General features: G+C 43.5%; 3 protein-coding genes across 11 annotated transcripts; 2 read left to right on the forward strand and 1 right to left on the reverse strand.

Annotated features, from left to right (window-relative positions):
* Positions 1–3,100: 3,100 nt before the first annotated feature.
* On the forward strand, positions 3,101–19,404 carry ulk1a (unc-51 like autophagy activating kinase 1a). Of its 2 annotated transcripts, XR_013964278.1 has the most exons (28): positions 3,101–3,592; positions 4,169–4,261; positions 4,366–4,407; positions 5,557–5,589; positions 5,707–5,743; positions 7,383–7,556; positions 8,524–8,597; positions 8,694–8,795; positions 9,877–9,935; positions 11,845–11,927; positions 12,034–12,084; positions 12,189–12,277; positions 12,570–12,717; positions 12,819–12,879; positions 12,995–13,084; positions 13,266–13,391; positions 13,530–13,645; positions 14,088–14,245; positions 14,487–14,581; positions 14,728–14,843; positions 15,839–15,952; positions 16,140–16,294; positions 16,764–16,939; positions 17,148–17,266; positions 17,517–17,674; positions 17,894–18,029; positions 18,197–18,765; positions 18,988–19,404. XR_013964278.1 is itself a non-coding variant. In XM_080766770.1 (27 exons), exons 1-27 carry the CDS (start codon positions 3,503–3,505, stop codon positions 18,238–18,240), a joined length of 2,739 nt encoding a protein of 912 aa, XP_080622896.1. In that variant the 5' UTR covers positions 3,101–3,502; the 3' UTR covers positions 18,241–19,404. The 2 variants fall into 2 exon arrangements, 1 of the variants encoding a protein (XP_080622896.1); XM_080766770.1 differs by having other exon boundaries at positions 18,197–19,404.
* Positions 19,405–20,526: 1,122 nt separating this feature from the next.
* Positions 20,527–22,213, reverse strand: LOC308316629 (COP9 signalosome complex subunit 4). The gene has a single exon (XM_080765324.1). It carries the CDS (start codon positions 22,044–22,046, stop codon positions 20,820–20,822), a length of 1,227 nt encoding a protein of 408 aa, XP_080621450.1. The 5' UTR covers positions 22,047–22,213; the 3' UTR covers positions 20,527–20,819.
* Positions 22,214–22,301: 88 nt separating this feature from the next.
* Positions 22,302–59,604, forward strand: ep400 (E1A binding protein p400). 8 transcript variants are annotated; one of them, XM_080766820.1, is made up of 53 exons: positions 22,302–22,459; positions 23,928–25,303; positions 25,396–25,500; positions 25,633–25,702; positions 28,036–28,421; positions 29,340–29,639; positions 29,926–30,111; positions 30,727–30,867; positions 30,964–31,042; positions 31,389–31,426; positions 31,513–31,567; positions 31,709–31,798; positions 33,352–33,465; positions 33,578–33,768; positions 33,897–34,074; positions 34,674–34,810; positions 35,023–35,192; positions 35,816–35,990; positions 36,209–36,345; positions 36,732–36,918; positions 37,035–37,204; positions 37,353–37,570; positions 39,293–39,562; positions 41,002–41,178; positions 41,619–41,771; positions 42,037–42,107; positions 42,883–43,172; positions 43,654–43,856; positions 44,811–44,980; positions 46,011–46,207; positions 46,433–46,544; positions 46,801–47,085; positions 48,096–48,170; positions 48,253–48,387; positions 48,870–48,914; positions 49,072–49,225; positions 49,895–50,127; positions 50,498–50,671; positions 51,095–51,142; positions 51,440–51,576; positions 52,353–52,409; positions 52,500–52,578; positions 52,906–53,085; positions 53,719–53,764; positions 53,855–53,961; positions 54,897–55,095; positions 55,463–55,599; positions 56,273–56,506; positions 56,769–56,940; positions 57,136–57,290; positions 57,926–58,087; positions 58,186–58,263; positions 58,583–59,604. In XM_080766820.1, the coding sequence occupies exons 2-53, from the start codon at positions 23,963–23,965 to the stop codon at positions 58,907–58,909; spliced, it is 9,330 nt and encodes a 3,109-aa protein (XP_080622946.1). In that variant the 5' UTR covers positions 22,302–22,459; positions 23,928–23,962; the 3' UTR covers positions 58,910–59,604. The 8 variants fall into 8 exon arrangements, with proteins under 8 accessions (XP_080622946.1, XP_080622948.1, XP_080622949.1 ...); XM_080766822.1 differs by having other exon boundaries at positions 55,469–55,599; XM_080766823.1 differs by having other exon boundaries at positions 41,002–41,169.
* Positions 59,605–68,880: the final 9,276 nt, after the last annotated feature.

Genomic DNA, 68,880 nt, shown 5'->3' on the forward strand with positions numbered 1-68,880 from the left:
GGTGTGCTCCCTCCTCCACATCATCAGTGCCTTTACCCGATGTGGGGTTGGCGAAAGGGCCTTTCTGTGTGGAGTTTGCATGTTCTCCCTGTGTCCCCTAGGGTAGGTACCCTCACAAAAAACTAGCAGTAATCCTGGTCTCTAAACTACCTCCCCTTGGCCAGTCGGGGCGCCTGATGGAGGGGAAAGGAACTGGTCGGAATTACGTGTTCCTTCCACACGTTACGTCCGGCCGGGGTCCCCCCTGTCAGGTGAAAAGAAGCAGCTTGGTATGTATAGAAGGAAGCATGAGGTCAGTCCGCTGCCCCCCCAAGTTGGCAGAGGAAGTGTAGCGCCCAGGATTACATTAGATAATTGACACTGGGTGAAAAAATGGGTTGCAAAATCGTGGGATAAAAAATAAAATGTATACAGTATGTCGGTGTCCACCGTCCAATAAGGGATCACCATTCTTGATGACGTAACTAAGGTAACGTGTGTGTGTGTGTGTGTGTGTGTGTGTGTGTGTGTGTGTGTGTGTGTGTGTGTGTGTGTGTGTGTGTGTGTGTGTGTGTGTGTGTGTGTGTGTGTGTAATGTATGTCGGGGTAAGAATGTTGGTCCCTTGGTTGTTGATGGTGATGTAACTAAGGGACGTTTCAAGGTTGGTATAAGGTCAATAACGGGTCTAAAGGATTTAGAACATCATCAGTTGTAATAGACAGTAGCAGTACTGCTCTGCTTACGCACAAGTACAGTAGGCCATGTATGGCCTACTTGTGTCGTGTGTAAGACGCAAGTTCCACCTCGACAGAATGCATCAGTGCATTGTCAGGTTCAACCACACAGTCCATAAAGGACGGTGACTTTCAAAGGTATATAATTCACAAGGAAACGTAAAGTCCATGGACAGCCATAATGACAGACCCGCCTTGTTCAACAGTTTAATGTTAGCCGGGTGGAAGCTGTTCATGAACTTGACGGTCTTGCCCTTGAGTAGGCCTCCTTGCCTGGACGCAGTCGTTAGTCGTCAGATTGGTTAAGTAACGTCATTGGGTATCCTACGTAATGACATCATCGCACAAAGACATCCGAAGGTGGTCATCAAAACCCGGTCCTTAAGAATGAATAGTCAAATAAATTATATAACTTTATAAATAACTAATTTCAGTAACAATGGAGGAATGGAACACCTTTCCAGAACAATGGAGGGTGAGCCATTCATTATCCATGCATCATTTTCATTTGACCAACAACAACAACAAACTGGTTAAAATGTTCTCCAGAATGGAATTTCCAGAACAATGGAGGGGGTTGAGCCATTCATTATCCATGTGTAGCCGGCTGGAATTGAGCCTTTGGGGCCACCGTAGACTGGCTGCCCTGCCACTTCCTTGTCAATCAGTGGTGACTATTTAAAGGCCCTGCAGTCTAACAAACACAGGTTTCTTGGTGTTTGCTGTGGGTCCTGCAGAGATCATGTCTTAATTGTGTTTTTATCTGTCCCTGCCTTGGTGAGCAACCTGATGGATAGATGTTATTTAGATTGTACTAAAAAAGTGTTTTCTAATTAAGTACTTTTATTATTTGTTACTATACTATACCCAGTGTGAGTTCATGTGCCTGGAAGCGATGAGCTCATGTGCCAGAGGGGCCGATGTGAATGAACACAGACTCAAATAGGTATATACAATTATACATCATATCAAATCGTTGTTGCAATGATTTATTTGTTTAACTTCATAGTGTACTAAATGTTTTGTTTTCATTTCCTTATAGATGTCACCACTGCTGTTTTGTTTTGTTCGTTTAGACTGATTTTAGTGTTTGGTTTTATTTAATTGAGCCATTTCCTCTTGTTTTGCTGCATGCTGCGTGATTCAGTGCGTGTGTTTAGTTGTGTTCTTAGTTTTTTAAGATATTGTTCGCATTTTACTGCATTAGCCTATATATATGAAATTGGACATTGGTCTAATAAATATTTGTTATTCCTACTGTTCTTAAAAGTTTAATAAATTCCTGTTTTGGAACTCAAGTCCTTATAACAAACTTGCATTTGTGGGGAACCCAGTTTACTGGTCTGTTTAATTCCTTGAACTATCTCAAGGTGGCGTAGTCATACAAAAGTAAATCCTTTGGTACACTTGGTTACACATGCATCATTTGACCAACAACAACTAAATGTTGGTTCTAAATGTTCTAATATGAGAAATAAGGTAAAATAAACATGAAATAAACATGGGGCGAGATATCCATGCTTTGGGGCGAGCTATCCACGGCTTGGGGCTTTTAAAAATTCCGGGGCGACCGTTCTTCACTTTTCGTTGGGGCGAGTTGGAAAAGGGGCGAGCGTACCTGTTACCACATTATATCCTGGAACTATAGAGAATTCACAATTTAATTTAATTCAATAGAGTCTATAATTAATTAGTGACATATATCGCATGTGACATCACACAGGCGAGGTCGCTTCTCGCCCCCAGGTGTCACAGGTATTATTAGGCATAAAATTATTAAAGGACCACCTCACTGCTTTTCAACAATCTTCATTCATATAATAGGTCCTCACTAATAATCATGAAAAAATGGCGCATTTTTTTCCTACTCGGTCTGTGTCTCATAGGAGGGCTGTGGGCAGTTCAGAAACCGTCTTCCAGTGATATCATCGATGGGGAATCCAAGCTAATAGAAACTGAAGGCTTTCTAGTCCTGAAAAGTTGCAATGCGAAAATGGAAGCCATCGTTCTCACGATAATGAAAATCTAAACATTATTGTAAACAAATCTTGTTTAAAAAAAATCTGCCTAATGATGTCACTGGAAGACGGTTTCTGAACTGCCCACAGCCCTCCTTTGAGACACACAAAAAAATCGTGCCATTTTATCATGATTATTAGTGAGGACAGGTATGAAGATAGGTTGAAAAGTGGTGAAGTGGTCCTTTAAGGCTAACAAAACAAAACGTGCATGAACGTGCGTGTCTATCGGGCTCGGTCTGTCTCTCTCGGTTTGTCCTATTTGTAGCTATCGCCCCCCCCCCCCCCCTAGTGGCGAAAAATAAAATTTCTTGGAACTCGGATTAGTGGTAGCCTATGATAATGTGAGAGTGAGAGAGAGTGCGAGAGAGAGAGAGAGAACACAGCCTGTGAGCCGGTTTATGTTGTTGACAAATGGTTTTGTCGACTGAGAAATATAACTTCGCGTCTGACTATTGACTACAATACACGTTACGCACTTATTTACGCGATTTGATTTATACTGCGCAACTCTCTGGTCAATGGTGAAAGTCTGACAACGGAAAAACCACGTACATGGAGGGATATAATCTAGGCTCCAGTTATTTATTTCATTATAAAGAGGATACCCGTGCATGAACTTGAAGAATCCACGGAATGGATTTGTATCGGACTGTGAGCGTCAAGCAGAAGAATCGTGCGACTGTGTCCGTTATTATTTCTTCAACATCCTGATTCCTCTATTCTTGGGTCGGTCTGCTCGGCTGCTCCGTATTGAGTTTATATAAACGATGGAGACTATTGGGAAGTTTGAGTTCAGCAGAAAAGACCTGATTGGCCACGGTGCCTTTGCAGTCGTGTTCAAAGGAAGACACAAAGCGGTAAGCTACTGCATTAGGCCGACCTGTTCATCTCTGACGAAAATAATGTGTTTAATGCAGTCCTAAATTTGGGTCAGATTACTGAAAAAGTGCATGCACTACTATAGTCAGCATACTAAAACTAAACAAAATTCAGAGTTCAGAGTTACTTCCACGTCCTATTTTTATCATCTAAAAACATTTTCAATGCAAACACATGTATCCACCAAGGATGATAACATGTCTGTCTGTCTGTCTTTCTAATCATGGCGCAGGGTTCAAAGATGAGGTTAGGAAGAATTGGGAATTTATTTGGAATGGCAGGGGATTGGAAGAATCAGACTGTCTGGGCTCTTGAGGGGGGGTGTTCCCTTGACAAATGTTACTATAATTAATTAAACATTTTAGGAATGCAATCTGGGCTGATTATAGTTTATTTACATAATCAGATACAGATTGCAAAATCCTACTTTCATATAGCCTAAGAGTTATACTCTCGTAGATGTATTTATTGATTCTGACATTTAATTTTTTTAAGAGTAAATCTTTCTTTCACGATGTTGCAAATTGACACTTGGATGTTGTTTTCTTTCCTAGAAACATGACTGTGAAGTTGCTGTGAAGTGCATCAACAAGAAAAACTTGGCAAAATCCCAGTCTCTCCTTGGTAAAGAAATAAAAATACTGAAGGTAACTAGAACTTTGAATGGCGTCACACATTCTCTGTCCGTCTTGCCTGCACTTGCATCAGACACTGACCAATGACCATGTATTTTTGTACAACCCACCTCTAGGAATTGAAACATGAGAATATTGTTGGGCTACTCGACTACCAGGTAGGAATTTCTCAATTCACATGCTCTCTCTCTGAACCCCATGCCCCAACAGACATACAAGACTGTTCTCAGTGAAAAGGCCACCAGTCAGCCAGATCCGTTCAGTCGCCCTGGCTCTAGCAGATCGCAGGGTGCAGCCTAACGTCCAAGCTCAACAATGGTTTATAACCTTAGAGTATGCTTATAACACACACACTCTTAATCTTATGCCATCTCAGCAGACCGAGAGGGCAGCCTGTTGGTGACCGTAGGTGACTAGTCCAGCCTCCAGGACTGAAGAGAAGAGCCCTTTGATTACAGTGTGTGTCATGTTAATTCATCTAATAGAACCCCTCGATATCAGTAGGATCTATTATGGTGTAGTTAGTTGAATGGCGTGCCATCCAAGGGGCCAGCTAGGCACTCCAATGTTGAAGCGCTGGTCCCTAGTGGTAAGGACTGCAGGCGGACCCGTGGATTCTTGACGAGGAAACCCCGTGCAACCGAGGGCCCAATGTAAAGCCCAGGTGCACTCTGGGTGCACTTCCGCATTTGGACACCAAAATGTGGTGTCCAAATGCGGAAGTGAAATGCTGAATCAGCGAAAAGACGGTACTTCCGGCAGCCTTCCGGGTGCTTCAAAACGCCACTGAGCAACTTCCACTGACATGAATAGCGCAGGGGGCGGAGCTTCGCGCTAGTTTAGTCTCTATCCTTTTAATACTCTATGGTGCCATCTCTTCAAAACTGAAAAGGGGGAAATAATAATCGTAATGAGGTGCTATTTAACGCTTTAACAAAAAAATATAACTTACACCACCTTTAAATATAAGAGGCATATCATTGTTAGAGAACAATATACGGACAGCAGCAGACCGAGAAAACTACATTCACTAGGTAAAAGAAAATCAAGCAAAGAAGACAAACAGCTCATGGCCTTGTTCCTGTTAGTAGTTCAGTTTGGTCTGACACAGTAAACCTGGCACGCTCCTCGCTCTCCTCACTGTGACTTTAATACCCCATAGAACCCTGACTGTGGGCCTGCATTGCTTGTTACATAACAAAGCAAAGTTGTTTGATGTCAATGACGTCATTTATTGGTTCACTTTGGCATATTATTGTATATACAGTATTAATTGTTAATAAAGCTTTTTTTCTGACTATCAACAGGAAACAGGAGGATGTGTGTATCTTGTCATGGAGGTATTAACTAGTCTAATGCTTTGAGTGAATAATTAATCCCAATGCAAATTATAGATTCAATTATTTGTTTACATTGTTCAAGCTTTCACCATTGTATTTGTTTTTGTTTTTCTTCAGTACTGTAACGGAGGTGATCTGGCAGAGTATCTTCACAGTAAGTGTGCTATTTTCCACCTCTACACAATAACTCAATACGGTAAGCCTGGTCTCACAGCTTTGTTTGGATAGTTCTTTGTGGTACTTTCCTTGACACTTGTAGCCAGAGCTTAAAGGGCATAGTTTACGTCACATTACCAGCTCAGTGGCCTTGTGGTTAGAGTGTCCGCCCTGAGACTGGGAGGTCGGGTTCGATCTCAGTCATACCAAAGACTCTGAAAACTGTGACCCATGCCTCCCTGCTTGGCACTCAACATCAAGGGTTGGATTGGGGCAAGTCCCTGCATGCGACATACTAGTGTAGTGTCATGTCCAGGGGTGTACTTGTACATCAAGCTGCCTCACGCTACAGAAACAGGAGATAGGCTCCTGCCCCTATGGGCCTCATGGCTCTAGTCTACAGTACACACAAGGCTTGCTTACTTACTTACATCACTACCTCACCTCTGAGAAAGAGGAATAGATTAAATAGTTATATTTTCATGGTTGTTGAGAGTCAGTGTAAGTTGGTGGGCCAATGTGGCTTTGTGAGGCTTTGATGAATACTTTCAGTGTTTTGGAGGATTATAATAGGTTTAAGGCTTGGCGGAACAGTTTGACCAAAGCATGCAGGAATAACAATCCTAGGTCAGCTGGCAAATGAAATGGTCAGCCATGTACTTACCCAGAAGTGAAAGGGGTTTTAGCTCTAAACAGGGATTGTTCTTGGAAACCACAGCACAATAGATATATCAGGCTAAATCTACAATTAATAACTCCCAGCCTGGATTGGTTTAGCGGCCATTCATTATTTATTCCCGTTGTTCTCTCATCTTTCTAATAATTCACAGAATATCTCCAAACACATTCTCACTATATTTTCATTGTGAAAAAGTTCACCGACACATGTACTGTAACCCTTTCTTCCCAATCTACCGTGCTTGCTGTGATATGTCGAAACTCTGCCCCATGTACCGGTATCTATTATTTTGTAAACATGTGTCCGATTTTGTTGTGCCATTGCCAGGGTGGGTGGAGGGTGAAAGGTGTCTGGCATATTTAACACTTGGCAAGGTTTGTGGAGCACTGACATGACATCCATCTGTCACCCTCTTATCTCCACTCCTCCAGTGGAGAAATAAAGCAGTTAGAAATACTCTTCAATGGAGCTGGAGGGGCTGGGGAATGGGGTCGGGGCTGCTCAAACAACATGATTGAGATGGCAGTGCAGCATGTCAATAGAGTTCCTATATTTTCATCCTGCGTCATCTGTTATTTTCTGTTGGTAGTGGTAGTGGTGTGTGCCACAAGCTGGCAGAAGTTCCATGTAGATCACTTGACGATGTGGTATACATATACACATGGCTGGGTTCACGTGAGGTACCGCTTACGTGCTAATCATGCTACCATATCATGCTTACTTCATATCCGATGGCCTTGTAATGCAATTTCCTAGAGAGCTAAATATGCAGTCAGCATCAGGACATTGCAAATGGCAATGGGAAGTAGATTTTTGGTTGATTGATGATCTAAACATACCCGAGTTGGGTGTTTCTTTCTGCATCCGCTCCATTTGCGTCTATAATTGACTACATACTTTGCCCTGCTAAATTCTTACCTGTGCATCATCTCATGAATTTCTGGCATTTGACCCTCAGCTAAGGGCACTTTGAGTGAGGACACCATCCGTGTTTTCCTGCAGCAGATAACCCAGGCCATGAAGGTCCTGCAGGGCAAAGGCATCATCCACAGAGACCTCAAACCCCAGAACATCTTGCTGTGTCACCCAGATGGACGCAGGAGCAACCCCAACAACATCTGTTTCAAGATAGGTGTGTATTTGACCACTACTTCCTGCTAGTGTCATCAAGGTCAATAGGTTACTTGGCTATTCTAACAGTCGACAATGCTTGAGATTTGTAGTTATAGTATAAGTTGAAAGTCTATGAAGATGATGGACCATTTAAACTTTAGGGCAACACATTGGTAACAATATAGATATCAGTCAAATTAAATATAAGGCCCTTAAAGCAAGGGTTAATACCCTTTACTGGAGCGAGTACATCCAAGTCATCCATGTGCATAATATGCATTAGTCAACCTTGGTTGTGGAGGCTAATGGCTACTCGGCTTGCACAAAGATTTGTGGTGTGCTGAGGAGCAATCATGAGTCTGTGGTTGAACACTCCTCATCTTTGCTAGCTCACCAAAGAGAGGATGGGAGGGTTTATCCGGGATAACGTTCAGCTTCCTCCTCATGCTCCTTTCCGCAACCACCTCCAGATTGTCCAGTTCAGTTCCAACTACGGTGCAGCCTTCCTCATCTTTGTTCCGTTTGTTGGTTATGTTAGCCCCAACATACCACGACAAGTATACAGTAAGAGTCAGTCCAGTCCAGTTTATTGTTCATGTGTACTCCCAATAACTTGTAGATGTCCACCACCACCTCCACCTCCTCCCCTCAGCTGGTTATGGGAGTTGGTATGGAAAATTAATTAGATGTTATAAAGAACATTCCTTATAACATCTAACCCAACATGTGTGCAGATTCAAAACCCAAGTAGGATTATTACACAAAGAGATGAAAAAATGATATAACTGGATATTGGAATGAATGCTCTATCTCGTGTTGTTATTTCTGCAAGTGCCAGTGTTTAAACAGGTTAAACAACTACAGTAGACTTTTGGCATACTCTGCTACTCCACCTCCCGTGCACCCACTAACCCCCCTGAGCACACACAGACACACCTTAGAAAAGACACATCACTCACCCCTTCTTAATCTTTCTTAACCTCTAGCCGATTTTGGGTTTGCACGTCATCTCCAGACAAACACTATGGCGGCTACACTGTGTGGCTCTCCAATGTACATGGTGAGTGTTTATAGTTGTTACACACATTTGTTTAGCTAAATATGTACCATTCGATTGTATCTCTAACCTGCAACTGGTGTTCATCTCACCACTCAGGCCCCTGAGGTCATCATGTCTCAGAACTATGATGCCAAGGCTGACCTATGGAGCATTGGAACTGTACTGTACCAATGTCTGACTGGAAAGGCCCCTTTTCATGTGAGTGCTACTAACGCACGAACGCACGCAAACACACATAGGCACACACACACACACACACACACACACACACACACACACACACACATACACAGTTTAATAAAGTTGATTGATTGATATTCACAACAATGAAATATGCACGTACATTTCACACACAATACTTGTGAAGTTGTACGTGCTGCAGTAGAACAATCAGATCACATTCTAAAATGGGCTATTGAATGAATAATTGAACAATTAAACAAAATTATATATATATATATATATACACACATATATTCTCAAATTAACTGGAGGACTTTTATAATTTATTATTATTATTATTATTATTATTATTATTGTTATTATTGTTATTGTTATTACACAGGTGTATGTCCCACAAACAAATCAGATGTTCATATTCATCATTCATCAAGTGTTGCAAAAGCTGGAACATCATGACTACTTGTTGGGAAAGAGACATCTTTTAGATGGCTATAACGTTTGAAAAAGGCTGTGGTTGAATATTGTTGCTTCACAACCCTGGGTATTACTTTGTACCCTTGGTGAAGTTGCTCATCTCTCACTCAAACCCTTATGGCGTTTGTTGATTAACTCTGTACAGTACACACATGGTAGTGCTTGCTCAGCAGGCTAGTCTGCTTGTTGGTTTGTCAAATCCTGTATTTATTTTCAAAATTATAGAGGTCACCAGAAGTTCATGTATCAGTTAAGAAATTCATTGCTCAACCTTTTGTACCCAGGGCAGGGTATTTCTGTGCCAGTTTCCTTGAATAGCCTTTCCATACAGAATGAGAACACAAACCGACACAAGTCAGTGGGTGTAGGACAAGTCTAGAGAGTGTCAAGTTGTGCCACGGTGTCGAGTTCACTGCTCAGTGGTCTGAGCAAACAGCTCAGAGCAGACATCACCTGTTTGCCTTTTGGCAAACTTCACAATAAAAGCACAGCCAAATGCTGTCATTGACATGTAAATGTGTGTGGGAAAGGGTAATGCCCTGTTTTTTATTTTGCACAAGTTCATGCATGTGTATTTACAGTATGAGTTGCAGCTGTGACGTTTGCGCTATGTTGTCTGCAGGCAAGCACGCCTCAGGAGCTTCGTCACTTCTATGAGAGCAACAGGAACCTCCTTCCCAGGTTAGTGCCTCCGGAAACCTGCTGGGATGAAGGGGTAAACATGCATTACTGTGAGAGCTCACTCCTACCGTCAGTTTGTTGATGAGTGCTTTAAGACATGCCCGCAGCACTGTAAAGAGAATGTATGTAAATAATAAAGGGTGTGCATGCACAACACACAGAACCACCTTATATATAATGCATATACATGAATACTGTTCAAATATAGCCATGCCCAAGAAGATACAGTATGTGCACAGACACCACCTGACAGGTGATTATATTATCACCTGGGTCAAAGTCTTTAGAGGTTTTTTGGACCCCAACCCCTTCCTGCATGCTAAGCCACCTTGCTCTGTCATTTATTTTCCACCGGCAGCTGATAAACTGTCATGAACTTGAAAGCACAAACGGGTCCTCTCAACTGCTGCTACTTCAAATCTATGGACTGTCTCTTGAGTGTCACGTTATGCTTAGCTTGGCTGTATGTATGTTTAAGTATAACTGTCATAGTATGTTTTACACATTGTTGCATATTTTGTTTTATACTTATTCTGATTCTGAACCCACTCAACCCAGCATAGCAACTTAACCCGTAACTGGGAGCTATCGAAGGCCTGCTCTTCTATTGTTTACTTTGTACATTTCTTGCTTGGCTCTTTATTTGCCTCACTAATCTTTTAGAACGATAAAGCTAGTGATAAGACGCAGTGCTGTTTGTGTGAGCGACAGTTTGTTGTTTTCTTGTGTCTCTATTTATAACTGCTCTAACCTGCTGCTGCCCTGCACTGCTATCACTTTCCACATGACCCACATACGTACTGTAGCTCAGCACCAACGTACACAGAGTGCAGACAGAAATATTTCACACACTCACACACATGTCTGCATTTGCACACACACATGTTCCAATGTGCCTGTGCCTTAAACACTAAACCAAACTAAGAGACTAAAATTCCCACTAGCATCTCCTAGAGGCTGTGCTGCTCCTTACATGCAAGCAGTCCAAAGTAGTTTGATTCTTAGAACAAAATCCTCTCACTATTCGAGCTACAAAGAGAAAATTTTATTTTTAGGCAGAATATTATTAGCCTGGTAAACTATCCCGGTCGTGTGAATTCACATGCAGACCAGTCTGGTACCGAGCGCTGGGTGAGTGGGAGATTCCACTATGTAAATTCACACGGCTGGGATCGTTTACCAGGATAGAATAGTATAGATTTGCATTGGCTCCACTTCTACTACCAAAATCTGAAGGGGTCATCCTCTGGGTGCACAGAACATTCCATGGCAATTCAGCCAGTGTTTTTTTAAATACGGTATGTTGTTTTGGACCAATTGGCATTGCCAGCGTTATAAAAACACTTTTCTTCTTTCTTTCTTCTTAGATCCTAAGTATGAAACCGAGAGTGCTCTAGGGCAGAATATCACTTCTTGAGGGTCGGACTATAGTAGCGATGTTAGTATATTCGCATCACCTTAATGTCAATCTTAATTGACAAAGGTTTCTTATTTATAGTTATGGCGATTGCTTCCCGTTGTCGTGGGCGTGGCAACACTTTAGCTTGTTGCAATATTAAATATAAGCTGCTTTGAATGTTATTCTCTTTGGGTGCTGCTCAACATAAAATGTCCCCAAAATATTTGAAACATAGCTCTACAAAAAATTGAAAAGAATAGCTACATACGCTACAGTATACAAATTATTTTACACAACACACATCTCCATGAAAAATATGTTCCCCTCAATCATCATCATAAACTTTATTTCAATTACATTTCATTGCAAATCATATGGAATAGTAATCTGATCATTTTCATTATAGTTTCTCATAGCCTGTCCTCCCTGCATTTGATCAGTTAGTTATATATCGATATGAAGGCATTGCAATACAATCTTACAATAAATTCTGTGTCCTTTGTTCTCTAGTATCCCAAGAGAAACCTCATGCCATCTCAGACACTTGCTACTGGGGCTTCTGCAGAGGAATCACAGGGAGCGCATGAACTATGGTCAGCCTCTACTTATAACAACAGTTGCCCTTTTGGATTTTTCATTTGATACATTTCATCAGTGCATTGATCTCGGTGTGTTTACTCTTAACTTTGCCCCCCACAGATGAGTTTTTCCACCACCCTTTCATGGAATCAAGTTCATCCATGAAGAAATGTATGTACTGCATATTGCTGAAACACAATTCATAGCCAATGTAGTTGGTGTAGGTGAGATCCACATACTGTACCAACCATGTCTAATTGATGTATCCTTGACAGCCTCTTCAGTTCCCATGCATCTGTACCCCAGCTCTGGTTCAGGCAGTTCTTCAAGCAGTTCCTCCACTTCCAACGTGGCCTCTCCTCTAGTACGTACATCCTCCTTTTCAAGGAATGCTTGAAACCACACAGTGAAGAAGATAAGCTGTTGTTTAATTCTATAAACAACAGCACTGTCCCACATGTTTGTAAAACAACCAGACTATAGTTATTGTCACACTTTTTATTATTCTTCTTCCGAATAACCTACCTACTTTCCGCTGGGATTGGCCGAGTTTTGTACGTTTGTAGGGCTGTTGTTGGTTACGTAACCAATCTATGTTTTACAATCGTTTATAAAGACATAAATGAAACGTTGTTATCTTCCACTCTCCTCTTTAGCATTCCAAAACCAAGCCCCTGCACATCCCTAGACAGGAGCCCCCTGGCTTCTTGCTGAAGGAGGCAGCCAATCAAGACAACAGGAACTCATTTTCTGACACAGAAGAATATGTCATGGTGCCGCCTGTCCACTGTGTCCAGTTTCCCAGTAAGACAGCCTAAGATTTACTCATTCAGACCAGTGTCTTACAATTATATTAGTCCGTCACAGGCTTAATCACTGAAAGCTGCGTATTTTATATATTGCAGATGATTTTGTATGTGAATTGGGAGATGGTTCACCAACTGAGGGGAGCCTGATATACAGTGGGTGAGTTGAAACTTCAAGAAACCAATGTGAAATTTCAAGAAACCAATGTGCTAAATCGTGATTGTGATTATGTACATGTTGTAAATATATACAGTACCAAAAAAAATGTTCTCAGGAGTTCTTTGCTGGCTGAGAGAGGTCTAGAGAATGCAGGCAAGACACCTCCCTCCTCTCCATCACTGAGCTCCAGCCCCAATCCTGTCAGGTAAGAACAACAGGGGTGGATTGATAGCAGGTAGGTAGATATACCTGAATATTACTTTGACTGGTTACTTCTTGTGGGTAGATTAGATTGTTAGTCATCTACTGTATTTTACAATTCACACAAAAGCATTGACTTACAGCTCCCGGTTCTCGTTGTCTTCCTCTTCTGTTTGTCCATGTAGCAAACCTGTTGAGTTCAGTGGCAGTAATTACAGCCGGTCTGTGGCAATACCTGTACCAACGCAGGTCCAGAACTATCAGCGAATGGAACTGAACCTGCAACCTGCAGGTCTACATGGTTCAACCAGGCAAGCCTGGCTAACCCTAACCCTGCTTATCTGCTTTGTTTCCTGTCTTTCTTACTGCATATCCTTTGGGACAATAAATACTTGGACTTGAACTTGAGAAATGTCATACTCTCTAACAATAGCATATCTGTCATTCAGGGCCATGCTGTGTTGTCCTGGCAGCAGCAATGAAAGCTCTCCAGGATGTGGCCCTGTCCTCAGAACCCCCAGGCTGATGGCTGGAGGAGCATGGCCTCATCCGCCCTCTCCTCAAGGCAGGCATCTGAATTATTTCTCTCTTTCTCTCTCTAATTGTTATTATTATTATTTTACCCGTAATTTGTACTGCAGTCAGGGGTGGGTTTTCCCAACCCCTGAGTATGAAGTAAGGTAAAATGGCTTATGGAATAATGGTTTGGCTGGGCACTCAAGCTTTCTTTCAGTGATGTGGCCCACTGCTTCAACAGTGCAGCACTCGTAGAGGAGTGGATATTTTTAGCACCCAAAGCTGAGTGCGTTGGAGGAGCTGAGGATTGTCTAGATATTTTTTACTTAGTACCATATTTCCAATGGGTTTTTAATATTTCCTAACATATTGTACAATGTACACTGCTTTTAACCTAAGCATTGCTGGAAGGGGCCTACTATTCTACTATCCACACTGCAAGGATGGAAAGTTATTTACTTTCATTACTTTTAACTCTGTGCCCTTTTTAGTGGGAGCCACTCCAAAGATCTCAAAACACAGTCGCCCACTCAGCACAAAGACTGGAATGCCTGCTGGCTCTCCTGACATGGCACGCAGCTCTGATGGTGGTTGGCATAAGATCCAGGGTAGGAATCACGACTATCTACATGGCACCCCAAGCCCCAAGGTCAGTTTCCAAAACATACAGAACAAACATATATGATGATTAATAATAATAATAATAATAATTAGCAATATATACTTTGCATATAAACTTTTGCAAGTAATTCCTTTAAATTGGTATTAGGCCTTGACACGTTGTTGGTCACATACAGTAACTCCTTGTCACTTGGAAAGGCCCTTTCCAAGTGACAAGGAGTTATGTGACCAACAAGGTGTCACAGATTCCAATTTGTCCTCCTCGGCAGCCTCCAACATCGTTTCCATGCCGAAGGATGACAGTCCCAAACTTGCGGACTCTGGGCCTCATGGTAGCAGAAAACAAACCGCGCCCTTTCAAAAGGTCAGAATTGTTCTACTAAGCTGTGGTACTAGCTTGAGAAAAACAGAACTAATTGAACCTGTGCAGATCTTACATGGACCATATGTCAATTGATGAATCATTAAATACTCCTGATGGGGTGTGTTGCTGCTGTATTGAATGTCCAGGTCACTGAGTACAGGCCGACTGTCTGATATGCTGCTGAAGGCTGCCTTTGGAGCTCAGCTTGTCGACGGGGGGAGTGATGAGAGCCTCTGTTCTGACAAGAATATGGACACCACAGGTAACATGACAAGACTTCAGTTGGCCCAGGTGGCTGGCGTAGCTGTCTGGGCACCTTGGCTGGTAATCCAGTCTGGCAGTGTGCTGTGGGTTCGACTCCCGATCCTGATGGCCTTTACTGCATGTCACCCCCCCATCTCTCTCCCCATTTCCTGTCAGCCTACTTTCATCTATCGCTCTATCAATAAAAAAGAGAGAAAAAAAAGGCTACAGTGAACAATGTCTTTGAAAATGAAAATTGGGGAAAGTAAAAAATTGTCTTCCTCCTTTTCTTCATATGGCCATTGGCCATTGACCATGTGTAAGCCTGTAAGGTCAGATCATTGGTCAAAGCCCTGTCATACAGACAGGACAGAGGTTTCCCCATGTTACAGTACATGAGTTTTCAGGACGCCTGGCGGTCGGGAGACACCTGGTCGTCTGCGGAATTATTGCAGGTGGTCCCTGACCATGCATTCAGAAAATCTTTAAAAAAAGGACTTGTGAGAGACGACATGGGGTGGTGATCTGTTTGGTCCAGGGATAAATATTTTTGTAAATAGTTAGTCAAATGTGGCTGTATCCAACAAAAATGGTGTGCCAAATGATATCCCTGCCCGTTACTGGTGCTAGTTTTTGTTTTGTCCAGCTCATGAATATAGCCTGTGATAGATAGTGTGATTAGTGAGTAACAAGGAAGGGAAAAATAGAAATGTACCCATGGAACGGTGCATGAACCCACCCGACACAATAGGGGTGGTCCCCAGGTTGCTCTTTGTGGGTCAAAACAAAATCAGTTGAAAACCTCTGTTATAGTAGGATAGATGACGCATGCACGCACACACACACACACACACACACACACACACACACACACACACACACACACACACACACACACACACACAGATTCATATAGACAAGCGCACATGACCCTCCCTCACCTCAACACTGTATATGCAGTATACTGTAGTGTAAGAAGTTATGTCGTTTTCACCCACCTACTTGTTCTTACAGCTCCACCTAGTGGTTATCCTCGATATCCTGGAACGCAGGGCGGTCCTAACCACATCTTCTCTCCTTCAAGACGAAACACATGTCCTGATATCACTGCAACCAGAGGGTTCTCGGGTATGGTGTTATGCCAGTTAGCCTGTAACTGTGCATGCTTCATTTTCTTTCAAACATGATTAATCAAATACAGCAATTTTTTTTTGTCACATTACATAAATCCAAATACTCAGTGTCTCTTATTACCCAACCAACCAATCTTGCTGTTAGTATTTCAGCTGTGTACTTGTGTTTGTTTTGACTCCAGGCTCCCCCAGTAACATCAGTCCATCCCGGATCTTCTGCAATCATCTGCTGCACAGGAGGAGCCGTGGAGTCAGTGAGAGTGAAGCTATGGAGGCTGCGCCACATAGAAGTATGACTTTTCACCCTCCAGAGCTGCCTGAAGACACACTGATGGAGGTAATAATAATAATAGAGATATTTTATTTGTATAATTTTATTTAAAGTGGAGCTTGCCGAGCCCTAGGTTTTACAAAATAAATACATAATAATAAAGGCAAACATTATACCCATGGGGAAAAACAAAACACGGTTGTTCTTGTTTTATTTCTTTTATAGGAATTTAAGAGACAGTAATTCTGCCATGCAAAGCTCATCAGACAAGTTATTCCAAAGTCTGAGGGCTTTAATGGCAAAAGCCTACATTGATCTAGTAAAGTTATTATATGATTAGGGCAGCGGTCCCTAAACTTTTTTGCCCGTACAGCCACTGTTACCTCCTGACCTAGCTGACGCACCCCCCAGCGCTATGTTGTATTTGGCCAAAAATGATACATTTTTAATATGATTATGGCAAATAATCACAGAATGTTGTGGCTCATACAGAGTGGGTTGGTCATTCATAGCATTAAATGTCTTTTTACTACAGCAACCACACACAGATGCTCTTGCTGACCTCCGGTTCACCTTGGCTTTCGTTCACTGTGTCATTGAGATTGCCTCTTCAAAAGACTCATTGCCAGAGGCCAGCGACAGTCCTGATTTGTCCTTCCTGGAGCAGAGCCTCGTAGCTGACCAGATCAGTCTTCTTAGTAGAGAATGGAGGTATGATCCATGCAGCTTTTTGTGCTTTTTAGCTATAACTAAGCACCAGCATCTTAATTTATTTTAATCCTTTTTCCTAGTCTCTTTTTGATGTAATGTTCTGCACTACTGTTTAATAAAATGCATTATCATCGTCATTTTAGTATCTAGTGATGTCCTTGTGCCACAAATTATTATTGAGAGTGATGTCTGTTTTCAAATATGGTAGCAATGCAGAGCGGTTGGTTTTGTACATGAAGGCTGAAGAGTTTCTGTCCTCTGCATTGCGCACTGCTAAAGAGGACATCAAACAAGGCAGACTGCTTCCTTCAGTCACAGCCAAGCAAGGTGAGGCCAGCAATTTCTAATGTAATTTATCCATAGACAAAAATGCTTTTGTATGGTTCAAAGTTTTTATTGTAGCATGCATTTACAATACAGCAGTGGCAACGTTGCAGGCAATGACAATGTTTAACATTTTTCTAAATGTTTTACAATAATGGCAAATAGGGATGCAGTGACAAAGGCTTTTGACTTGCATTTGGACTTTAGAATATGCCATTTAATAATCCTGCATCTGTCCTCTCTGTGTGTGCAGTGATCAAGAAGTTGAATGATTCATACAAGAGTTGTGTATCATGCTGCCGTTCCCTCACCGGTCGACTGCAGAGTTTCCTTCTCGACAAACAGAGGCTGATGGACCGCTTCAATGGCATCACAGCAGAGAAGCTCATTTACAGCCACACTGTGCAGATGGTGAATGAACTACATCTATTCATTTGTAATGGTGTATACAGTATGTGTTTCTACGACTAATGTTCTTACGGTTATTTAGAGGTATGAGCACTGTTTATCTGATGTTTTTCTTTGAGTAATGGTTTAGGTTTGTAAAGCTTATCTGATATCTACAGTACAGCAATATCAGTATAGTGACACTGATTGTGTTTTTTATGTTTGTGCCTTTATTGTGTGCAGGTACAGTCTGCAGCACTAGATGAGATGTTCCACCGTGGTCAAGCATCAGTCCAACGCTACCATAAAGCCTTCCTGTTGATGGAAGGACTGTCCCGCATTATCACAGAACCAGAAGACATTGATAACATCAATAAATGTATGTGAACACACCATCAGATACAAACACAGGCAGCTGCATGATATACTGTAGCTGACTGGAATTTTTAGTACTACCAAAAACCTTTGTATTGAATTATTTTTCTTGCTCCAGTGAAGGCATCATTGTGTTATGAATTGCTCTCTCATTCTCTCTATTGATCTCAGGCAAGCAGTGCATTGAGCGCCGTCTTTCTGCTCTGGAAACGTGATCTCCAACACTGGTTCCAGGAAGCCAACCTAAAGCCTTATACATCCATCTATTCAGTGAAGATGGGCTCAGCCTCTTAGACTGTTGATACACAGAAGCACCTTGGATCTTATTTACAGGGAAACCCCTTGATGGGACATTATTTCCCCACATTACAGCCTGGAATGTATTACATTACGGAATGGTAATGTACTGTAGGAACTAGGGGGTGACACATATCTAAGTGCTGCTGTGTGTCATAACTACCCTGAATAGAAGTTGTTCACAGGCCTAATTCTGATTAACTGTAAACTCTGCACATTTGTTCTGTTTTGCACAAAACATGATCAGATAATTCACTTTAAAGGAGTTTTTACTTGAAACAAGGATTAACCAGCATATATTTTCTGTGTGTGTTTGAAAATGTTATGTATTAAATGTACTGTAAAAGAGGAAACAGGAGTTTGAGTATTGCACGTGTGGGTGACAAGACCAAATACTGCCAGGGTGTAGAAAAACTAGTAAAGATGTGCCTGCTTATTTTAGAGTTGATAGGTGTACACATGTAAAGTAGCCTATAATGCAAAACCAGGTAATGAGTCATGGAAGAGTCCAGTGTGGTCAACACTATTGTAGAGCATCAACAACTATATTGGTTCTTTCTACTTTAAGACAAAAGAAAAACAATCAGGAATGGAATATACCGTAATGACAAACATTGCTTTCAATATACAGTCCTTCTACATATCACCAATGAGTGTACTTTAAGTCAATTCTGCAATTAGAATATTTGTTTTAAAAGGCAATGTATGCAGAAATAGTTTTACTGACATTATTCACTGCATGGAGAGTCTATTGTGTATTATTTTGTCAACGATAATCTTTGATGTAGAAATGTGAATTTAATGCATTATGTACTCATGATGTAATTGTGACTGTTAAAAATGGAATGCCGGCTGGCACAGGGTTTCGACTACAACCTAGAAAGACAATGTTTTGTAAAGCTACAGAGTACAGACAAATAGTATACAATGTATTTTGAGATGGCAAGAGTGTTAAACTGGTAGGTCTTGTTGGATTTGCTCAATTTTTATACTGTAATTGTTAAGAGTGCCAAAAAGTCTGCCAAATCAGTATGTTACATACGATGTGCAGGGTGATGGAAATAAATATTATTTATTGTTAACATTCTGGTGCTCAGTTCTTTGTGTTTGGAAACGAAATGATTGATATGATTGTGTAATATGTAAAACTAAATTATATTGCATTGCCTACTTCGACTATGTTGTTGCCAACCGTAAGTCAATACCATTCAGTTCTCCACGCAGCAGTGGTGTACAAACTGTGCTGTCGTGGAATCATATATGGCAAGTTGGCAACATAAGAATGGCAAAGCATTCAAGTCAACTAATGAAAATGTACTTTTAGTTCACTGTTCAGTTAAACACTATTAAGTTATTTGCTGATTTACTAGACTTGCCTTGAAAATTGGTATAACACATTTTACTAAAAAGGGATTTGTCCCGAGTGCAATGAAAGTGGTTTGGTTTTTCCCCCAATAAATTCTGCATTTTGTTTGACATCCTGTTTCTGGGAACATTATTTTGCAATCCTTGTGTGTCAATTGTCACATTTACTATGAAATCGTAAGTTTTTTGTCTGTCAGTCAGCCGGTGTATCACTCAAAATCCCCATACATGGGGAAAGCCCCCATATATGGTGTTCAGGTCTCGTGACATCAGTGATGTAGATCCCTGATGTCATAGTAAATGCGACCTGTGTCGCAATTAATGTCATGTCGATGATGTCATGTCGCAGTCCCCCCCTTTCAGGACGACCTGAGACCAAGAAGTGAATTCAATTCAAATCAAATCAAAGGTTATTTGTATAGCACATTTACATTGACCGAAGACAAACCAAAGTGCCTGTTCATTTTCTCCATAGGCTTTTCAAAAAGTATTTATTTAAAGATGTTTACAGTACGTCGCAGACAAAGCAAACTCGAGTTGTGACAAACAACATTTTGGGCCGAACAAATAATTACTAAGAAAAAAAACAAATAAGTGCAGTTTTCTTCCTCTAATTATTTGTTCTGCCCGAAACATTGTGTTTGTTGTCATGATTTCTCACAACGAGTTGGCTTTGTACGAGGCTTAAGCCTCATAGGATTAAAAGGTCTTTAAATAAATACTTTTTGAAATGTCTATGAGGAAAATGAACAGAGAATCATTTCCTGGGCCCTGGTAGGGGGCGGGACTGCGACGCTCTATACATCTACACTAAAAACAAAGCAAAATGTAAACATGAGTAAATCAACGTAATAATGTTTTATTCCTAACACATTCATTTTTCATCTGACAACAGTGGAACTGATGAAAGAAGACAGAATAGAAACTATACAATAAACTAGAATAAAACAACTTTAGTATACACAGGCAATGCTTTGATGCATATACTAAGCATTAGATCAATTGGCATGAAGCAGTCAAGTGGTGCAATTACTCGTGGGCACACTGTACATCTAGTAAAAGAAAGATGTATCTGTGTACTTGTTGAGTAAGAAGGGGAAATTGGTTAGGGAAAAAGCACTGTAGTAAATGTTCATTGGGTCATTTGTGCAGACTGGGCTTCCAAAGCCTGTGCTGTCCACTCTGGAGCAGCTGTACGGACCTTTTCTAGGAGGTTGTTGACTTGGAAACACAGAGACTGGATCTGCTTGTCCCAGGTAGGAAGTGGCTCACGGGTCTCAAAGTGGACAATACTGTCAATTTGATCAATGAATCCATTCATGCGCCCCTCTGTGATCATCTGGGAGGCAATCCTTTCAGCTTTGGCTGGAGGAATTTCCAACAGTGCCCCCAGCTCTTCAAATGTAATATTATTGTACAGTTTGCTTGCTGACAGGAGGTTGTGCTCTATTACAGCTCTGTCAAGGATGCTGGAACCATCTGCTGTAGTGGCCTTCTGGTGAGGCATCAGCATGGCTGCAAACTCTTGCAGCTGATTGCCTCTGATGATGCGGTCCAGATACATTTTCTCCAAGATGCCATAGGCAGCCAGCTGCTGACAGCGCTCATCCTTGAACAGAGTGGCCAGCATACGGGAACGTTGTTGGCCTGCAGAGGCCAGTATGGTGCAGTTCAGGGCATGCTTCAGAGCTTCCAGACGTTCAGTCTCATGGACAATTGACTTATAAGATAGCTCGTTGTACCTTTGTGCAGCTTCAATAAACTTCCTCCGAAAGTCCAGGACTCTGGCATAGCACACCTTGTAGTGTATCTGTAACTGTTCGTTGGAGGACTCGTTCTGAAGCAAGGACGCTCTATTGATGTAGGCTTCTGCCTGAACAGGGTCATCATCTTCAAGGTACAGACGGGCAATCTTCAGGTATGTATCCAACTTATAGTCAACATTGTACTGCTTTTGTCCCGTTTCGAGAGGGATCCCAACCAAGACCTGGGCAGCGTTTTTCCAGTCACCCTCCTTTTCATAGATGGTTGCCAGGTGCTGTCTGACAGCCGCAACTTGCTCCTCGAAGGAGATCACCCTGGGTTGAATCTTCTCCAGGGTGAAGTGATATACAGCCTTGGCAGTTCCGTCGGGAAGGCTGGGCAGGTGGGTACAGAAATCAGTCAGCAGTTGTCTGGAGACGACGAGACTCACGTTTTCGTTCACCATCGCTTCGACGAACGCCTTTAGAGACTCCATTTGATCCGCATCTGTGAACTGAATGGCCTTCTCCAAGATCTGGCGATACTTTATGGCCAGGTCTTTGTGAGATCCAGTTGAATTCATAAGAGCGAGCTCCTGTCTCACTTCAGTCGCCATTTTCGCCGGCGTCGTAGTGTGTAGCTCTCCGTAGTATCAACCCCAACTGTGTTCTTGATCATTCACGTGCAAATATCGGTATTATCCATAAGCCCTAAAGATATACTGTACTATATTCTTCAGATTATTTCAGGAGCTTCTCTCTGGTCCAGCCACTGCGACGGAACTGTCTCTATGCTCTGGCTACTCTACTTCCTGTAGATTGAACTTTGTCCGGGTCACTCTGAAAAAGGTCACCGCCGTCGCCATGTTTCTGAATGGGAATTAATATTAGCCCAAAACATTGAATACTCACAGTACTAGCAATACCGTTATTTATATTTTTTCATCTATTAACCATATAGTAACAGTATATGTTTTCTTGTAAATATGACTTAGGATTTGTGCAACTACCACATAAGCTCCATATAACTGTAAGTAACCTCGCGAAGGAGATTAATATGTATTTATTCAATGCAGAGAATGGCCTGCTAGCTAGCAAGAAGAAGCTAAGATCATTATTATTAGCCAGCACGCAAGCTGTGCCCGGGATCGGAGTAATTGCTGGAATGCCCTAGACAGTATATGAGGTTATTAATATGTATTAACATTTATTAGGTGTCATATCTAAAAGGTTTCAATCGCATGCTGGATTGTAATGCTGGATCTTACCGTTTTATCCCTGGCATTAGCTGCCGCTGTTAGCTATACCTTCATCGGAAGCGGTGCCGTCGTTAGCAAACAATGAATCTCAGAGTCGCGTTTTAGAAATATAAAAACAATAAACTGTTCTGGTTTACAGGAAATATTGCAATTTACTAGTTACATCTTTTATCACACAAAGTACTCGACGTGAGCTTGGTTCGACAAATGTCCTGTATTTTAGGAGCATTATAACACTGTCATAGCTAACCATTGTTTGACAGCTAGTTTCCAGAAATTAGACGACGCCCGTCATTAGTAAACATTATAGTATTTGCGTCCTCCGAACAGTATATATTGATTGAGTACAACTGTACGTGTAACACTGAGCCTTACTTTGTATAATGCATTATACATGAATATGTATTGTAGGATATAAATAGTTATTACAACGTAGGGAATTATGTAGTGACCAGGGCTATGTTCTGGACCTGCAGATTACGTTCATAACAGAGAAACGGCTCCTTTATTGCCACCCAAGGCACCAAAATATGAGATTTCACGGCTCAATAAGGTCCATAATAGTGTCTATGCAACTGCTGTCAAACTCAAAGTACACTGTCTGACAGTTATTATAATGTACTTATACCTACTATAGTTTGTTAAAATGTATTACTAACCTTAACGTTTTGACCATTTTGAGTAAATGTTCTATCCTTGAAGGGAACCACTGATCATTAAATATATTCATTGTAAATACTGCAGAGACCCACCCCGACATGCTTGTGGCATATTTTGGCCCATGTTCTACTCAGATAAAAGTGTAATGGGCTTCCTGGTGTGAATCACATGAAAGGAAAGGAAAGGTACTATGTTTATCCAGGGTAACTGGACTAAGCTCAATAACTTGTTTACCAGCCAGTTGTTGTTGTTAGCCAGGCCCTGCTCATAGAACATTTCATGGTAGAGGTTCAATGCCTTGTCCAAGGGCACTTCAGCGGTGGTAATTTTAACGTGCCGGTCCGGGGATACGAACTAGCGACCTTCCGATATCAAGACCGCTCCGCAAACCGTTCGGCCACCGCTGCCTTGGTCCCATTTGCTATGTGACCAAAATGTTTTATTTCATACTCACATTTGCCAAGTGACCAAAATGTTTAATTTCATACTGCATCGCCTGCTTTCTCTTGTGTTGCTATATATTGAGTATAGAACAAAGTACTAATCACCTTGTACAATGTTCTGTTATTCTCTCCATAGATCGTTGTATTGAGGCACAGTAACAGTGTTACGCAATGCACCATGGAAGTGGATCACAAAACATGCAACGGCAACTCCAGAGGTCCAAGTCTGCCGCTGGATCTGAGGCAGATGACCAACAGCAATCACAACAACAGCAGCAGCAGCCAGCTATGGCAGTTAGTCAGCAGCAAGCTATAGTCAACCACCCCCAATCCCCTGTGACCACTTTCACTTCTGCAACGAGCCCTTCAGCCCCACAGTCCCCCAATTACCAGATAATCATGAGTCGCAGCCCCGTCACAGGCCAAAACATGAACATCACCCTGCAGAATGTGGGCCAGATGGTAACGGGTAACCAACAGATCACCCTAACCCCTGTCCCCATCCAGAACCCGGCCTCTCCAGGCTTTCAGCATACGGCCCAACAGTGGAGGTTTGAGCACGCCCCATCCTCCTACATTCAGGTCACCTCACCTCTGCCACAGTCCATGCAGCCCCAGAGCCCGACCCAGCACAGCCCAGTCTCCTTGCAGGGAGTGACACGGCCAGGAGCTCCCACGGCAGGTTTGGCAGTGTGTGGACAGAGCCCAACGAGGTTCGTTGATGCCAACATGTTGGTGCGGCAGATCAATATAAGTCCTCCGGGTAGTGGCCACTTTGTTTACCAAGATGGGACAGGATTGACTCAGCTTACTTCAGGCAATGCTGGCCAGGTACAGCTGACCTCCCCAGGAGTACCAGGCTCTGTGAGGGAGCGTCGGCTGTCCCAGCCCCACTCGCAGACTGGTGGCACCATTCACCACCTGGGACCTCAAAGTCCTGTGGCTACTGGATCGGCTCTCCCAACTCTGGGTAGCCCTGGCCACATCACCACTTCCAACCTACCTCCACAGATCAGCAGTATCATTCAAGGACAGTTGGCACGCCCCATGATATTTGAGAAGACCACGCAGGGTGTGGTTGCTGGTGTAGGAACAGCTGCCACAGCGTCATTCAGTATGCCTTCCTCCATTCCTCCCTCCAGTCCGTCCCTCACGAATCCCCCTCAAGGTATCCCCAACACACCGCTCACTCCCACCGGTATGGCAGTGGGCACTGTGAAGAAGCAGATGTCCAAGAAGTTAGAAGAAATTGCCCCCTCCAACCCGGAAGTTGCCCAGCTGAGGAAACAGTGCTTAGAGCATCACACCAAGAAGATGGAGAGCCTGAAAGAAGTGTTTAAAGACTATCTGATTGAGCTTTTCTTTCTCCAGCACCTCCAGGGAAATATGATGGACTACCTGGCTTTCAAAAAGAAGCCTTGCGTTCCACTTTACACTTACTTGAGGCAGAACGACTTGGATCTAGAAGATGAGGAAGAAGAGGAGGAACAGTCGGAGGTTATAAATGACGAGGTATTCCATTCACTATTTTAAGTGCGTAAGTAGGAAGAATTAGGCTTAAATGAAACCAGGATGTTCACTCATTCTTATTGTGATTCTTTCAGGTGAAGGTTGGCACTGGAAAGGATGGCCAGGCAGTGACACCAGTTGCCATAGCAACACAGCTTCCACCCAATGTGTCTGCAGCTTTCTCTACTACTTTGTTTCAGGTGACAGTGGCAGTGCTTTAAACTCCCTGAGTTACAGAAACGGTTGTAATCTGTCTTAATTCTGTTGAAAACCTGCAGCTATATTTGTTTAATGAGATCACTTATTAACTGTCCGAGAGTCTGTCTTTGCAGAGTCACCCAATTGTTACAAGCCCTGGAGACATGGATGCCTTTAAGAGGCAACAGGCTATGGTGCAAGCAGGTAGGGCAAGGATCGTAGACTTCCCGTGTCTCTGCTGTTGGTTTGTTTCCTCCCCCTTTGCTTTTCTGTTTTTCGTTGATTTGTTTTTCTTTACTCCCCTCTAATTGCTTCTGCTTTTAGATATTTGGCATCCTCTACTAGCACTCTGTGTAGAAGCCTTAACCTCGAGGAAGGAGAGGTGGCCTGTAAGGTCTCACAGAAGGTCATTAGACTCATTACTGTGTGTGCCGAGTGCGTAATTTTGCGTTACGAGGGTATTGTGTGTTTTAAATCCCAGATCAGATTAAGAGGTCCCGGATTGATGTTGGTCGCCATGGGCTGATTTTCCAGCATCCTTTAGGATCACCTGGCGTTCCACTTCAGCAGCTTATGCCAACTGCGCAAGGTAGGAGTGCTACTACCAGGCCGCTCTGTGTTCTTTTCGATGCTGCTGGTCGTAGCCCAATCCTCCATGTGAAGGAGAGAAAATAAAAACCTGAACCCCAAGAATTCACAGAGTACCCCCCCAAAAAAACTTCCAAGCAGTATCAGCAGTCCGATCTTCATCCATCTGTGAGATTTCCCGGCAAGCCACAGGAAATTCAGTCTTAGTGTAACCCAGCTCCAGCTCTTTATCAGAAAAAATGGGAAAGACGACAATCGAACTCTGAAGAAGAGTAGCCACTCACTGGGAAGATGCCTTGTCTTATGATTTTCCTTTTTTTGTTGTGGACTGTGGATCATCCATCCTTATCCATCTTTTTCTTTTCCAAAGTTCATTCTCCCCAGCTATCTTTATTTGGATGGACTTTGCCCATGCTGACGACTTGTCAGCTAATTTGGAGGTGGATCGCAGAAAGTGGAGAACCCTGGAAAATGTTTCAGTGAGGTGTTCGTTTCTGCTCATTCCATGAGTTCACTTTTTGTGCCTCCTTTTTCGGTTTCTCATTACCACTCACTCCTTCATATGTCTATCCTTACATTCTGACATTGTCAACATGGGTTCGATATCATTTCAATCTTAATCAATCTTAATTTTGTTCGCTTCATTGTCAAGGGTGTTGTCTTTTTGTTTTAGAGGTCACATATTGTTAGTCTCTCTCCATGTTGTCACTCCATGGCATTTTGTTCTCACTTGGCTTCTTTCCCTCAGTCGAAGTAGGTGAGGGAATCATTTGGAGGAGTTTTTGCGTGCTTTGATGGTGGGTGTGTCAGGGCCAGGTGTTGTCTTCTGGGCCAGGTGGTGTGACGGACAGGGAGGTAAGGGAGGTTGCTGCTTTAGTGTTGCACAGCTCCGCTCAGGCCTGCTAAGACCCCCCTAATGTGTGTCTTTCTGCTCACCTCTGTGCCGTGTCGCTCTGTTGTGTATCTCACTATGATGGAGGCGTTCATGTGCCTGTGTTATCGCTAGAAATACATTGCTTCATGCTTCATGCATGCTGAACATAGTGTTATTGTGAGTCTTTGCTGTTTCCTTTTCCCTACCTTCTTCCCCTGTCCTTTATTCATTTTCTTCCTGAACATTTCTATTTTTCTTCTCCCAAATGTCTCTAACAAGCTCTGTTAATTGCATGCCTACTTTTTGATGCATTTGAAGCACATGCTCTCAACATCTGAAATAAAATGTTTATTTTATTTTTTTGCATTAATCAAAGTAGTATTTTATTGTATATTTATTGTATTTTATTGACATAGACTATCACTTAGTTTTATCACTTTAGTTCATTTCTTCTGTAATCATTTTCTTCTGTATGATTTTCATTAGTACCACTCTTCAATCAGCAGGTGGTAGTTCACTGCTGTTGACTCATACAATACATCCAGTTCATTAAAGCCAGGTCCTGAGGAGCTGTAATATTACCTAAAGCTTAATAAAAAATAAAGCCATTGTGTCATTTCAAAATGACCACTTCATCAGTTTGTTCCAATATCATTATAATAGGCTCTGTGCTTAACTGTATTTCCCCGTTTTGAGAATATGGCACAACTGTTGCATGTTACTGTTCAGTTTCCAATAGCTTTATTTGATTGGGCGGCATTTGTTTCTGGTCCAAATCTGCTGCTGAGCCAATCAAATGAGGCTGTGGGGTAATGGAACAGGAAAAAGCTATGCCCCATTGAGCCCATTCGGGAAACCTGGGACTATAGTTGTGCACAGAGCCTGTTTTAGGTGTGATTTTCAGTTTTTGAATGTACTAAAGGGTCTTGCAGGTTTTTATAGGTAAGCAAGTCAAACTATTGGAGGAAGTTTTAAATTGGGAAACAAGATTTGATCATAACCTGTTTTCTTTTGCCCCCTCTCCTCCTTATTCTTTATCCTTTTTTGTTTGCCCTCTTTGATTAATGCGCCCCAGGCGGAATGCCGCCAAACCCCCAATCAGTCCAAATTGCAGGACAGAAGCAGAACCAGCAACAGTATGACCCATCCAAAGGGCCTCCGGTGCAGAACGCCGCCAGTTTGCACACCCCTCCTCCCCAGTTGCCAGGCAGGCTACCACCAGGTTCCCTCCCCATGGCTGGCCTGTCCATGACTTTCTCTCAGCAATCTCAGCTGGTGGAGGCCTCGGCCCAGGCTGCCGGTCAGCTTCAGGCCCAGGGGAAAGTGCAGGCGGCCGGGGCGATCTTAGCATCGGTAAACGCCCACACTCAGCTCCAGGCCCAACTCCAGCAACAGATGCAACCTGGCCTTCACATCCAGTTGCAGGCACAGCAACAGCCACAGGCCATGTCAGGACAGGCGGTGAGTCTAAAAGAAACTATTCACGAATACTGTACGAATACTGTACTGTATAAATGGACCAACCCAAATTGGACATTTGGGTTGGTCTATTTATTTATTGGACCATACTTGTCTAAATATGTCATTGTCTAGTTTTTCCTCTTCTGCCATATTACATATTTATTTTTCTTGGTCGAAGTTGTGGTATGTTTGTTTACATTTTGTACAAAGTCTTTAACACATTTCATCCCGTTGACGGGTATACTCGACTCCTGATTAATTAATTTTGCGCAAAGCGCAGGGCGCTTTTGACGAGTAGGCTCGTCTTGAGGCGTTTGATATCGCTATAAGCTTGCTTTGCTCTTTTCCATTTTTTTTACCGCTCCGGTTGCTATGCACCGTTGCTAGGGCCCCACCCGCACCGTCTCTGTATGACCAACCACATTAACTTCTGTTTTAGTCGCGGCCTTTGCATGCTTTTGTTCTCGGAAACAAATGCGCTGTCCGTGGTTTTGAACTAATCGGCGATGTTCGGATGTCTTTTCTGATTATCCGGTGAGCGTGATGGGAACATTGGCATTTTCTAGAGCAAGGATGGACCTAATTTTATATCGCTAGCATTGATGCTTTGCTTTAGCATCCAAGATGGAAGCCATCATAGTGGAATAGCCTGAGAATCACCGGCACCCAAGCGCCATACCACTTCCAACAGGCGACCCTCATTGTGTGCTACCAAACTTGCACTTGCCCTTAATTTAATGTGTATACCACCAAAAAAGGCCTTCCTGCACCTTGCATCGGTTCGAATCGGATTCAAGACTCTTTGCTGCATGGCATCCCCTCTCTTGACTTTACAGTTTATGTTTACAGTTTATGTATAAAATGTGAACATGCCTAAAGTGTAAACATGTCAATTCATAGTTTTCTTCCCTCCCTCAGACGGTGGCTCTTGCACGTCCTGGCACAGAGTCCAACCAACCGGTCCAGAGAATGATGACCAACTCCTTGTCCGTGTCTTCCATGTCTCCTGCCCCACTATCTGTTACCAACTCTGTCCCGTCAACCCACACTCCCACTTCACTCCGGCCTCCGGGGTCCAACGTAAACCCAGGCTCACAGTCCAAAATGGCTGGGACCAACGGAACCTCAACAGTCAAGATTGGGGGCTTTGGCCAGAACCCGATCATGCAATCCTCACAGGACCCCTCCCATGATAAGCAGGTTGAGCAGGCCAAAATGGTAAGTTTATTTATATCAAGCCACACTAATAGAGGAAGGCTACTTTGTTTATCTGTTCGGCCTACTACTACCACACCGGTGGTGTGATTATCCTGTGATGCTGTTGTGTTTGGATTGACTTGTAAATGAGTGAAAAGCTGCACTACATGAATAATAATAAAACATTATCAAAACAAATGCTTTTCAGCAAACAGAAGCCTTCATCAAGGTCTTCTAGACAATGCCGGGATGTTGTGTACAATGGATTGAATTTACAATTGTGTACCTATATTGTCTCTTCCACCAGGAGAATCAGGTGCATCAGCGTATGTGTGAGCTCAGGAAGGAGGGCCAGTGGTCTGCCAGCAGGCTGCCGAAGCTCATGGAGGCCTCACGACCAAAGTCCCACTGGGACTACCTACTGGAGGAGATGCAGTGGATGGCAGCTGACTTTGCCCAGGAGAGAAGGTGGAAAGAGGCTGCTGCCAAGAAGGTACCAAGACTGTCCAAATGTTATTTGGAGTATGGTAGTGCAGGGTTTCATGCAGGAAAGAAGTTAGTGTTAGGGGGCAGGGGTTCTCAACCTATGGGTCACGACCCCTCGGAGAGTCGCCTAATTATTTTGGGGGATCGCTGGCTGGCCGCACTAACCATTCAATAAACGTAAAGTACATGCATCATACTGGCACTGCTGTTTTGAATGTGACATAAGGAACAAACAAAGAGTACATCCTTTCATACGTAAGGCTTCATAAGCTGTTTACATTTCTTGTATGTTCATTATGTTATGTAATGGTAATGATGATTATCGAGCCCCGCCAGTGCACACTCTCGTGTGAGGGTGTACTTGTGTTGTGTTATGAGTCTAGGCTAAATTGGTTTGGCAGAATCCCTGTGGTGGTGGTGGTACAAATGATACATAACAGACATTTAATTATGGTCTTGTACCTTACCTTTTCTAATGTGTCCTCACTCTATTTGGTTCATAACAGACATTTAATTATGGTCTTGTACCATACCTTTCTAATGTGTCCTCACTCTAGTTGGTTCATAACAGACATTTAAATATGGTCTTGTACCTTACCTTTCTAATGTGTCCTCACTCTAGTTGGTTCGTACTTGTGCCCGTCACCATGAAGAACAGAGGAAGACTGAAGAGAGGACTAAGAAAGAGGAGGAAATGCATCTTCGCCTCATCGCCAGTACCGTTGCCCGGGAGGTGGAGTTCTTCTGGTCCAACATTGAACAAGTAGGCTATGTCCTTATTATATGTTTGAAAACACGACATTGCAATTGAATTACGATCAATGGGCAATGGTCTTACAAGATGTACTGAATGTTTCAGGTTGTGGAAATTAAACTCCAGTTTCAAATCTATCAGAAAAGATTGAAAGTGCTCAGCTTACAGAAAGCCTCAGCCAAGGGTAAGCCTCTTTGACAATGCTTTCTATTAGAAATTATTACAATTTTGTTTGGAGAAATGTCTGGATGTATGCTTTGTCATTTCTGAAGAATGTTGTGGGAAACTAAACGAGGGGGAAAATAATAATGATACTTTTTTATTTTATATTTTGAGGAAGGGGTTGCTAGACAAATACATGTAATGCCAACTGCAGGAAATCACTGACTATTTAGTATTCATGGATTTCTTTATTTATGTTTTATGATTTGTATGTTGTGGGGGGTAATTTAAAACATTTTATGATCCTTACTCAGGTTTGCCCTTTGATTTTGGCTATTAACTACAAGTTATATTTTGCTGCTTTTCAGGACCTGCTCATTCAACAGGAGCGAAAGCTGACAGAGAGGTAGGTGATCCGCCGACCAGTTCGGTCATCACACTAGCAGTGCACCCATTATATCTTGGACACATACTGATGATGTCATTTTACAGGATCTGCCAGCCTCAAACCGGAAAAGAAAATGCAGTCCATTGCTTGATGAAGAAGGTATGTGTGTGGTTTGGACCATCATTCTTTCTTTAAAATTCCAAACCTGTACTTTTAAATATCCTGTGATTGTATGTACTATTATGTTCTACTACTCGCAGTCACAGTCGTTCACTAGTATGTGTCTTCCTTGTCTTATAGTACCAGATGAGGAGAGTACCATAGAGGAGCAAGAGGCCATGGAGGAACAATTAAACCAGAAGGCAGAGTTGGCAGACTTGGCCAAAGATGGTATTAACTTTTCTCCTGAAATATTCTTACCTACCTTCATTTTTTAACCCCTGAGTTGTGGCTGACTTTGTGCGAGTTCAAATAATTGTTTTCTTGCAACTTATTTTGTATTTAGGAAAGTAGGTGCTAAAGTATGTAATGTGGACTGGAGACTGGAGTTTGTTGACACACAGCATAGTAGAGACATCACTACTGCTCAGACATTACAGCGCTTTCTGTGTGATCTTCCAGTGTTTATTCTCCCCAACACTGACAGCTAGTACAAAAGATACAAACCGACACAGCATATCTGTCGCTGTGTCACTTTTTAAGCATGAGTCTGATAAAAGGAAAATCTAAAGCCTAGGATTTAAACAAACATGGAACTGTCTAATGGAAATAATTGGCTCCCCCCCATTACAAGCAGACATGTGTGGAGAGAAGATAAATAGAAATTCAGCCAGATAACTCACGAATAGATTGAACAAATATTTATTATAGAATGAGTATACAAGTGTGCATATAACATTTTATGTTGGTGTTCGGCACTACTTTTTTTGCCTTTATTGATAGATTACAGTAAGGAAACGGGGAGAGAGATGGGGGGGAAGACACAAAGACGAATATCCTTCGGGACAGTAAAGATTCTTATATAAAAGATTATATATTGGAAGTGAATAAATAAAACACATTGAAGATGTGATTCATATCGGTGTAGAGGGAGACGTTCAGTGCCTTGGTGAGATGGATGGAAGAGCAAAACAAATAAAAATCCTGCCCTCAGGATATTGCGTAAAGTCCCAGTGTTGATTTAGCATATGTTTTTAAGGCTACTTTCACCTTTTAATACTAATAACCTTTTGCATTTTTATCCTCAAGTCTAATCCGGCTAATCACTTGTGGCATCCTCAATTTTCTGTCCTAGTTTTTGAGGGGCGATAACTCCTCCTATGTCCAGCTTGTGCACCAACCTTGTCCTAACACAATCATTAAATCCCATTGACAATAAATGGACAATTTTGAGTGTTTGTGTAAACACAAACATTGATGACGAAGGTGAGTATACAAATTGATTGGCCGGAATGAGATGATGTATGATGATGTACGATGATAAGAGCGCTCCTCACTTCACACAGGTGTGATCTTTTTTTATCCTCGATACAGCCAATCAAATCATCTCAATTCCGTGCTCAGCCAATCAAATCATCGCTATGGGGTCCACACGCACACACAAAGCTGGGAATAGGAGGCGCTAGCGCCTCTCAAAAATATCAATTTTGAGCCCTGCCTGTCATCGTTTTTGAGGGGCACATGGTGCAGCACAGGGTCATATGTTACAGCCAAGTCTTTTTTTTTAACTTTGTTTTTATTTTTATTTTTCGGTGCACAGGTGGGTCATGTCGGGCAACACAGCACATTTCGTAATTGTTACAATAATACAGGTCATTTGTTACATTTCTATTATTAACTTTCATGGTATAACGGGTCTTACAGTTCCAGGAGAGTAAGGGAGTTACAGCCAAGTCTATGGACTTTTAATGTTTGTTTAATGCACTTCTGCACTTATCTTTCAGCTGAAATGCCTCTCGATGCCTTGGTTAAACAGTATGCTGGGGCCTATGCTGATAACTTTGCATGGCCCCAGCCAAGTCCACAGACTGATGAAGATGATATGGAGAAGACTGAAGGTGTGCTTATGATCTAAATACTCTCCTTTATGTTTAATAGATGTTTATCCTCAAACTCATCATCACCAAAGTGGTGCTCTTCCTGATTTATTATTCCTTGATTATTTTCCAGAGATGGACTTTGATGACCACCGACTCCACCCAGCTGTCCTAATTGACTCCCTGCTCAGTGTGGACCAGTATCGTGGGACAGATAAATCTGGCTCTACGGACTCTGATGGCAAACCCATTACGGACATAGCCGAAGTGGCAGCTGCCACAGAAGTCATTCTGCCCAAGGGCAGCGCCAGGACCACCTCTGCTGTAAGTCATATTGCAGATAGATTTTAGGGGATGAAGATGCAATGCTGTATAGAGCAGAGGTTCCAAACCTTTCTGTTACCACGGCCCACACTAATCCACATATAATCTTTCTTTGTGTTGTTTCGTAGACCCGCAGCCCAGCTCCTTTTCTATTGCATGGCTCACTGCGAGAGTACCAGCAGATTGGTGTGGATTGGCTGGCGAACCTCCATAAGAAGCACCTCAATGGCATCTTGGCTGATGAGACGGGCCTGGGCAAGACCGTCCAGACGGTGGCTTACCTGGCACATTTGGCCGGTCAAGAGGGTACGTCTCAGTTTAAAAACCATGTCAATAGGGCATAGCAGTGGCTCGCTCCTGGTGAATCATGACCATAAAACATTTGATTCTGTGGAAAACCCGTGTGAAGTGAGAGGCGCTTTTATCGCCGTACATCATGGCATTAAATTGACACTATGCCTATTTACTCAGACACTATGACGTAAAATTCTCCATTCATTGTCAATGGAAATGTATTGTTTGTGTAAGACAAAATTAGACACTAAGCCGATTTGCTCAGACACTATGACGTAAAGGAATTTAATGTTTGTGTAGGACGGAAATCTACACTAATAGCTGAATATAGGAGGGCCCTCAAAAATTTACGCTTAATTATATAATATAATACAATGTATTAAAATAATATATTTTTGGAAATCTATGGGGAAAATGAATGGGCTTTTTTGAGTGGATCCACAAAATGGCAGCTACTGCTATGCCCTATTATGTTTTACATTAGTGCAGTGTTAGAAAGTTGTCTAACTAGGAAAAATTATTGAATTGAAAGAAGTGGTGGACAATTGTCATAAATGCATATTTGAGTGTGAATGACTTTCTCCATGATCGGATACTGGTTTTGTCCAAAGGAATCTGGGGGCCTCACCTCATAGTGGTGAGAACTTGTAAGTTGCTGAGCTGGGAGATGGAGTTTAAGCGCTGGTGTCCTGGCCTCAAGATCCTCCTCTACCTGGGCAATAGACGGGAGCGCCGGTCCAAAAGAACGGTACTTTCTTTTTACTGCATTTAATTAGCAATTTAGTTGAAATGTTCGATGTCTTCATCTAACCAACCAACATATGAGAAAAGCTACACAATTAATACAGTACAGTTTGACCTTTGAACTTTCACTCACTCAGCTCTGAATACTGAAATGGTATTTCTTTCAGAACTAGGCGAGGCTAAATATGGTCAATGTTGTTGTTGTGTTTCCCCTAGTGGTGGGGAGAAGCAAACAGCTTCCATGTGTGCGTGACCTCCTATAAGCTGCTGCTGAAGGACCAGAGCCACTTTCTGAGGAGAAAGTGGAGGCACCTGGTGCTGGATGAGGTGCAGCTTATCAAAAACATGTCAGAGAAACACTGGGAAACCGTCTTTGCCCTCAAAAGGTCAGTGGGGATGAAACAACATATTTTTAGATGGGGGTCCGTGGCTAAATTCAGACAATTCTGGGGGTCCTTGACATGAAAAGGGTTGAGCACCACTGATATAGAAACATTAGCCTGGAACTCACCTATGCTTTCTATGGCATAGGCAGCTCCCGGCAGGATCCGCCAGCAGAAACTGTGCGCAGCTGCTGGACATGAGACTAATTAATTAGAGCGACAGAGAGAGAGAGAGAGAGAGAGAGAGTGTGTGTGTGTGTGTGTGTGTGTGTGTGCGCATCAATTTAACAAAGGTGCAGACGATCAGAAATCAGCAGAGAGTGATCGACGTTTGCGCTGCTTTATGCCGTATTGAAGTGGACTCGGACCCAGACTTTTTTTTCTCCCTGGAAATAAAAACGTCTGGGTTTCCGAGGCTATAGAAACATAGGTTTTTCAGAAAACTGTCATGATTTAGAAGACATTTGTAGAATCAGTTCTCAGGTCTAAATGGGTTTCCTCTGATCTATGAACGTTAATGAGTCATCGATCAGACTTGTATTAACATGCTGATCAGAACATGAATAATGTTGATTGTGAAAATTACAAGTAAGTAACTACACTGTCATCATGATCTTGTCTTTCAGTGAGCAGAGGATACTGCTTATCAACACTCCTCTACAGAATACGCTGAAAGAGCTGTGGACCATGATCCACTTCCTGCTGCCAGGAATTACCAGGCCCTACTCTGACTTCCCTGTCAAAGCCGGCACCGACCAGAACCAGGACTACTGCCATAAACTGGTCATCCGCCTCCACAGGGTGAGTCTTGGCCCGGTCCAACTATCCCTCGTTGACCATGGTAAAAGAATTCCAATATTCAGTCAGTTGCTCAGTTTACAATTGTTTGTGTCCCCCACATACTATCAATGCTTTGTGAGGATCTTGCTGTCACACAAGGGCAACACATGGAATGCAGTGGCAAACATTCAACCAATTCTCCTACAATTGGCTGAAATATTTGTTTTTTCTGACTTTAGATGATTCAGCCCTTCATTCTGAGGCGCTCTAAGAGGGATGTGGAGAAACAGCTCCCGAAGAAGTATGAGCACATCCTCAAATGCCGACTTTCCAGCAGGCAGAAGAACCTGTACGAGGACATTCTAACTCAATCAGGGTGAGAGAGGGCTTCTCCATGACCATGAATGGCATGACTTTGAAGAAAACATTTTGGTTTAAATTTAAGCTACAATAATTCAGTTGTGGAAATGACGAACAGATGCCAGCTTCCTGTCTCGGATTTCGGGAGGTGTAGTTCCAGACAATGTCCTACCCAACTCCAGGGTCCACAGTAGAGTACAGAGACCACCTCCAACCACTGCATAATATGTGCTAATTATATTGTCTAACATGCTCTACCTTACAGATTAGTTAACATTTTATTCATTAAAATAAGTAATGATTAATGGATTGTAGTTTTAACCTGACCTAGCAACCTGTTTGATTTGATTTACAATTTCTGACCTTTGCTCCTGTATATTTCCTACCTTTGTTCCCCCTCAGAGCCCAGGAGGCGCTAAAGACGGGACACTTTGTCAGTGTGCTCCAGGTCCTGATGCAGTTGCAGCGGGTGTGTAATCACCCAGACCTGGTGGCCCCCAGAGAGACGGGCAGCTCATATGTCTCCTCCTCTCTGCAGTACAACACACCATCACTGGTACTAGGAGCCTTGCAGAATGACCCACGGAAGGTGATGCGATCCTCATACATAGATATACATAGAGTTGTTATTGTATTACTGTATATATTCACGTTACTGTCTTATAGCACATTCCTGAGTTCTCCTCATCTCTCTCTATTTTCTAGACTGTGGACCTATCCATATTTGACCTGATCAGCAATGAGAACAGGTTGACTCGATATCATACTGAGGAGGCTCTTCCCAAGCTGAAGGTCACCAAGCAGCTCATAGAGGAGATCCACAGCGCTCCAGATCCACCGCCTCGGCCTAAGCCATGCAAGATCAAATCTATGAGGTCAGCACTAGGTTCCAAACCTTTTGTAACCCTGGGCTGCTAACATTACTGATAGTCGGTGACACTCGTATAAAGGAAGCTTGCAGTGTGTCAGGGTCTTAACAGATATGATTCATGCCTCTGACACAGCTCCTTGTTTGTTCCCCAGGTTATTTCAGCCAGTGCAGTATGGCACAAAGCCAGAGGGACGTCTGGTTACAATTACTGGTACTGCAGGCCAACGTCCTCCTACCACCTCCACCGCTTCTACCACCATCAGTGCTGCTACAGCTGCTGTTGCTGCTTCTGCTGTCACCACCACACAGCCATCCCAGTCCAGGGGCAAGTCCCCTGTCACCACCACTACCACTACCACCAGTTCCCAGGGTAAGACCATACCACTATGCCAATTGCACACAGATCCACAGCTATACACTTCTTTATAGACCAATTATTTGTTTACAAACATTGAGACTAGTCGCAAGGGTGACTGTTAGACTGTAGGGTGGCGGATTTAGCCGCGGGTGAACCGCAGTTTAGGGTGGATTTGGGTCAATTCAATATATTATAAATTAATATCGGATAAACCGAGGGTGAAATAATGCGAGAAATAAATTAATGGCATCTATATATCTATATGCCCTGCCAGAACCGTAGTAACCGTAGGATTAAATTAGTCGTGCAGCCTGCCAGAACCGTAGCCTACGTTTTCCAGGTCTTACGCCTTTTATTGGTTTTTTGACAGTAGGCTGACAGGAAACGGGAGAGAGATGGGGGAAGACATGCAGTAAAGGCCGTGTCGGGCTCGGGAGTCGAACCCGCGGCACACTGCGACTGGATTACCAGTCGGGTGCCCAGACGGTTACGCCACCGCCTGGACCTTTAATCCATGTTTTGATCCGATCGAATCGTTAGCTGCAGCTCGTTAGCATAGCAGTCAAAGTGGGACAGTGGCTGCGGCCATTTTTAAGATGCGCGAGCATCCACTTGCACTCTATGTGCTGCTTTCATTGGCCTGTATCTCCAAATCTGGTGAAAACAAGGTTTTTCACCACCGACCGAGAGAACAACAACCGGTCAAGACACCACACACAGCATTTTGTCATTGTAACATCCAGTTACGGATATTTGGCTCTTCAAAATAAGGGTTGAGCGTGATAAAACAAAGCGGTTAAGACATTACAATCTTGGAACATACATTAATTGATTGGCCTAAATAAGGGTTTCATATCATATACTGTAACCTGATTACATTTGTTTGAATCAAGGTAATGTGTGCAGACATTACCTTTCTTTTAAGACGACCACAACGAAAGGTTTCCCGAATGTTTATGATGGTCGGCTGTGAAATCCACATTTTGTTATGCTTGAAATGTTTACAGTGTATAATGTATTTCTGCATGAGTGTATTGTGATGAGAGTGAATGCACATCATTTACCCTGTCATGCATATGCATTCACTGTTTTTCCATATTGTCATTAACATGCATTTATTAATATGGGGTTTCCTGTTTGTTTTCAATGACATCATGTACAATCCTACATCCAAACACTATAGTTGAAACCAGAGTGTAGAGTAGGAAAGTGGCGACACCTTTTGATCTCGCCGCAAAGCGGGTGCCTATGGGCTATAGTTCCAAACATTGCTCCTATGGCTGGAACTATCCCATTGAGATAGGTTGAGCACTTCCACATTCCTTTGTAACAATGGGAATCAACGCTAGTGTCGCCACCACTCTCTTACTATATTACTCTGGTTGAAACATCACGGCTATATTTTCACAGAACACAGCTTATACACCACAGATTCACAAGTCTAGTTTCAGTTTTATGTTGGCTACTATGCAACAGGACTGTCTGCAGTGTGTTTTTTTTTAATGTCTTTAGTAATTGTACAGTGATTACATTTTGTTTGTGTCTGGTTTTTACTGGCCTGTATTATTTTATGCCGACATCAAGCTGATTATTTTCTTTTAGACATAGACATTTAGACGTCTATTTTCTACCCATCACTACTGGACGAATCTAGAGAAAACACTGACTGATTGACCTGAATATTGTAGTCAGCCTTAACAGACAGCCCCTGCCAAATTCCCTTGTACTTCACAGCAGTTGGAACAGCTTCTCAGAGAGCCCAGGCTACTGTTACCAGCAGCAGCAACAACAACAACAGCCATCACACCACCTCTGGGCAGCATGTGTTGGGGACTTCCCCTCTGGCTCTGGGCCAGGCCTTGGCTGGGGCAGTAGTGGGCCCAATCAGCCAGCCTGGCATAGCACAGGTCAGCAGGCCAGCCCTAGCCCCCAGCCATGCCATCCAGCCCAGCTTACTGTCCCAGAGGCTGGTGCTAACATCCCAGGCCCAGGCACGGTTGCCTAGTAAGTGGCCTCCTCCCCTGACCTCCCGTCCCTTTCCCCTGCACACCCCTACCTTCTCAATGTTTTCACCCTCCACTTCTGGCACAGCAGAACGGACTGCTCTGAAATGAGCCCTCTCTCTGGGACACTGCTGATGTGTGTTTCAGTCTTACAGGCTTGTGTTTTAAAGAAATGTCCAATGATGTTTGTATAAAAACTTAATTGTTCCTCAACAAATACATAAAGCAGTAGCTAGCAAATAACCTTGCTAGAAGTTGATATAGCCACTTTCTATTTCAACATCTTATGTACTTTGTAGCAGTTGAGCGAGTACACTGGTGCCGTGGTAGTTTTGATGTTTCAGTTAATGGCTGCCATAACATAATACTATTATAAATAATCAGACATAAAAAAGAATGACGCTATGAAATCTGTAGCCATATCAGCAGCCTCTCCGTTGCCTTGGTCCTCCTCAGTTTCTCTCTTCAAACCTGCATGTCCACAATAGAAAAGCCTGCTTACACCACCACCACCACTCCATACTTTAACCCCAGTTACATCCCTTTCCCTCTTTCTTTAAATATTGCCCCCCTCCCCAACCCATCCAGTTTACTAATATTCTTTTGTCTCTTTGCATAAGCCGGGCTGAAGGAAGAAATCCCAATGCTTTGGTTCTCATATTTCTTTGTGTATTTACTGAGGTTTATAGTTTCATTCTGAGGGCAAGCTGCAAAGCATGCACTAGTTTGTCGACCAGACCACTCCCTGCCTCAGATGTGAACAGAGAAAGCTTTTTCAATAACGCACCACATGGGAAATAAATCTAAGAGAAAAAAGTGTTGATTGCTCTAAATATCGTTCCTTTGCAATTTGAAGCTAAATCATTGTACCTATTTACCGATGGTTAGTGTGTTGCTATTGAAAAGGCAGCAGAGCACAACTCACTCCTTTAACTGAATGTGTTTGTTTCAGGCACTCTGTCTCACCTGAGGATCTTTTGTTTTCATTTTATGTTTCAGGCATTTTTGCTGAAGCTCTAGTCATATCCTGAGTTGCTTAATGGGTGTGCGGGAACCGGGAGGGCGTTCAGTGTCTTGCTCAAGTTCAGATTGGCAAGGCACGTGGCAAATGACAGACATTTTTCATTGCAGGGGTCGATCCCATGACCCTGTGGTTACGGGACATTCTCTCTCAAAAGCCACTGCTTGCAATCTCATTTTGTTTCTCCCTCAATAGGAGCTGCTATGGTTCTGTCGTGGAGGGCAGCTGTGCTCACTCCACCGATTTAACCCACCCTTGGTTCTGCATGTCTTCTCCCTTTCGTTTTTCACCCTATGACTAATACACTGTATATATTATTGTTCTATATAGAGCCCAATGTATGGATCTTTGGAGTCCGTTTGTGTTTAACGAGGCATGTACGTCCATTGTGTCTCTTTGTGTGCCCTTGCGTCCTGTTGAAGGTGGAGATGTTGTGAAGATCGCCCAGCTGGCCAACATAGCCGGCAGTCAGAACCGAATCGCCCAACCAGAGACCCCCGTCACCCTTCAGTTCCAGGGCAATAAGTTCACATTGTCCCCTAGCCAGCTGCGACAGCTCACAACGGGGCAACCGTTGCAGCTCCAAGGTACTCTCGGTAATGTACACCCCACAGTCATACTCTTTTCAACTGTCTCTGTTTTCATCTAACTTGATGCATATACTTGGTTGCATTGCATGTCACTGTCACGTGCAGCGATAATGGCCGATCTACAAACTCACGACACGTGAGCATGTGGATCAACAACTTCTTATGTGCACCAGTGTCACACAACTAAGTGTAAATCAATTCTCAGTAATTATAAGTTAAATAAAAGCATGTTTTTTTATTACTGTTTTTGATTGTTCTCATTTCCATGTGCCTTCGTCAAGATGACCAAATAAAGAGGAAAACCGATATTGAGACATTTACCATCAATATTGAGATATGAACATTTGTCCAGATCTTCAGCCATAATTGTCATTACGTTTGTATTTTAGAAGTGTGCACGTAGATACCCTGATATAATATGTAATACTTGTGTTGTGTGGTTGTAGGAAACATCCTGCAGATTGTGTCGGCCCCTGGTCAGCAGATCCTCAGGCCTCAGGGCCCCATGGTCATGCAGACAGTCCCACCAGCTGTCCCTGTATCCAATGCCTCCGCAGCATTAACTCCCCCTCCACCTGCCACCTCCTCCCCCCAACAAGGTGAGCTAATGACAGGGTTTACACAGCCTCTTCCAAATCACTGATTCACACACGGCAGCCAGGTGTGTACGAGTGGCCTACAGTGATTCTAAATAATTTTGCAAGAATGTAACACTACTTGGTGGCCAACAGTTCATAATAGTAATAAGTAGGTGTAGTAATAGAGAAAATATAATTGTAATAATAATAATGTATTATTTATAATTGAGTGACCATCAGCAATCACATTTATTGAATATCTACATAACTTATTTTCTCTGTATAGGTCTAGGTGTGACCTCCAATGCCACAGCGGCTTCCAACAGGCCTGCTACTGCAACTCATGCTGCCCCCCAGGTCTGTACATTGTCATCAAAAGCTCTCTCTGATACTGCATTCACCGTAAAGGAATTTTATACAAATGATGTTTTTAAATTCAATTATAGAAATAAATGACTCAATGACACCAATTACCGAGACAAATTACTGACATTTAATCAATAGACGGGTCAAAGGTTTGTCTTGATGCCATGCTGAGACATACTGACATTAAAGACAAACCATTGTATGCTTACAAGTACAACAGGGCATCAAATCCTGTACAAAGACACTGTGCATAATGTGTAATATTTGCACAACAATTAGGGTGTTCACTCTCTCATAGACAGCCCTGCCTTTCTATTTCTCCCTTTCTAACACCAGCACCTCCTATGATCAGTGCAGTGTTTTCTGGCTTTACATGGGGACAGATTACTTTGCTCTCTTCCCTCCCTGTTGGATGCTGTTCCTTCCAGGGCTCGAGAGATGCAGACAATTGATTTCTGTTAACAACCTGTCTGATGGGCTTTCATATTCTTCTTGTACTTTTTCTGCTACGCTTTGCATTGCCACATGAACTGTCGTGTCAATTCCTGAATGCTTCTGTCTAGAATCAACTAACTGGCGAATTACTCATTTTAATGCTTATTCTAATTATTATTATTATTATTCTGATTAATTGTCAGCATACTTGAAAGATAATTACATGAATATTGAGAGAGTTGGAGGTTGTGTGAGGAAAATTATGCACCGCTCCAATGAAAGATAAAAATTGTGTGTGGCACTTAATTTTTTTTCGGTCTTTCTCGTGCAGGAGACTTCAGAGGAGAAAATCCGCCAAACTAAGGAGCGTCTAAGCCAGCTGTTTGCAGCTAACGAGCGTCGCTGCAGCCGCAGTGTGCTGTACGGCTCAGACCTCCTCCAGGCCTGTGCTGTGAGCACAGAGCCTGGCCACACTGCCCACAGCGCTGGCGGCTGGAGGTGGGTGGGCAGGGAGAGCTGTCTGAGGGCCCAACACACGTTTGTGGGAACCACCACTCACCTCCAATCGGCTCTGCTCTCTTCCCATGCACGTCTGGAGTCGGGCAACAACCTCGTCAAGAGGTATCTTATTATCTCATGTGGAATACTCCCTAGGCGGAGAGCAGCTTGTTACTTAACCTCAGAGGAGCTTTGCTCAAATAAAATGATGCTGTATTATTTACCATGTCACAAATGTCAGTAGGCCTGTCACAATTATTATATAATCGCCTAATTGCAATTATTTGAGATAATCACAATTCTTTTTTGCATAATCGTCAATCGTTTCCATGTTGAAAAATAGCAGAAATAGCTCAATTTGAAAGCTTGTAGATCATTATTATTACTATTTGGAAAGAAAATCACATCAATTATTGTGTGTCAGTGATGTCTTTGTCATAGCTGCCCTGTGTAATGTGTGATTCGAAGCCTAAAAGGCAAACACAAATACAAATTGTAACGTTCCAATGTTCAATAAAAAAAACACAATTAAATAGTTAATCGTCAATTTGAATTTGAAATGGTGACAGCCCTAAATGTGATTCTTTCTTTGTCCATCCTCCAGGTTGTCGTGTATGATCCCTGCAGCAGTGGCCCCTCAGCCTCAGCTGTACGCAGCCAATCCCCCAGTTCCCTACAGCCTGGAGCAGAAGTCTGCCAGCCGCAGGCTCCAGGAGGCTACTGCCCTGCACAATGCAGATATCCGCCGTCTTGCAACTAGACGCCTCTTCCACTGCCCTGATTTGCAGTTAATGCAGATGGACTCAGGTTAGCTTAGTAAAATCCTTAGGGCTCCATGCCACATTATATACAATTGTCACATTTATCATTCTGTCGTCACTTTGACTTGAGGGTGTGGTACACTCAAATCTCACGTCAGGTCTCCGGGGCATGTACGCAAATCCTCTCCATTGTAGACATGCGGTGCAGCCATGTCTGACAATCTGACTGGCGTCTAAACATTATGTAGCAGCCACTATTCACTTAATATGATGTAACTGAACATCTAACATAACCCTGCGTCTCCTTAACACAAATAGGTAGTTGTAATCACAGGGTGACATAATAACAAGCATTTAACGTGCACAAAATTGCTTTATTATTATTGGGTTGCCATTGGAAGTTCCAAGGGAGCCGTGGATAATATAACAGTCCCAACTCGGGACTGTGCAAGGGAGAGACGGGATTTCGGGAACTCATTCTAAAATTATGTCTGGCAAGTAGGCTTAACAGAGAACACATGTTTGGTCTTCACTAGTAGTAAATTACTACTGTATCTCCACATCAGTGATTTTCTTCCACCGCATTGTTCTGCCTATATGACACTTTTTCTTTTGTTCAACTGGACTTGAGCTGTTACGATTGAGGTCATATTTGTGTCTGTGCTGTTGCCGCTCAGGGCCGCCTGTGTATCCAAATGTGTGTGTGACTGTGACTCCACTGATATGATTGGAGGGGTAACTTTCGAGAATTTGTTCTTTCTTATTGGCTTCACAGAAGAACTCACAGGGACGCGCCTCTGAAAGAGGGTTGTATTCTCAAAATCACAATCGGTTCAGCGCTGCAGACACGTCCATTATTATGCTTTGATCGACAGGATACGATTCATGTTTGATAAATCACACATGAGCCTGTCGTAAGATGATTCCTGCGCTGGCTTCTACGCTCCATTGACAAATGAGGGCCATTGACTGCATTCTGACAGCTTTTTCTCTCTTAAAGGTAAATTGGAGGCTCTAGCCATTCTACTCCAGAAGCTGAGATCAGAGAGCCGCCGTGTCCTCATATTCACCCAAATGGTGAAGATGTTGGACATCCTAGAGGCTTTCCTAGACCACAGACAGCTCACCTACATACGTGTGGATGAAAGCCTCGACCCCGAAGAACGACAGGTAGAGGCATTAACCAATCAGATGAGCTCTAAGCAAGAATGATTACTTTGTTCGCTTTGATTTGCTAAGTGGAATTAATGTAAACTGTCAGTATGGCTCAATGACACCAATTACCGAGACAAATTACTGACATTTAATCAATAGACAGGTCAAAGGTTTGTATTGATGCCATGCTGAGACATACTGACAATAAAGACAAACCATTGTATGCTTACAAGTACAACAGGGCATCAAATCCTGTACAAAGACACTGTGCATAATGTGTAATATTTGCACAACAATTAGGGTGTTCACTCTCTCATAGACAGCCCTGCCTTTCTATTTCTCCCTTTCTAACACCAGCACCTCCTATGATCAGTGCAGTGTTTTCTGGCTTTACATGGGGACAGATTACTTTGCTCTCTTCCCTCCCTGTTGGATGCTGTTCCTTCCAGGGCTCGAGAGATGCAGACAATTGATTTTTGTTCTCAACAACCTGTCTGATGGGCTTATATATTCTTGTACTTTTTCTGCTACGCTTTGCATTGCCACATAAACTGTCCTGTCAATTCCTGAATGCTTCTGTCTAGAATCGACTAACCATTTTCAACTTGCTCAAATTAGTTTCCTGTCTTTCTGGGTCTTGTGAGTGAACTAGACCCGGTGTTGCTGGTTTGTAAGAATAGTGATTGCAGTGAATGAATGAGTCAAATTAGCCAACACACTCCTTTCTGCGCTTTGCCCTCACCTGATTGACAGTATACATATACGGTGACATACACATTTACACAACTCAACTCTTCTAATTGAACAATATTCCTGGAGAGAAATGCAATCGCACTCGCAATTCTGCAGGATTGCAGCTTTCTAGTTCAAAACGGTTTCAGATGAATTACCACATAAGGCCTACTTTAGATAACATGGAGACACACTGTAGCAGTGCTCAACATGTGGTCCTTATTGTTGGCCCTTTTTAGCGTATTGCCCTGCACTACTGTGACTACATTTCTGTCTCAATATAAACATGGCTTTCTCCTCTGCCTCCATTCAGGAGAATATGAAGAGGTTCAACAGGAACAAGCAGGTATTCTGTAGCATCCTGACCAACCGATGCTGCTCTACAGTGGGGACAGTGTTTGATGCCGACACCATCATCTTCTACGACACTGACCTTAACCCCAGCATGGATGCACGCACACAGGAGTGGTGTGACAAGATTGGACGCTCAAAGGATATACACATATATAGGTGACTGAATCTAATCTAATCTTTCAATATTATGACTCTTCATGTTTTCTTTGTACACCCATTAATGTCACGTGTGAGATATCCAGCATTCTACTTGTTTGTGTAGACATCCTTTTATGGTGGAACACATTTACCTTTATATATACCATCTACCTTGTCACAAACGTTGGCAGAACCTAATGTTGCATTTGAAAGGTAACAATTAAATGACTGTGTCTCATCCAGACTGGAAAGTGGTCATTCCATTGAAGAGAAGCTGTTGAAAAATGGCACAAAGGACCTGATCAGGGAGGTGGCTGCCCAGGGCACAGACTACACCCTGGCCTTCCTCACACAGGTAGCATGAGCTCACAGAAGCCCTGTCCCTGCACGTCATGTTCAACCAAAGAGCATTGTTCCCTTCACTGGACAAAACCCACATTTATTACTATTAATTGGACCGTGAAAATTGAATATGTCGATCCATATTTATAATTTACTGCAGATATAGTATACCTTGCCTTGCACTGTGTTAGTGTAACATTTGTGATCCAGCAGTCCCTGTATCACGTGTCATTGACTCAATGTGTCATGCAACACTCTGTGCTGACTAGCGAACGATCCAGGACATGTTCGAGGTGGAGGCGGGCACGGGAGAGAAGGTGGAGGAGTTTGTGGTGCTGCACCAGGAGCCGTCGCCCTCCGAGGCCATCTCGCCACGCGTGGCCCGGCCGTACATCCAGGCCCTGCACAGCATCGACCTGGATGCCCCAGCGGAGGAGCAGCAGGAGGCGCAGGACGAGGAGAAGCAAGGGGGCACAGATGGACTGGAGGAGGAGGAAGCCCCGAGCATAGAGGAGCCCGCTCAGATAGAGGAGCTCAATGCTGTCATGGACCAGGTAAATGAGACGGTTTATTCACGCTCAGCAAACATTTCTAATTTGTTCTAATATGATGGCATGACATGAAAACTGCCCATGCTTGGCAACATTATAAAATACAAACCCTGAATACTGACAATAAAGACAAACCATTGTATGCTTACAACAGGGCATCAAATCCTGTACAAAGACACTGTGCATAATGTGTAATATTTGCACAACAATTAGGGTGTTCACTCTCTCATAGACAGCCCTGCCTTTCTATTTCTCCCTTTCTAACACCAGCACCTCCTATGATCAGTGCAGTGTTTTCTGGCTTTACATGGGGACAGATTACTTTGCTCTCTTCCCTCCCTGTTGGATGCTGTTCCTTCCAGGGCTCGAGAGATGCAGACAATTTATTTCTGTTAACAACCTCTCTGATGGGCTTTTATATTCTTCTTGTACTTTTTGAGTGGTGCAACCAGCAATGTCTGTGCGTACCTACCTACCTATGTGTATCTGAGCACGAGTATATGACTTATTAGTACCAGTAGGGGGCGCCAGAAACAGAGAGGGATAGTGCTGTGCCTGCTGCCTGCTAATGAGAGAGAGAGAGGGGGGGGGGAATTGCACCACTCAGTCCACACGGGTGAGATTTTTCTGCTACGCTTTGCATTGCCACATGAACTGTCCTGTCAATTCCTGAATGCTTCTGTCTAGAATCAACTAACCATTTTCAACTTGTTCAAATTTGTTTCCTGTCTTTCTGGGTCTTTAAGCAGAGTGAACTAGACCCGGTGTTGCTGGTTTGTAAGAATAGTGATTGCAGTGAATGAATGAGTCAAGGCATTTTCTTGCCAAAACGTTGGTCATCTTAAAATAAAGTTTTTGCATTGTGACTACGAGTTGTGCGACCTCTCCTTTCTGTTCAAGTGTATCTCCGGTGGTCATCACCTCCCCACTATTGGTGTGCGCTCCTACCTCTTTGCTTGTTAACATTATAAAATATGCAGCAGCAGTTAATACCCCTTTCTCTTCTCCACCAGCTCACACCAATTGAAATGTATGCCCTGCATTACCTTGAGTACCTTCATGTCGGTGACGACGAAAGATTTGTAAAGGTAAATTCTGTTGTTGTTGTTGTGATTATGTATCATTTTATTTGTTGATGCATCAAACTAACTGGGGCGTTTTGTTCCTCAGGAGAGACTGGAGTGTGCCAAGAGAGGCTGGGAACTAGAGCAGCTCAAGAAGCTGAAGACGGAGGAAGAGGAGAGACTGCTTCTGGAGGGAGAGGAGGATCTGTTCACCTACACCAGAGAGGATGCCTACAACATGGTGATGTGACGCTCACACATCTCTGCTCATCTCAAATGATACCATACAACTTTATTGTCAGCTTACACTGAAATTTGCTTTGCGTCCATGACGTCACCGTTCAAGAAACAGACAAGACAAGCAACAATCGGGAAACGAGAACATATCCACTGGTTTAGCGATTTTGGTTTAGAAGCAAGTCAGACTGATGTACAAATGAGTTCTTTAGTCTGTTTTTCTTAAATGTGGGGACTCTAAACCGCCTCATGGAGGGCAACAGTTGATATTCATCATTTAAAACATTTAAGGGGTCAAAGGAGATGCTCTTCACCAGTCTAAGCATGCTCTTGGTCTGGGCTTCTTTAAAGGAACCTCAACTGGCCTACCAACAATTTTAGCACAGATCTTAATTTGGCTTTACAGTTTGATCAATTGATCATTTTAAGTGTGCACGTTTTGCGTTCAGCTGGTATGTGACATTTTGTCTCTCTGTCTGTCAACAGGAGTATGTATTTGATGCAGAGGATGGCCATACTGAGATCATGCCGGTAAGACGCATTTATAACGAAATGTGGATCTAGATTCCGTTCATTAATTTCCTGTTCCTGTGGGTTCCTGAGGACTTTGCAGATATTACTATTGACCCCTGTTCAAGTTTTGTTCATGTTTCAATCTAACTTGTATATTTGTATCCCCCCTTTGAAGCTGTGGACTCCTCCGACCCCACCGCAGGATGACAACGACATCTACATTGATTCTGTGATGTGTCTGATGTATGACACCTCGCCTATGCCCGAGGCCAAACTGCCTCCTGTCTATGTGCGCAAGGAACATAAGAGGCTCAAAATGGACCCGTCAGGTATGGAGACAGTCCTACTAACAAAGACACTGATCAGGTCTTAGCTGTTAAAGATCCAATCAACGTACCCTCTACGTTGAAACAAATGACAATAAGGGTGTTCACGCTCTCATAGACAGCCCTGCGTTTTCTATTCTCCCTTTCTAACACCAGCACCTCCTATCAGTGCAGTGTTTTCTGGCATTACATGGGGACAGACTACTTTGCTCTCTTCCCTCCCTGTTGGATGATGTTCCTTCCAGGGCTCGAGAGATGCAGACACTGGGCTTTTATATTATTCTTGTACTTTTACGCTTTGCATTGCCACATGAACTGTCCTGTCAATTCCTGAATGCTTCTGTCTAGAATCAACTAACCACTTTCAAGTTTCAACTTGTTTAAATTTGTTATCCTGTCTTTCTGGGTCAGTAAGGAGAGAGAACTAGACCTGGAGTTGTTGTCCAATTTAGAATTCTACCCTCTCCACTGAAACGCTGTAGGGCTGACTGAGTTTTGTTTAAGTTGTGATTACATTTGTTGAATATGTTTTACTGTGAAATACCATCACGGACTGATGGTATATGAGAAGGGTTTGTACGCATTTGGAAGCAGTTAGAGGTTTTGTTGTAAATGTCAAGGGGAACCCAACATATATTTATGTTGGGTTTCCCTGTCCTTACCAATGTGCAGCAGCCAGGAAGAAGAAGAAGGGCCATGGTGAGACGGTCATCCCGCCACGCTCCCTCTTTGAAAAGGCCAGCATGCTCAAAGTTCGACGTGAGGGCAAGGACCAGAAAAAGAACTTCTCCCTCAAGCAGCAGGCTCCCTTCGCCAAGCCTCTGCCCTCTCTGGTTAAGCCTGCCATGGAGGTTGGCCCGGATAACCCAGAATGGCTCATCAGTGAGGACTGGGCGCTGCTTCAGGTACTGGCTCGCTGGACCGTCCTCACGGCCAAGCCTTAATTACATGAAATGGACTGGCATACTTATAGAAGCCATTAGTCACACATCTGGAACTTTGCCTTTGACTTTGCAGTGACTGATTTAAAAACGGATAAGGTAGCATGAATGCAATTTTGCAGTTTTGGTTTTTAGGTACTCTAATGTACTAGTGTAAAAATATTCCAATGTTTTACACGTACCGTACGTAAGAATCAATAAAAATGGAAACACTGAGATGGATTGCATAGAACAATTTAGCATACTTTGTCAATTAATGACACAGTTGGAATGTGTAGTTTGGCGAAGATTTCTTGGCTTGTCTAACAAATCCTTGTGTCTGTCTCCCTGCCAGGCTGTGAAGCAGCTCCTGGAACTGCCTCTGAACCTGACCATTGTGTCTCCTGCACACACCCCGAACTGGGACCTGGTCAGTGACGTGGTCAACTCCTGCAGCCGCATCTACCGCTCCCCCAAACAGTGTCGCAACCGCTATGAGAACGTCATCATACCCAGAGAGGAGGGGAAGGTAATGTAAAAATAAAAGATCCACAAGCTTGCAACGAGTCGCAGCTGTGAGCTTGTAGGCGAAGGGATTTTGTGTATAGGGGTAAAAAGAGCGAGCCAAGTACAGAACCAAGTCTGTTCAAGTTTAGGGGGTTTAAGTGGTTAAAACCAAACCCTAAGGAGCAACTTGGACACTCAGGCATGAAGGAAGCATGAGTTCAAGTCCGTTGCTCTCCCCTTGTCCCCCATATATGGGGGACTAGGTTGGTGGAGGGTGTGTAGAGCCCAGGATCACATTAGATGATTGACACGGGTGAAAAATGGGTTACAAAATCGTGGGATAAAAATATATATTTAAAAAAATAAAACCAAAGCCTGTGACCTTGTTTCTAGTTCTCCACAGTACTCTTGTTGGTAGCTGACTCGTTTGTCTTCTCATTTGCAGCTGGTGTATGAAGCCAACCCCAAGAAGAAAACAAAGAGCATATATAAGGTACAACTTACTCACTGCATTCTTTATCGGCAGTGGATGTTTCGCTGCTGTTGAATTCTTCCACTTGTGTGTGTATAGAGCTGCAACTATAACTTTTGTGTGTGTGTGTGTGTGTGTGTGTGTGTGTGTGTGTGTGTGTGTGTGTGTGTGTGTGTGTGTGTGTGTGTGTGTGTGTGTGTGTGTGTGTGTGTGTGTGTGTGTGTGTGTGTGTGTGTGTGTGTGTGTGTGTGTGTGTGTGTGTGTGTGTGTGTGTGTGTGTGTGTGTGTGTGTGTGTGTGTGTGTGTGTGCTCCACCAGGCTAAGAACAGCCGCCCTCTGCGGACATGTCAGATCTACACGCAGGACGACAACGCCACTCACATCCAGCTCTACAACAGCCGCTTTGAACTCATGAAGATCATCGCCAGCAAGAGGAGTCCACCCATCAAACCCCTGTAAGTAGCGTGTAGTACTGTAGTAGTCATGGTGGAGTCCACCCATCAAACCCCTGTAAGTAGCGTGTAGTACTGTAGTAGTCATGGTGGAGTCCACCCATCAAACCCCTGTAAGTAGCGTGTAGTACTGTAGTAGTCATGGTGGAGTCCACCCATCAAACCCCTGTAAGTAGCGTGTAGTACTGTAGTAGTCATGGTGGAGTCCACCCATCAAACCCCTGTAAGTAGCATGGTGGAGTCCACCCATCAAACTCCTGTTCGCCTCGTCTTGACCAGACATCTCGATCTGCTTCAGTAATTAAAGCGGCCACCTCTGCATAAAATAAAGCTGGTGTTTTACATAATGACCTCACCACCGACAGAGTGATGTCATTGTGTGGACACAGAGCCTTTGTTTGTAAAGCTCAATGAAAACTTCTAGAGCCTTATAATCAAAGCCATCAATTACTAAGTGAGGGATGATGTTGGACCGGTATAGATTCCAAGCAATTAAATAGTTTTGTATGTGTAGGAAAGTAAGCAAAGCAGTTAACAGCCAAATATCTAATGAACTACAGGTTGTGGTGAAAATCCTGAAAGAGAAACACCAAAGATTTGGATAAAACAATGAGTTCAGATGCATTTTTAAAGGGCTATGCAGTCAACTTTTCCATTGTCTTCATTGACTCGGATAGGAGGAAGGCTGAATTGAGATATAGGTGATGGGATGTTTATGTTGACCTCAAATCTTCCCCGTCTGTTGAATGTAAATGTAATGACTGGTCTGCTTTTCACAGCTTGGGAATGAACCCATTCCAGAAGAATCCAAAACACGCTTCTGTTCTCGCTGAAAGGTAAACCCTGCGTGTGACCCCTGATCCTCTCCATCTATTACTGTCCACTAAACAGCTGTACCCTGACATTCCTCTGTTTGTCTCTTACAGTGGGATCAGCTATGATAAGCCCCTCCCGCCCATTCAGGTGGCATCCCAACGTGCTGAGAGGATCGCCAAGGAGAAGAAGGTATAGTATGCCTCTGTAACGTGCAAACTGATGTTGTCATTCCAGCATGACGTGTGTAAGGAAAGTCGTGACACATTGTAAACTGTAGATCTGCTATTTTCAGAGCGCAGCACCCGAGCACAACCAAATATGAAATGACTTGTCTTTTAGTTCTACTGGCTCTCTTCTCCATTAGTCCCTCCCTAACATTTTAGTCTAGTTCTTATTTGTTGATGAAATTGTCAATATATTTCGTCTCAGTTTTAGTCATCTTCGTCTGTGAAAAACCTAGTCGACGAACATTTCTCATCATAGTTTCAACACTGGTGTTTACGCTTGTGTTTTCAGGCCATGGCGGAGCAGCAGAGAGCTCAGCTGTTGGCCCAGCAGCAGCAGGCTGGAGCTCCACAGGCCCAGGCTGTGCCCGGCCAGGCCCAGGCTCCCGCCACAGGCCAGCCTCTTGCAACGGGGGTCCCTCAAGCTGCGGCAGTTGCTGGAGCCGCTGCTGTGCCCAATGCAGCTGTCTTGGTGAGAGTCAACTACCTTTCTTAATTTGCCATTTGGTGAATTAATTTGATATTATAGCAGGGGTTCTCAACCTATGTAACACCAATGTGTCAAGATGATCAAGGCTCACGTACATAATGAAATGTAATACTTGTATCTAAAGTAAGTAAAGGGGCATTATGAAAAACATTTGCCATGTCACTGTTAACTGCAAAGATTATTCTGCTTGAAAGACTAGTCTAAAATTAGTCTAAATTGAAGACATATTGATCTATAAGGCAAAACCTTCAAGGAAAAATCTAAAATGCTTTATTACCGGTATTTCATTGCCTATTTTAGTTATGCATTTCTTTATTGGTTGAAACTATTTGGGCAGTACCTCCGAGGCCCACTGTGAGGAGCTCTGAGGCCGGTTGAGAATGGCTGCGTAGAGTACCACAAATGCATGCATTTTATTACGTGCGGCCCCATTGGGCCCAAATCCTGGTGCTTTTAGTGTTTTGCTTGTGCATTGATGTGTTGAGGTCCTCAAGAGAAAATCAGACCGTTATGCATGCATGAGTCTAACACTAACCCTACTATATGGTGAGATCGAAACAATCGCCATTCATTTGATTTATTCAAACTAATGGCTTACTTTTGTGTGTTTTTAAGGCTGGAGCCATAAAGAATGCTGCTGTGGGCACAACCATCCAGGCTGGTAGGTATTTAACTTGGCACATGTGGTTTAAATTATAAAACTCTTTTGCTCTTCCAGGAGTTAATTCCTGCTCTCCTGTGTCCCTTTCAGCCACTGTCGGAGGGAACGTGATTGTGAACACAGTAGCTGGAGTGGCTCCAAGTCCCTTCCAGGCCAACAAGCGCCTGGCATCTCCAGTCATACCAGGCACCCTGTCTGTGAGTCATGTTCATTTAATCACCGCTGTTCTGGCTTGACTCAGCCTTCTGGTGACAAAGAGGAATGTATGATGCGTATGCTGTAGCAGCTAGATGGAATTAAGTAGAATACGCAGCCAACATACCCTCTAGGGCAGGGATGGGCAGGCTTTATGGGCACGAGATCTACTTAGCTGTTTCCAAGGTTGGCGAGATCCAACATTGGCAGACAGTTAAAAATGGCCATTGTTTTAACCATTTTGTCTTATTATAGGCTTCTCATTACAACATTAAGATTAAGTAAATGATGTATCAATAGATAAAGCCTTGCAAAGAATAAATGAATAACATAGTTATATGACTATCTCTATACTGATGATAGAACTTGATCCCGTTTCATAATAGAAGTCATATAAAAGTATGTGAACAAAATTACACTTTGGTGTAGGTTTGGGTTGTGTAGTTACCTTGCTATGATGCAACCACAAATAGTAGCTTTAATAGTTGGCTCTGTTGACTAGAAATTGCTATTATAATTTGAAAATCAAGATCTGCGGATCCAGTCTGGATTCGCAGATCCAGGCTAATTAAAATTCATTGTCAATCATCAAATTCAATCATCCTAATTAAAATTGTAAAATTCATGCTGTGTTCTTTTTTGTAATGTTACATTATTTGTCAATGAGGAAACCATTTTGAAATATCAATTTCTAATCAGTGGGGCAACTATTGATTTATTGAAGATATCTTCAATAGTATATTCGCCTGGAAAGTTACTCTGGTTTTTCTCTCCTGCCAGGTTTTAATTAGTCCCTGATTAGACCACTTGTGACCAATTAATTTACCGGTTAGGATGGGAAATCCGCAATATCAAGACCTTCCTAGGTTACTGATGTAGGCTGAATGAGTGTCAACAGCACTGTTTTAAATGTTCTCTTTTCATGTTGTCCTTCCAGCCTGCGGGCGCTGCAGGAGCGCAGGTGGTCCATGCGCAGCAGAGGGCCGTTCCCGCCGCCGCACCTGCCGAGGTGGTTGCCATAGCAACAGGCCAGGGAGTCCGAGCTGTTGCCCCAGTGACCGCGTCTTCAGTGGTCTCCACCACACTGAGCCCTGTGCAGTCGCAGACTCGCTCGCTGGTCACTCAGGTCACATCAGGTAAAGGAGCAAAACATGGACTGCTGCTTCAGAGCACTCAATAGTAAATAGTAATAATATTGCATGTGTGTAGCACTTTTCACAATACTTGCGAACTTCACATTAACAAATTGGAGTCTAATAATGTACACCATGAAGGGTGACGTATGATTTTTAATTGCTAGAATACTGTATATCCGACGTCAGTCATTTCCCTTTTGGGGCACGGGTTCTGTACGTAGTCACGACTCAAATAAAGTACTTAACAAGCATATGGTAAACATTACGAGCATAAACCAAGCAGCCTGACAAATAGTAACTATAACAGATAAAACTATAACAGTCATAAACCGTTGAATCTATGGAGCTGTCGCTTGACTCTACCCAGCTACAGGCATGCAGCTGCCCCAGGGAAAGCCTCTGACCCAGGCCCACCTCCAGATGCTCCGTCAGCAGCAACTCCAGCAGCAGCAGCAGCAGCAGCAGGCTGGCTCACCACAGATCAAGGCTGTAGGCAAACCCCAGGTAAACGCCAGCATTTTCCACTGGAGCATATAACAAAGACAATGTCACCTTGTGAAATGTAATTAAAAGCTTGCCTCAACATTCGACTCGAAGCTTTATAAGAGTAACTAATTTAATCTCCAATGTGACGGGGGGGGACATATTTTCTTTTAATCTCTGCCTTTTAAGCAGCTTATAAGCATTTTGCGTAATAAATACTCACACATTCTCCATTGGTGGTAAGATGTCTCCATAATGTGTAATAAAACCTAGGGGGTGAAAAATGACATTTGTTATGTATAACAAAACCTGCGACAACCTTTACTTCCATTGAGAGGCAAAGTATAGTATGAGTTTAGCAAGAAGGCACGATGAAATAGTGACTCCTTGTAAAATATGTGTAAATATGTCATTTTCAACATTAAAAAAAACTGCCCTGTTCATTCTAACATTAGCAACAAAACAAAACATTGCACATAAAGCAACAAGCACAGATGGAGTTAGCTATTTCCATAACGACTCATTCTAAAATTCCTCACTTTTCCGTAAAGATGGCGCTGTTCCTTGATTGCTTAAAAGATGTAGGATACGTTCTCTGTGAATCAACGCGGTTAATTTCCTGAGACGTCGGCCAACTTCATACATTCTGAAGCAGTTATCCTTCAAACGTGCTTAATAATCATTGAACTTCCAGGAGCTGCTCAAGATGCACAAACAGAAGCTGCAGCTTGCCCAGCAGCAGCAGCAGCAGGTTGCTGCGGTTGTAGCAGCCGCCCAGGGCCAACAGGCTGCAGGGGCAGCACAAGCTGCCCAAGTACAACCCACACAGGCTGCCCAGGCCAACCCTCAGCTGGCTGCAGTGGCAGCATCCAGGCCTGGAGCCGTGCTGACCGGCGCCACCGTGGCCAATCTGCAGGTTGCCAGACTGGTGAGTGTTGCAGTTTCATGGGCTTGTCGAGGACGGGCTTATTATGTTCAATTGTTCATGGCTTCTAAATATGCTGAAACCTATGCTATAAAGTATGTTTGTGTTTTATGTTTTTACATGACTGGTAGAAACTTCCTTTCATTTAAGAATGGATGTCCTGAATGAACTAACGAGAAAGATAAATTGACATTGGTCTAGCAGACCCCACTTTTTTCCCTTTTTTATTGTTCATCACTAAACCTTGTTGTGTTTACCTTTCCAGACTCGTGTGCCCACCCAGGGTCAGATTCAGGCCCAGGCAGCGCAGACGGCCCAGGTGACTCTGACCAAGCCTCCTGTGGTCTCTGTGCCAGCTGTGGTCTCATCTGGTGTCACCACCCTGCCAGTCACCGTGGCAGGCATTAGTGTAGCCATAGGCCAGGCCCAGAAAACAGGTGAGTTAAATGACCTAATGGCTTATAACCTTGAAATCACTGGTGTGATTATTCACATTTACCCAGAAACAAAGCCTCATTGTTTCCTCTGTGCTGAGGTTGTGCTCGTAACCATTTGAGCCATGAGCCAGTAGATCTGGTAGACTTGCTCTCTCAATGTGCTGACCTCTGTATCCTGTCCCTGCTCCCCGCCAGGTGGGCCGGTGTTGACACCACCCTTCCCCCAGATGCAGGTGCAGCAGCTGCTGCAGATGAAAAAGCAGCAGCAGCAAGCAGCAGTCCAGGCAGCAGCTGCCGCCCAGCAGAAAGCAGGACAGACGCAGCAAGGACAGACCTCTGTCCAGCAGAAGGTAAACGGACCAATAGTTCTTGATTTTTTTATTTGGTTATTTCAATTAGGCAGTGGTTCCCAAACTGTGGTGTGGTGCGCGAGAACCTTCTAGGGGGTACGCAACATGAAAAGGCTAATGGCGGTGCTATGGTTTTATTTTAAATATATTAACATATTATGCCAATATATGGCAGGTATATGCAGAATATAGCCTATGCTGCATATATGTGTGGATAAATAGGAAATGTATGTCCCTATATAGCTTATGCAATTTATATTTCCATGTGGGTGTGTGCGTCACAGGGGGAGGTAACAGGGGGTGCATGGCCAAAAATATTTGGGAACCGTTGCATTAGACCATAGACCCCCGTAACTCTTGAGTGTGTACAAATGGAACCAAATGAACACATAAAAGTTTCCATTTGTACACTCTCAGGGTTACAGGTTAATTTGTTCTTTTATCGGTGCACATTACCTTTTTTCGTTTTTTCAAAGGATCAATAATAACATACCTAACCGCTGTATCGTACCAAGTTGATCCATGAATTTTGTTACACACCTAATAAAGGCTGAACCTCTCTGCAAAGTTGCAAACGGTCAGTTGACCCAGCGTGAACTGTGTGAACTGACCCTGAATCTGTTTCACCCTTTTAGATTGGCAGCCAGCAGGTGACCGTGCAGGCAGCACAGCCTGCCCAGCAGCAGCAGAAGGTGACCTATGCCACCACCACCCAGCTGCAGCCTGGGATCAAGACCCAGTTCTTCACTACCTCCATCGCCCAGCCCCAGAAGCCCAGCGGAGCTCAGCAGATCCAGGCACAGTCTCCAATACCTGGTGCCTCAAAATAAACATTTAGAAATACATAGTCAATCTTTGTGCTTATCAGTGAGTTTGTTGTTTACTCTCTTATCAGGTGGCTAAGCTCCCACAGATAGTGCAGCAACAATCCACTGTGGCCAACATTCAGCAAATAGTCTCTTCTCCTCAGCAGGTAGTGTTACCCTATTTATGTTCACTCTCAAAACTGCTCTAGAATTGGTACTTTATAATCAAACCAGAATCTTTTTTGCATTTATTACTGTTTTTCCTTAGAATTTCTCTCTATGCTTTTGTCTTTTTTAGGTTTAGGTACAGTATTATTTCATTTTAGACTTCCATGTTAAAAGTGTTCTAGCATTATTTCCAAGGGCAATGTCTATCACTTCACAATGAGCTGTTAAACATGCAGTGAAATGAAAGCAAATTCAAATTGGTGGCAAGCAAAGCAACTGTGTCTGTTTGGAATTTAACTGTGTCTTGTGTTTGATCAGATCCAGGCTCAGCCTCAGTCAGTGGCACTGACCCAGGCAGCCACGTCAGCCCCAGCCCAGGTCCAGATGATCTCCGCAGGCACAGCCGCTGCCCAGGTCGTCCAGCAGAAGATAATACAGCAACAAGTGGCGGCAGCAGCTGCTTCGCCCCAGATCCAAACCCCGGCTCCCCACAGCCCGGCCCAGCAGGCCTCTGTGCCGCCTGCTGCCGCTGCAGAGTCCCAGGCACAGCAGCCTCCTCAGACTCAGCAGCCCACAAAGGGACAAGCTCGCCAGGGCGGCGTGAGGGGCAAAGCCCCCCCTAAGCCCAGTGGGGGAAGCAGCTAGGAGCAAAGGCTGCTAAATGTGTCAGCAACAAGAGGAGTTCACCCTTTCCATCAACATTCTCAATAGAACTCTTAAATTGAGTCTCGGTTCTTTGGTGTAGTACAGATGTGGCTGTACTGGAAAGCTGTGCTTAGATCGGCATTTTGTCACTTCTGATATCTGTGTTTGTTTGAGGAAATAAGGAATGTCTCTTGGCAATTTTCACAGTCTCACCCGAATCTGTCAGTAACCCCTACCCTCCGATTAAGAGATACTGCCCATTAAGTCATAAACTCAGAAAGATACAATATACTTGTCATGCCTTTACACTGATTAATATAATGATATTACTCCATAGATGTCCTTTTGCTGGGATCTATGGGTAATGCCTCTTTGGGGAATGAAGTGTCTATTAGAATAAGTGTATTCATACAGTACATAGTCCCTTTTATGATGTCTGTAATTCCCTTGTTTATAGAATTTGAATGGAAAATACTGCACGTTCCTTTAGTCATCATTTGTTTTTTTTTATTGTAACAAATACACTGTAAACATGTACTTTAGTATTTTGTGTTTTCTCATAAATGTCATTTTTTTAATTGATGTTAAAAGAAAAAACCTTGTAAATAACAATGGAAAACATTTGTACTTGTAAAGTAGTTGTGTTTTCATTGGATTTTTTCAGCCTAATTGTAATAAAGTGTTTTGTTTTTATATATTTCATTGTTTTATTGATCAATTTGATTAAAAAGTAATTATATTTCTATTTTGGAAATCTGATATTCTAATTAATCTGCAATGAGTAGGGTGTTTATTTGACTATTTCCTATGCCTTGGATGACCAACAAAGACCTGAATGTGTCGGCACTCTCGCAGTGTCTGAAATGCAACACAACACATGATATATCCTGACACTGACTGAATGATATGAAATCGCTGTAGTGAGACCTTGTGCTCAGTATTTTGGTTTAACATTGCCATCGATTTTGTGTCCGATGCGTCTTGCCTCAAGGTAGTCTGAGGACAGCATAGAGAGCCCTTCTCAGCACTCTGCCTGCTTACTCCAGCTGGCTACATGCCGATGCTGCTGACACTGGCAAAAATGTCAGGGCAGCAGTGTAAATGCATTCAGACAAGGACAAAGGGAGCTGAAGCACAATCCTGCAGGACTCCAGGCCACTCAACAGGATCGAGAGCATCATCGTCTTCATCTTTTCGATTAATAGCGACCTAGACTGAAATGTAAGTAAATATGCACACTTGCACAGTGTTTTGTAGAATTTTGGAACTGTGTGTGTGAAACTGAATCCTGTTGGTGTAACGGCTGGTTCTATTGTCTATCCCACAGGGGGGCGCTGTGGCCTCGCCTCGGCAGCATTAGAACCACCTTACAGAAACGCCAGTACCCGGCCACTACCCAGTGGTTTCCACCTCATTGACGTTTTCCATCCACTATACACTGCATTTCTCCTCTCCTTGGCACTCGGCGGCCAGTATGTCTGCATTGTCGACAAAACGAGAGTGACAAGGTACGTGAAGTGGAACTGAGAATAGAGACTAACGAGATGGGACTAGCTCGTTTCTCTAGAACTGCACTAGGATTGGTCCCTCACCCGTCCACACAACCTCCTAGGGAAAAGAGAAAAGGCGTAATGTACTAGACATAAAGAGTGCCATAAGATTCATGGTGCCGACACTGAAAGAGGGAGACAAGAAAATTTATGGAATCCAATCAAAATGTATTAGGATTGAGTCATTTTCTTTATGATGTGGTGGGGAAGATCACTAACATACAGGAAACCTGGGAGACATAAAACCTCCCAACACTGAAGCTGTCATGAGGGCGTTTAGTACAGATGAATTTCACCACTTTACCTAATATATATATAATTGATTCTGTCTGCATATTCACGTGTATATACAGTAGACCTGTGTTTGCGAATGGTAAATGGTGCATTTATTTAGCGCCTTTATCCAAGGCGCTTTACATTGTGCGTTACATTCACACACACATTCATACACCGATGGCGGCCATGCAAGGCACCAACCTGCACATCAGGAGCAATTAGGGGTTCAGTGTCTTGCTCAAGGACACTTCGACACTAACGCTGGGGGAGCCCGGGTTTGAACTGGCAACCTTGTGGTTACCATCCGGCCACTGCAAGTAGGAAATGCATTTCCCACCCAGTTATTATGTCTGTGTCCCTTTCATGCCTATTATGGAGTTCTTTGTCAGGCATGCCCAAATATGGAGTCTATGTCAGAACACCATTGTGATGTCAGAACAGGCCAGCTCCAGACAACCGTTGGTCTGACCAACTCAAGGCCGTACACTGCACTACCTGTGGTGGTGTGGAACGCGTGTGTCGAATTTGACGGTTCTCGAGTTACGTGGATTACAGACGTACATACACACGTACAGAGACTTGGTGCATTTATAGATGGGCATATTGGATGGATCAGCGGTTATGGACACCTACCAGCTTCACGCCAGTGACGCCAGGCCCCGCACTCTCTTGGGTTCTCTGCGATACGTGCCTCGAGTTTGAAGTATAGATCGGTCAGGCAGTTCTCGAGATACGCAAAGGACAGGTACACGCAAACAGATATGTCATACATTTATATATGCCAAATGGGTGGGACAGAGGCACCTTTTCATGCACAACCATGAAAATGCAAAGGCTAGTGTTTCTCCTCTCCTCGTAAAGCTGCGCTACAACATGGGCTCGGTGGAAGTGAGAGGTTTACAACTGTAGGTTCAGCCCCCATGGCAGTGCTTTGAAGTGTAGAGACTCACTTGGCTTTTGATATTTTTATTTCCATTGACAAATCTCCCCCATGCATTAAGGCACAGAGAAAGGCAACACGGTGGTCGAGCTGCTAGGTCTGTCAGAGGCGGTTTCATCTTTCTGCTCAAGACAGCCCTCCTATCAGGTATTTATCTAGGGCGTTTAAAAGCCGCAGAATGGTGTCAAATGTGCCGAGCCAGGTATCCGGTCTGCTTTCACCGCTGTGTGCTTTTCTTGGTTTTTCACAGAGCTGTGAACAACAGGCCCCGAGCCTGTCAGAGACAAGAGGGAGAGAGAAGCCTTTACGAATGACAACCGTTGGAAACGGGAATGATGCAATCAGTGTGTGCGTTGACACACAACTGTGAGGCGATGGCTTTGCCTGAGATACAAAAATGGAGCAGAATGCGTCAGGGGTGTATATGGAGGCTCCACACGCTCGTGAAGAAAGAAATCATCCAGGTATGACGGAGCCCTACACTCCCATCCCCCGCACCCCTGATGATAAAGGGCAAATCCTCTGCCTGTCATTCTTTACATGCACGCTAATGTTCTGGTTGGGCTCTGATCACAGCGCCTCGGGGGCTCCCCTGCTAATGATGCACCTCCAATGATGCATATCATCGCTGTTATTGGAAAAGGGAAACAGACCCTCATCCATACCGAAACGTTGCCATGGCAACCCACTGCAACCCTTTCCGTGCTCATCATCACAGGGTTGATGGAACAATGCCCCCTCAGCGCTACACCCTACATACTAATGCCTCTAAAAGACAACACGTGGTTGCCTCTCCGAGGTACATGCGTGACATTATACAACAAACACGTAGGACTACAGAAGCTGTGAAACATAGCATAGAATAGACTTGTATTGATCCCACGGGGGAAATTAAGGCGGCACAGCAGTTAAGTAACACAGAGTAAGATACAGTAAGTACTGTGAGGTACAGTCACTGTGAGGTGCAGTCATCACAAAAAAGCACCATCAATTATGAACAAGTATGCGACAGCATACACCCTTACACCCTAACAAAAAGACTGTGCACTGCAGGACAAAAACTACACAGTGTATTGAGTATAAAAACAGTATCCCGCCCAAGCTGCAGCAACAACAATGTACAAGTAAACGGTATACCCACCAACGAGCAATATACACCCTGTACAATAGCCTGTAATCACAGTTATTACAGATTCCTACCCTAACCTGAGGCAAATGCGTATAAGCAAAGATACTCACAAGAAAATACACGCAATCAGACACATTTTCTGACATATCAGGAAACACCGATATAGATAAGATAGTCTCGTTTTGCTAGACAATTAGAGATATCCATACATCTGGTGGTGACATGATGATGACATCTAAATTCAATGTATTGCTAGGTAGGAGGACAACAGCGAGAATGGCTGCTACTAAACCTACATATCCCTGCTGCTTTGGAAACCAATCCTGTCACTGCCTCAATATGAAGGACCGCCCTAAAGACTTTGCACTGGGTCTGACATGTACTTTGTTTTCAATACTAATAATTTTCCGCCCAGTTTTAGCAACGAAAGCTGTTTGATTGTCATCCGTCTCTTGCTGAGTAAAGCGTTTAGAGAATAGAGAGTGATTGCGAGTCTACTTTAACGATAACGGATATCTGCACCCAAACCCTGGATGAGGCTTCTTAGTTTTCCTTACCCATGCTTTCCCTGTTGCAGCTTGCTGAACGATCCTGTGGTCATTCAGGCCTGTAGTACTCTCTGAATGATGATGAGTCACTGGTCTGCTGGCTGAATACAGTGAACTTCAGGGAGGAGGATGTGCCAGTGTGGTAATTGCTGTGTGCCGCATGCAAGTCGCGGTGAGAGCGACCACCGGAGCTCCACCATGCTCCACTTCCCCCAAAACACTGATAAGATGTGTCACCGGCACTTTGAAAACATACCACAGAGATCTTGACAGTAACTGTCACACTCCACTGTCTCTCTGCTCTGTTCCCTTCTCCCTCTCTCTCACCCTCTCACCTTTCTTTGTCTCCATCATTCTCTCATATTGGTTCCTTCTCTCATCCATTTCCTTTCCCTCAATCGTTTTCTATTTTACCCATGCATTGATTGTCCTTTTCTCCCTGCACACTGTCTACCTCTCTCCATGCAAGTGTCTTGTGGTGTCACAGTTAATGTAAGAGAATGGATGTGAACTACAAAAGGATATTTCAGTCTTCTCTCTCCTGTTCTTTGTGATAACCTTGACTGAAGTGTAGCCCAGATCAGCCATCCCTGAAAAGTGTGTGTGTGCGTGCGTGCGTGCTATATACAGCCTTTCGTCCCAACACATATCACATTTGCAATTGACAATGAATGGAGAATTTACGTCATATGTGTCTGAACAAATCAGCTTTTTGTGGCAACACAAACATTAAATGCCATTGACAACGAAAGGAGAATTTACGTCATATGTGGACGAGCAAATTGGCTTTTCTAAACACAGTGCAACTGTTTTAATTCAGCTTGAGGCTTTTATATACAGTATATATATATATATATATATATATACACATAAATTCAGTTGTAACATAAATTCAGTTGTCATCTTACATGTCATGGTGAAAAGATAAAATTTTTAAACATTGTATCATGGTTAAAAGATAATAACATAAGTTGACAAATTAATTCATGAAGAAGTATCATTTTTTTTAATGATGTACGACGACAAGAGCGCCCCTCACTTCACACGGGTGTCATTTTTAGAGCTTATATTATCATTTATTTACCAAGGCAAAGACAGAAATCCACCGTCTCCTGACCTGGATCGCACTTGCACTGTGTACAAATAGACCTGTAAGGGATCATGCGGTGTGCAGTGCACACAGATACAGTAGACCTGTAATAGACCTGTAAGGGATCATGCGGTGTGCAGTGCACACAGATACAATAGACCTGTAAGGGATCATGCGGTGTGCAGTGCACACAGATACAGTAGACCTGTAATAGACCTGTAAGGGATCATGCGGTGTGCAGTGCACACAGATACAATAGACCTGTAAGGGATCATGCGGTGTGCAGTGCACACAGATACAGTAGACCTGTAATAGACCTGTAAGGGATCATGCGGTGTGCAGTGCACACATATACAGTAGAGTGCATCTCTTGTCAGGGCATGCCATATTCAATCCCCCGCCGTAACTGAATATATACACTGTCTCATGGTTGAAGCGTGAATTATAATCGTGGTGCTCGGCCCACGTGATACATCACAGTCAGATGTTTGTGGGGAACTTGATGTACAGGTAGAGACACATTATTCTTACCTATCTCCTGTGCAATTCATCCCTCTCACAATCCTTGCTGTTTATTTATGCTTTCCCCTGAGAACAATGATAGGTGTGTGCATTCGTTTTCTTTGCATGAATGTGTGTTTGTTTATGCGTGTGCATGCACATGCACCCCTGTATGTATATGTGAATGTGTGCATGCACATGCTCCCCTGCATGTATATGTGAATGTGTGCATGCACATGCACCCCTGTATGTATATGTGAATGTGTGCATGCACATGCTCCCCTGCATGTATATGTGAATGTGTGCATGCACATGCACCCCTGTATGTATATGTGAATGTGTGCATGCACATGCACCCCTGTATGTATATGTGAATGTGTGCATGCACATGCTCCCCTGTATGTATATGTGAATGTGTGCATGCACATGCACCCCTGTATGTATATGTGAATGTGTGCATGCACATGCACCCCTGTATGTATATGTGAATGTGTGCATGCACATGCACCCCTGTATGTATATGTGAATGTGTGCATGCACATGCTCCCCTGCATGTATATGTGAATGTGTGCATGCACATGCACCCCTGTATGTATATGTGAATGTGTGCATGCACATGCACCCCTGTATGTATATGTGAATGTGTGCATGCACATGCTCCCCTGTATGTATATGTGAATGTGTGCATGCACATGCACCCCTGTATGTATATGTGAATGTGTGCATGCACATGCTCCCCTGTATGTATATGTGAATGTGTGCATGCACATGCTCCCCTGTATGTATATGTGAATGTGTGCATGCATATGCATGGCGATTGACAGTATGTTTGTTTCTGCATTGCCGTGGGCGTGTGTACTGTACATGTGCGAGAAAATAAGCACAATTGGCTGCTAGTGGCTCACAGGTTGTCATGCTAGCAGAATTGATAAGACTGCTCACTGCATGGCAGCTGGTCCTTTAAAGCTAACGTCTTTGAGTTACGTTAGGGAAGGGTTATTGGTGATGGGATGGCTAATGTTTAAACCACGCCACTCAGTCACTCACTGAGAGAACACAGCCTAGCATCAAGTATGATGGGAGGGGGGGTGTGTGTAGAGTGGTGGTAGTGCATGGTAGAGGAGAACAGGCATAAAAAACATAGCCATCCACCCACCCGTCTCCTTCTCACCACCTCCCTGCCACCCCTAAACAAACTCACACACATGCTGAAAGATGAATGTCCAACAAATGGAAGCGAGAGGTGAGTAAGGACCCTGCATGAGAGGTGTATTGTGCAGCCGGGGCCTCCATCCCCCCTTGGAGGCCAGTAATCAAGAGGCCCCAGTCTGCGGGGCCGGGGGAGCCTGTCTCACTAGGATGTTATTTATTGGCCTACTTCAAATCTCCTGCTGCCTCCCTCTGCACTCCCTGTCACTCCCATTGATCTTGTCCTGATCCTCCCCCACCAATGGCTCTCTGGACCTCTGCTCCTCTCCCTCACTCTTCCTCCTCCCCTTCTTCTCTTTGCTTTTTCTTTCCACCCCTCTTACGTGTCGGTTAAAGCTTTCAGCATAACATTAGCTATATAAATGTGTCCGGCTTGCCTGTGTTTAGGTTTGTTAGAGGTGAGTGAGTCATTGTTTACGTGACGTGCATGGCCTCTGGCCAGCCTGTTTTTTGTTGAACGTCCATGGAATGGACTCAATTGTTTGTAGCCGCTGCAAAACAGCCCTGAACTGCACTAGTGTTTCTTAATAATGATCCTGTCTGAGGTTGTTTTTCGGGTCTGTGCATGGTGGGTATAATGGTCATCGGTCAGTCATTGTTTGCGCAGTACAGATTCAGTAACTACTAACTAGTGTACTTGGTGACCTAAACTTTGCCACACGGTATCCTGCCACAACAGGGGGACCCAGGTACGATTCCTTCCCGTTGTTTATTTCCACAGCAGCTGGGTCTATTTGGGGGTGGTGGGGTGTGTGTGGGGGGGGGGGGGCTCAGTAGACGATAGATCTTTCCCGTGGAATGCTGGGCGATGCCCGGAATGTCCCAACCCTGATGGGAAACAGGTGTGTTAAAATGTGGAGATTGCCGCAAGATAATGGAGTCCGCCATCGCACTGAGGCTGAGGGGAGGGACTGGGGGAGGGGCGAACCCAAGGAACTCTAGTAAGGACAACACGTGTCCATTGAAGAAGACAGACGCCTGTGTAAACCATCCACCAGCACTTGTTAATGTCATATTCTATAAGGCAGTGGTCCCCCCCCCCACACACACACACACACACACACACACAAAAATAGTATTTGAATTGAGGACCCCCCCACCCCGACAAGCACTTGAAATGTAAGAGTTGGGGCATTCAATGTAGTTTGGCTCGGTTCCACCGTTATTTAGAAAATAGCAGAGCTTGTAGATTGGCTATTTTCACCCCCCCCCCCAATAAATCATGTGACCACAGGTTGAGAGCCACCGTTGTAAGGTATATGATCTTGAGAACAGGGGGCCACTGGTACGCTATAATGCACGGAAGCCAGGCCAAAGATAGGCACATGCTACACGCTCACGCGCGCGTGCACACACATGCACACGCACACGCACACACACACACACACACACACACACACACACACACACACACACACACACACACACACACACACACAGTAGTACAACCACAAATACCCATGAAATAGGGTGCTGAGCACTCAGGGGTTGTAGTTGGGTGGTGGTCGTTAATCTCACTGTTGTTATTCTGGTCTAACCGCATCTACAAATCGCGCCCACTGACAGCCACCTATGCAGTACAGTGCGGAATGCGACTAGAGGGTAGAATCTCAAGCACGAGAATCACCTCACACCTCCCTCGTTCTCTTTTAGAACATGTCTGACAGTGACGGGAGGTATTCAGTCGGGGTGTATTATACTATTAAAATTGATGAGCTCTGCTGCAACTCTGCTGTTTTTTTTGTTAAAAGGTTAAACCTTTATGTTCTGATAGTAATCAAGATAGTAACAGGTTCAGTAACAGGTGTCTCTTCACCTCTTTAATAAACAGATAAATATAACATTAGGTGGGTCACCAATTGTATCCAGGCAGGAGAGAGAACCCATCTATCAGTTTAAATTTTAGCGTTCTCCAATTGATTTATTCGTATTTTTGAGGAGCGCCCTCCTATAGACCTATACACAGTTAAATGTTTGTTTCGTAAATGCCATTGACAATGAAGGGAACATTTACATCATAATGTGCCTCATTATGTCATATTGTCATATGGCGTTTAATGTTTGTGTTGGCACTGTTTGTTTTACATCACCATTACATTACATTATAGACTTTAATATATTAGCGCCCCCTCACTTCACACAGGTGTGATTTTTGTATAATCACATCCAATTTCACTTGTATTGTTCACCTGTATCCTGTGTACGTTATCTCACCTGAATTGGTGAAATTGGTATATGCCAACATGTAACTGTATTTTAGGATTTAGGGGCGGCAGTGACTCGGGGTAGAGTGACCGGATGTTCCCAGTTCAAACCCAGGCTCCCCCAGAGTTAGTGTTGAAGTGTCCTTGAGCAAGACTCTGAACCCCTAATTGCTGGTTGGTGCCTTGCATGGTCTCCTCCGGCATCGGTGTGTGAATGTGTATGTGAAAGTATGAATGTAATGCACAATCTCTGTAAAGCGCCCGCCGCCTTGGATAAAGGCGCTATATAAATGCATCATTTACCATTTATGTTTACTAAAGAGCTGGAGAGACAGGGAGACAAGACCCCCTGTTACTGAACAAACACACTAGCAATGATTACAAATTCAAATCTCATGTACATACCGTCGGCTAATATGGACCTACCGAAGTGTCACCACCTTACACCTTATGTCTAACCTCATGTTTTTCTTTGCTGATAGATTTTTCCCCCTTTGCTCTCCTTGGGACAGAGTCGTGAATGT

Source organism: Protomyctophum bolini, assembly GCF_963924005.1.
Source record: "Protomyctophum bolini genome assembly, chromosome: 6".
Taxonomy (NCBI): Eukaryota; Metazoa; Chordata; class Actinopteri; order Myctophiformes; family Myctophidae; genus Protomyctophum; species Protomyctophum bolini.

What these genes read in the sequence shown, in the direction of transcription:
- ulk1a (XM_080766770.1), top strand. Translation starts at nt 3,503, where the DNA reads ATGGAGACTATTGGGAAGTTTGAGTTCAGCAGAAAAGACCTGATTGGC. An exon ending in AACAGGAACCTCCTTCCCAG is followed by an intron (nt 9,936 to 11,844) that starts GTTAGTGCCTCC and finishes TTTGTTCTCTAG; the next exon opens with TATCCCAAGAGAAACCTCAT. An exon ending in AAGTTCATCCATGAAGAAAT is followed by an intron (nt 12,085 to 12,188) that starts GTATGTACTGCA and finishes TATCCTTGACAG; the next exon opens with CCTCTTCAGTTCCCATGCAT.
- LOC308316629 (XM_080765324.1), bottom strand. Translation starts at nt 22,046, where the DNA reads ATGGCGACTGAAGTGAGACAGGAGCTCGCTCTTATGAATTCAACTGGA.
- ep400 (XM_080766820.1), top strand. Translation starts at nt 23,963, where the DNA reads ATGCACCATGGAAGTGGATCACAAAACATGCAACGGCAACTCCAGAGG. An exon ending in GAGAGGATGCCTACAACATG is followed by an intron (nt 48,388 to 48,869) that starts GTGATGTGACGC and finishes GTCTGTCAACAG; the next exon opens with GAGTATGTATTTGATGCAGA. An exon ending in GGTCACTCAGGTCACATCAG is followed by an intron (nt 55,096 to 55,462) that starts GTAAAGGAGCAA and finishes GACTCTACCCAG; the next exon opens with CTACAGGCATGCAGCTGCCC.